The sequence below is a fragment of the Typopeltis vanoorti genome, chromosome 10 (assembly GCF_054136105.1).
Source record: "Typopeltis vanoorti isolate ZY-2024b chromosome 10, IOZ_Tvanoo_1.0, whole genome shotgun sequence".
Taxonomy (NCBI): Eukaryota; Metazoa; Arthropoda; class Arachnida; order Uropygi; family Thelyphonidae; genus Typopeltis; species Typopeltis vanoorti.
In genome coordinates, this window is record NC_143558.1 from 25,966,154 (window position 1) to 26,031,089 (window position 64,936).

The 64,936-nt window shown below is 35.4% G+C and overlaps 1 protein-coding gene across 1 annotated transcript; it reads left to right on the forward strand.

The window, feature by feature from the left end:
- Positions 1 to 2,262: 2,262 nt before the first annotated feature.
- LOC150102253 (putative ribosomal protein S6 kinase alpha-2) lies at positions 2,263 to 41,584 on the forward strand. The gene is made up of 7 exons (XM_090399259.1): positions 2,263 to 2,381; positions 9,552 to 9,664; positions 22,043 to 22,228; positions 25,120 to 25,193; positions 31,237 to 31,378; positions 31,494 to 31,648; positions 38,945 to 41,584. The coding sequence occupies exons 1-7, from the start codon at positions 2,282 to 2,284 to the stop codon at positions 38,961 to 38,963; spliced, it is 789 nt and encodes a 262-aa protein (XP_090255385.1). The 5' UTR covers positions 2,263 to 2,281; the 3' UTR covers positions 38,964 to 41,584.
- Positions 41,585 to 64,936: the final 23,352 nt, after the last annotated feature.

Below are 64,936 nucleotides of genomic sequence, written 5' to 3' on the forward strand. Positions count from 1 at the left end.
AAGCCATGAACTAGCTTGCTAAGAGTACATTCCATTTTGTTCTTTTGACAGAGTTTATAGTGTGAAATCATTAGGTGCTTGGTTTTTCCGTAATGATTGCCTTATCTTTTCTATTTTTCATTGGGATAAGACTAATCTTGTTAACTACTTGAATGTTGCCTTGCTCTTAATAATATCCAGATCACGTATGATCTGATTTTTCTTGTGCTTACTTCCAGGTTTACTGGTACAAAAACATCTCATTTGGAGTGTCACGCTCGTAACCTCCTTTTAAAAACTGCTCGATTCTGAGGACAATCTGACTAACCTCAGTCAGACATTATATTTAGGCCTTATGTCTCTTCTCCAGGTATTTTCATGGTCAATATTTATTCTGCTGAACTAGCAACCATCATTTTTCCACTTTCTTTCACCAACTTTAAGAATTCAAGCAGCTTTTAGTTAACATCCATTTACTGTGCAGTTTCGTCATTACTAAACCATTATATTTACCTCGGTTCTTTGGTACAGCCTCAGTCGCTCTGTCTTTACAAAAGACTATAATGTTCAGCTATTCAAGAAACAAGTCAACAGTTTTATTCTTTACACTCTTGGCCATGCATTGTGCTTATTTAATATAAATTTGGAACCTTCTGTGTGTGTGTGTGTGTGTGTGTGTGTGTGTGTGTGAGAGAGAGAGAGAGAGAGATATTAAAAGAACTGTTTAGATTAGAAGTTTGATGTTACTGCTATTATGCAATGATATATTACTTTACAATGTTTATTTCTTCATGTTCTTTAAATTTTCATTTTTAACTACTATTCTTATTCAGAAACATTTGTGTTCTTAAAGATCTTGGATAACATACATTCTTTTATTCTGCTTTAGTGCGTATAAAGTGCATGTGTGTAATGCTCAAGATATAATAAATTTAGTTTAATCCTTTATCCAATTGGGAGCAAACAAAATTTGCGCCTAAAAGTATCTTCAGGACTGGGGTTAGGTGGTACAACACCGGGCAACTCATTGCAAAGGTAGAGCAAGCTAACAAAACTCCTATCTCAGTATCTCCCATAATGCAAAACACATCTCCTTGCGGATATGTATAATGTTATACATTAAGGGAAGGTCCACTACCCAGACTAGTGTTGACCTTTATTGAGGTCTCTTCGGTGTGGAGATACCAGGCAGAAACATTAGCATGGTCATCTCTACCTATAGGAGTTGCCAAACAGTGTGTGCCACCATTTTATTAAATTACTCTGGATTTAGAGAAAGATGTTGAAAGTTTATTTTTCACTTGGTTAGACTATAATAAATTTAGTTTAATCCTTTATCCAAGTATGAGCAAACAAAGTTTGCATCTGAAAGTATCTTCAGGAGTGGGGTAAGGTGGTACAACACTGGGCAACTCGTTGCAAAGGTGGAGCAAGATAACACCACTCCTATCTCAGTATCTCCCATAATGCAAAACACATCTCCTTGTGGATATGTATAATGTTATGCATTAAGGGAAGGGCCACTACCCAGACTTGCTCCACCTTTGCAACGAGTTACCCGGTGTTGTACCACCTTACCCCAGTTCTGAAGATACTTTCTAGCACAAACTTTGTTTGCTCATACTTGGATAAAGGATTAAACTAAATTTATTATAGTCTAACCAAGTGAAAAATAAACTTTTCATTCAGGTGATGGGATAGTAGTTTGGGATACTACCCTTTCTATCCTACCCTACCCTATACTATACTAGGACTGTGATCTAGGAATTACTCTTTCAACCGGTTGATCAAGGATTGTAGACAGCTTGCTCTGTTAGCATGCACCTGCATCTATCCTTTCATCTAACTTTTCAGTTTTGTACAAAGCATCATTCAAGAAAATCAAAATGAATACCCCCCCAACACACACACCCAACTCCTTTGTAGTTCAGCTTGGAGTATTAAAAGTAGTGAAACTGAATAGTTTCTACTATTTATCCTCTGAGGCATTATTAAAGTCTGGTACTTAATCAAATAACACTTTGTAATTTGAAAGACTGACCAATAGGTTAGTGCTTATAATATTTTTATATGTATTAATGCAATGACTTATATATATATTATTATTAAATTTAATTTCATTAAAAGAAACTTGAACTTTTCTATTAATTTTTTAATAACTTCAGTTAGTAAATTATAAATATAAATTACAGCTAGTGCAGAAGTTCATCTTGTAAGAAAAGCTGATAATAATAGGCTTTATGCTATGAAGACGATTAGAAGTGATTATATGGTAGCATCTTCTAAACGGCATCGGAGAGTAATGAATGAATTGGAGGCACTTGGAAAATGTCAGGAGATGCCCTTTCTAATGAATTACAATAAAGCATATGAATCTCCAAAAGGTGTTCATATCATGATGGGTAAGCATTTTAAAGTTTTATTGTTTGTAATTATTTTGCTATGGAACATTTGAGAAATTACTATATATCTTCATTAAATCAACTTATTGATTCCAGATCCTTGTTCCCACATAAATTTAATCCTAAAAATGTTTTGTCATTTGAACACACTCAATTTTCAGAAATAGCACTGAATGAAAGCTATCTGTTTATAACATTCATTCAGGTCACACTTCCAAGTTTTTCAAGTAATATTTTTGCTATCATTGTAGTCAGCTTTATGAACTTTTCACTATTTTTTTTATACTTTTTAAATTTTTTGTACTCTAAGTATTGTTTGGACATGAATATCATTTTTAGAATACTATGCAGTTTTAAGATTGTAATTATTATTATTATTACGGGTATCTCCATGGAGTCAGTAGACTCATCGCGGGAGACCCAAACTAGCAAAACAATATCTGTCATATCTCTTCTTGAATTCATTTACAGATGAAGAGCTCACAACAAAGTCAGGCAATGAATTCCACTCATTCACCACCCTCCAGGCAAAAAACCTTGTTCTGACACCTTTGTTAACCACACTCTTCTTTAATTTCCAGAGATGACCTCTTGTTCTTCCATCACTATCACACAGCTGAAACATTTCCCCTGCATCAATCCTATAAAAACCTTTTAGTAATTTGAATGTTTCTATCATATCCCCTCTTCTTCGCCTATCAACCAATCTCTGCAATCCACAAGCTCTCAATCTATCAATGTAGGGAGCATTTTTTATATCACTCACCAACTTGGTCACTCTTCTCTGAACCCTCTCCACAGCCTCCTCATCTCCAAGGAATCCAGGTGACCAGACCTGAGCACAGTAATCCAAATGTGGAAGTATCAATGCTTTATAAAGGGGAATAATAACCTCTTTATCTCTGGATGTCAGTGTGTTCCTCAACAACCAAGTAATCCTATGTGCAATCTTGGACACCTTAGCAATGTGTCCTCTGAACTTCATCTCCTTATCTACCAATACCCCTAAGTCCCTAGCCTCATCAATCTCTTGGAGTACCTTTCCATCTATGTAGTACACAGCTGGTAATCTTTTAATCCCAAAATGCAAGACTTTACACTTTTCCACATTGAACTGACATCCATTTTCTTTTGCCCATTTTACCAGCTTATTTAAATCCTCCTGCAAACTTTCAACATCAGCTTGATTTTTTATTGCACTACACAACTTTGCATCATCAGCAAACAACTGAATATCTCCCTTTAAGCCGTTTCCTATATCATTTATATACAAATTAAACAACATTGGCCCAAGCACAGAGCCCTGAGGCACACCACTGGTCACCTGCCTCATTCTGGACTCGGCTCCTCCATACACCACCTTATGGTATCTCTCCCTGAGCCATTCTCCTATCCATATCACCAATTTAATATCCATTCCCATCTGCTCCAATTTGCGTAACAGTGTTCTATGGGGTATCCTGTCAAAAGCCTTAGCAAAATCCAGAAGTACCACTGTGTAGCCAGTTCCTTTGTCCAACTCTGATGTTATTCTATTATGGATAGTTAATAGATTGCTAAGGCAGGATCTACCTTTAACAAAACCATGTTGGCCTCTATAGAGTATCATATCCTGATCCACCCATTCTTGAATTTTGTCTTTAACCAACTTTTCCAATACTTTTACCACTACTCCTGAGATGGTGATTGGTCTGTAATTCAATACTGCAGTTTTAGAGCCACCCTTATGCAAAGGAACCACTTTGCCTAACTTCCACTCCCTAGGGACCATACCAGAGTTCAAACTTAAATTAAATATCCAGGTAAGAGGGGTTGACAATTCATTTGCACATTCACGCAACACCCGAGCTGATATTCCATCTAAGCCTACCGCAGTGTTTGCATTTAAGTTTCGCAATATATTTAATACGTCTGATTCTTTAGCTTCAATTCTCACATTAGGTATTGCTATAGGTATAGAGATATCCTCACTTGGGTGATAGACTTTTGAGAAGTGATCACTCAGTAACTCGACTATTACATCTGATTTTGTCACCTCAATACCATCAGCACCCACTAAGGTTATCCTTCCGAAGTCATTCTTCCTCTTACTTGCCACATAGCGGAAGAACTCTTTGGGATTACCCTTGATCTCTTTGGCTAAGGTCTTCTCATAATCTGATTTAGCTTTTCTTACTATGCTGGTAACCTTCCTAGCTTGAGCCTTGTACTGCTCATGGGTGTCCTGATCGCCCTTCTCCTTGTAAATTCTCCATAACATTTTCTTTTTTTGTAGTTCAAGCTTGATACTACTGCTCATCCATCTAATGCCTGCCTTGTTTGACCTCCTGACCATGGGGACAATCTGATATTGCTGTCCTCAGATACCCGCTGATTTTATCCCAAGCACTGCTAACATCTTTCCCTTGCAATATGTTCTGCCATGGGATGGCTGCAAGCTCACTCCGAAGCTTGTTATAATTGCCTAACCTGTAGTTTCGTACATACCCCTTCTTAATAGAAAAATCCACAGATTTTGCAACCTCCCAAGTCAATACCACATGATCGCTTTCACCAACTGGAGGTAACGAGGTCACCTTACTTATGCATATAACCTCTGAACCAATAACCAGGTCCAACACTCTCACACCACGTGTCCCTTCAGTTACGTGCTGTTTCAAGTAATTATCTCGTAGCAGATGTATGAACTCCATTTCCTTTTTGCTACGTGATATTTCCTCCTTCCAATTGATATCACCATAATTAAAATCCCCCATAATAATCACTAAGCCTTCACTCATTGCACTAAGTTGCTGATGCATGAATTCAATATCTCCCCCTGTACTCCCTGGCCTATAGCAGCATCCAACTGTATATTTGGTTGCGTTGGTCACTATTTCGCACCAGACTGCCTCAAATGAACTTTCATTCACATGTCTATCATCATGATATACTACTTTCTTTGGCTGCAACACATCAGCTATCATCAACAGTACTCCTCCTCCTGTTCTATCTTCTCTATCCTCCCTGAAAATACTGTACCCATCACATTCAATTCCAGTGACCACATCTTCTGCTGACAGCCAAGTTTCACTAATGCCTACAACTTTTGGTGAGATTTCACTGACTAATGCCAAAAATTCTTCTCTCTTATTTCTAATGCTTCTAGCATTGGTATACAAAAATTGCAGATTCCCTCTAGATCTTGTACCGGCTTTAGAACTGATATATAAGTCACTAACTACCGTAGTCCTATGCCGATTTTTTCCCCCTCTCTTCTGCAATTTATTCTGCCTATAAGGATCAATAAATACACAATCAGTGCTAAAGTTTCTCTGTCTTACACTCAACCTTTTCAATATTAGTTTCCCTGCCCAATAACTTCAACCTGTTCAGAAAACAATAACTTCTTCAATCTCTTATGTCCTTCCATGTTAAGATGCAGTCCATCTCTAGCATACAACTGCCTTTTTCCTTCAAACACACTCCAAACATCAACAAACTCCAGACCTCTTTTTCTGCACATTCTTGCAATCATATCATTCATTATCATTGCTCGTCTACTTAACTCGTAATTGTCAAAACGAGGCAGCACACACACTATTCTCCCATTGACACTTTTCCTCTTCACAATATCTAATAATGTTCTTAAATCTTTTCCTACCCGATTTATACTACCTCTCAGGTCATCTGTACCCACCATAACTATCATCTTGTCTGTTTCATGCCCTCTCTTTATTGCTAAAGCCACTCTTTCTATTGTACCATCAGCCAAGCACTCCTCATGCATACCACTCTCCATACCCTTAATCATAGAATCACCATATATTTTACCACTATTAACTTCATTCAAGTTCACACTCATGGACTCATTCTCTACACTATTCAGCATGACTCTCCCAGCTTCATTACTCAACTCTCTATTACTTACCCCCCCACTCTCACTACATCTCATTTCTTCTTGGCCACTTGTGGTTTTATTATGTTGACTCCCAATCACTCCCATACTATTTATTACTGAATCATTCACCAAAGACTCACCCATATGTAATCCTGTTCTAGTTACTTCAGCTAAAGTAATCTCTATAGTCCTAATTTCTCTGTTTAACACATTAAACTCGGCTTTAACTTCCAGTATCTCCTTACCGATCACTTCCACTTCCTCATGAAGAAGATGAAGGTCATTTTTCATTTTCATAAACTCCCGCCGAAGTTCTTCCGCTACGGTCCCGATGTCAGCTTCCATTCCTAAACGCTCCAGCCTATCCCGACACTTCTCACATACGTCGACATTTTCTTTCTTTTCATTTTGCCAGACCGACCACAGATCCTTCACATTTTTCGGTGCATACATGTAGCAGTTTCCGCAACGCATCCATTGCGAAAAATCTAACGCTGAGCCAGCCTTTCGTGTAGTAGTAGAAGTCCTGCGCGCCGCTGATGTACGTTTCTTGTTGGACGCCATCTTTACACGTTGATATAGTGAAACAAACGGCAGTGAAAACACAATATATACAACACAGTTCTAAACAATAATACCACTGAAGGACACTTGTTTCTAACCGATGCACAATTTTAGCACAATTTGTGACAAAAAGCCACACTATATTTAACTTTAAAAACACGTTTTCTAGACTAGCTTAACTCGACCGCCACATTTACCAAGGACACTAGCGCCACCGTAATTTGAAATTACGTGATTATATTAACATTAGACTTCCATTAAGCCATCAAACTATGCTTTAAATTTATTCAACATTTATGCATTCACCAGCTATTCTCTTTGTTACCCACTTACTCACTCACCGACATTCTCCTTTTCTATAGAGTTTCTGGGATTGGCTTCTTGTTCTGCTCTGCCTCTTCTTATTTAATGAAAAATTTTTTTATGATATTTTTACCCAATAATAACCACCTTTCCATCTTATGTGACTCTGTCATATCTCCTCTTTACAGTGCTTTTGCAAACTGAATTCCTCTCTGTGTTCATAATTCATACTCCAAAGGCTAGTTACTACCTTAGTTGATCTTCGCTGAACCCTTTCTACAATATACTCATCGCCATGAAAACGAGGTAACCAGATCTGTGCATAATAATCCGTAAGAGGTATGATTAAGTCCTTATACAATGGAACTATAACCTCTTTATTTCTGCATGATTATCATAATCTGATGTGATGACCTCATAGCTTGTGCTATGTAACCCTTGAACTTCAGGTCCTTGTCAGCTGATACTTCCAAATCTCTCAACTCCTCTGCCTTCTTCAAAATTTTCTCAACAAGTATATACTTTATATGCTAATGTTGCCTACCAAATTTCAGAATCTGTCACTTTGTGACATTGAACCAATAATTCCATTCATTCATTCACTCAATAATTGTAGTCTCTTCAAGTCCTTCTGTAAAACCACAATTGCTCGACTCTTCATCGTTCTCACTAATTTTTCATTATCTTCAGGCAGTTGTATGTCTCAATTATACCTGCCTTAATATTATTAATATATAAGTTAAACAACAATGGCCTTAAAACCGGCCCCTTCAACACACCACAGGTGACTTTTCTGTTTAATGATAGTGCACTCCCATACATGATTCATTCATGTATAGATGATCAGCTATCAGATATATATCTATGCAACTCGGCATTCTAGAATACAATCTCATTTGTTCCGGTTTTTCTATCAAAAGCATTTTGCAAAATTCAATTATAACACTGTGTGTGTGTGTGTGTGTGTATATCCTTTGTCCAATGCATCAACTTGCTATACTACATAAGTAAATTGGTAAAACTTGTCTTCCTTTTAACAAACTGATGCTGACAATCACAGTTTCAAACATGTTAGCTATAATAACTCCTGATATAAAGATTTGCCTATAATTTGTGGCCTGTGTCTTATCACCAACTTCATGAAGTGGAACAATTTTACCTTTGTGCCACAAACTCCCTGAACATTCCTTTAAGACATAGTAATTTATCATCAATTTGTTGTTTCGCTGATATATTCTTCATGTACCTTCTACTCACTCACCAGTAAGTCATCTTTTCCTACATCCTTTACACCTAAGTTTTTCATGATTTGTTAGTAATGAGGATGAAACACTCTGAATAATTGCTCACTGAATCATTGACTGTTCTCTGCAGCAGTTACTAATATACCATTTTCATCTCTTAACATCATTTTACCATAATCATTCTTCCTTTAATGGTGTGATTTTGTTAATTTCTGCTCAAATTGCTTAATAACTGAGTCACCTTTCTAGGCTGTTCTTTATAATATATATGCAGTTGAATATTATGATTATTCATCTTTGCTGCTTCCACAGTGCCTTCTTCCAGATTTCATTTTCGAAATGAAATATTTACGAATTAGATAGTCATTACTGTGGTTAGTACGTGTGTTTTTTTAGAGTTTTCATTTCTCTTGATTCATCTGTTTGACACCTACTTTTATTCATCAGCTGTAGGGGAATGCTCCATCCCTACAGCTGATGAATAAAAGTAGGAATGCTCCACCCCACTCAGTCACATATTGTTTAATTTAGTTATCTCTCAGAAATTCATTTTCTTTATTCCCAAATGCTATAGCTTCATTTCAGTCTATATTACTGTAATTAAAATAGCCCATAATGATGACCTTTCCATATACATTTCATCATCACGACTCTCCACATCCCTTGGCCTATAGCAACATCTGACTAAATATCTCTTCCTGTCCTCTTCCACATCACATTGTACAACTTCAAAACCATTGCCATATTTCCTTCTTGTATCTTCACCTTATAGGGTCATAATTTCCCAACTGTCATCAGCAGCACTTCCCCTCTCTTCTTGTTCTTTATTATTCTCCAGAAAAACATGCTTATTAATTTCTATCCCTGTCAGGATATCATTGTCAGTACAAACTTGAGCTATTTAATATATTTTAATTTATGTTATAAAATAACAGTCTCCCACAATGAAAACAAACATGTTTTCATTGTTGGGAGACTTTGTGTGAAATTAACACTTTGAATTTTTTTTAATTTTCTCTTAACTTGTAGTTTGCTTCTATTCAAATTATATATGCTAAGAATTACATTTTCTTTTGGTTTAAGGAAGACTGAAAAACTGTTATGTACTGAAAGAAGTACTTTTTTATAGTAATTGACATTTTCTGGATCTGTAAATAACGGTTTTTATCTTTATTTCAGAATATGCACCAAATGGTTCTTTATGGACATTCGCATCATTAAATAAACTTGGAGTGATCAGTGCAAGGCTCTGTCTTGCTGAACTTCTGTTAGCTATTGAACAACTTCATGTGGTAAGTAAGTTGTTTTAAATCGAAATCAGTTTTATGAGTTGTATTCTAACATTATTATCGATTATATTATCAATCTACATGATGTAGATTAATATCCACCAGTGCTATCCAGCAGTTTACTCTATAAGAATATGTAAACTTAAAATGATGAAAGCTTATTTCAAATGAAACGTGGAACAGAAGAACAAAATTAAAGGGTTGTTTCTGTCTCTCTCTCCCCCCCCCCCCAATACTCTAAAATGCAGTGAATGATTTCCTTGAAGAACATGACAATGCTCTTGCAACTGAAGTCCAAAACACTTACAAACCTCTCAGGAATAACTCCTTCCAGAACTTGCATTGGGAGGTCATTAGATCTGCTAATATGACCAAGCCAGATCTCTTTGACTGGTGAAAGAACTGATTTGAAATATGTGACATGATCAGTGTATGGTATCTTTAGGAGTTGCCTATAGCACCTCTTTTCATCTTCTTTTAGAAGGATTCAAGTTTCACTTCTCTATAGAGGTACTGAGTTAAACTTTATTTAACTTATAAACGATGTTAAACTGAGTTAACTAAGATGTAATATGTTTGCAGTTGTAAGCTTGTTATCTGTCCCTAGTGGTTTTTATTTTTTGGAGTGCTATGTGCTTCCATCTTTATTATAGGTTCATCATCATCATCAAATTCCTGCCATGTACCCTCAAGGGGTGTACAGGATATGACAGTACTACATGAAAAAATTACATCATTACTAACTTCCTATCTACAATTTTCCTCCAAATCAGTCTGTTACTTGTCAAGACTCCAACATTATCAGATCTTATATTTCTATTGTCTAAGGCACTTTGAACCGTATCAATCCACCTATATCTTGGTCTTCCTCTGGGTCGTTTTCCTGCCAACCTGGCAGAGAACACTTGTTTTGCTAATCTTTCCTCTCCCATTCTATTTAAGTGACCATACCATCTGAGATTAGCTCTGCTAACGTATTCCTGGATGCTGACAATGTCAAGTTCTTTCCTAATATCCTCATTTTTAATATGATATTGCCATTGATGCCATCTGTTCACCCCTCTAATCTTTCTCAGGACTCTCATATCTGCGGTCTCTAGTCTTTGGTCAAGTGTTTTACCTCTGACCCAGCTCTCAGATCCATAAGTTAAAATTGGTTTGAACACAGTCTTGTATACAGCTAATTTAGTGTTCCGACTAATTTCTTTCTTATTCCATATGAATTTATTCAATTGACTTCCCACGATACCAGCTTTGCTGATTCTGTTGTCTATTTCTATATTTAGTTTACCATCTTCAGTAAAAATTGTGCCTAAGTAGCTGAAATGTTTTACTTGTTCCACAGGTTCTCCATTCACAACACAGTTGACATTTTCAATGATTCTGCCTATTTTCATTGTCTTTGTCTTTTTATTGCTGACCTTCATACCATATCTATTACAACAGCTATTCAATTTAGTCAGAGAATCTTGCAGACTTGTTACGGATTTATTTAGAAGTATAACATCATCCGCATAAAGCAAAGAGCTGACATTAACATCTCCAATTTTGATATCAGGTTTAATAGCACATTCCTTCATAATGTGATCCATATAGATAATGAATAACAGAGGGGATAATGTACATCCTTGTCTCACACCAGATTTAACATTAAACCATCTTCCTGTACTTCCTTCAATTCTAACTGCTGACTCACAACTCAAATAAAGACTAAGTATTGTTTGATATAATGCCCCATTGACACCATATAACTGCAGCGTATTGAATAGCTTCACTCTTGGCACCTTGTCATATGCCTTTTCAAAATCGACAAAACTTAAATACAGATCTTTGTTATATTCCCATGCTTTCTCGACTATTTGTCGTAAAGTGAAGATCTGATCCTGACAGCCTCTATTTGGCCTGAATCCCGCTTGTTCTTCACCAAGCTTTTCTTCCACAATTCTTCTCAACCGTTTCTCAAGTATACTTGCATAGATCTTGCCAGGAACACTCAGTAGGGAAATACCTCTGTAATTCTCACATGCAGTTTTATTTCCCTTTTTATATATGGGTACTATGACAGCTCTACTCCAATCATCGGGAATTCGTCCCTCTGTCCAGGCTTTCTGAACTATGCAGTGCAGCCACTGTAAGACTCTTATACCACCATAGTTCAGCATTTCTGGTCGAATATCATCTACTCCTGCTGCCTTTCCACATTTCAAGCCTTTGATGGCTTTTTCTACTTCAAGTATGGATATGTATTCCTGACTGCATGCCTGGTTGGTGTTTTTTATCACTGTGCTGTCATCACTGCTTGTTTCATTTAGCAGTTTTTCAAAGTAATTACTCCATACTTCAAGGATATCTTTTTCTCCTGTTTTCATTTCACCTTTATCATCTCTAACTCCTTTTACAGCACTCTTTCCTCCATTCCTAAGCTTCTTCAACAACCTCCAGAATATTTTGCCACCTTCTTGATATTTATTTTCTATATTCTTGCCAAAGTCCTCCCATGACTTTTGTTTAGCTAGTTTTACACACTGTGTAGCTTTCTTACATTTGTCTCTGTATTCTGTAAGAGTAAAAGGTTTATTATAGGTTTTGCCTAGGTATTTAAACTGATCAACTTCTGTGGGCATATTCTGAATTAGGATTTTTTGTGTGTTTCAGTTTCTGATAGAGCATGTCCATCACTATCAGTGATGTCCTTACAGCATGTCCTTCTTAGTCAGAAGTACAGATATTTGTCGTTGTTTATGATTTTGGAATACTTATTGTTGATCCATATTTATTAAGAGTATGAGCTAACTTTGTGATCATTTCTTGAAGATGATTTGTTTTCTGCTATGAGATCAATATCATCAGCAAACCTTAGATGGTTTATTCTTTTTCTTCCAATATCAGTTTTCCACGATTTCATTTACAACATAATCAAGAAAGCAATAAAATTACACGTGATAATTTACACCCATCTTCATTGGTGGGATATAATTCCCCTTGGTTTCCACCATCATTTCAGAAGATGATTATGGGGAGTCATTCAGTTTTATTATTTTGCTTAATTTTCCAAAGATCATTATGCCAAATAAAATCAAAGGCTTTCTTCTAGGTCAATAAAATTATTCTATGTATTTTTCTCCAATGATATGGGGGTGTAAATATATAGTCAGTTGTACTCCTGTTCTTACTAATTACAGCCTAGAAGTCTGAAAAATTTTGCTTGGATAGCTGATGAAGTTAATTGTCCTAACATTATTGCATTTTTTTTTTTTATAAGAATAAGAGTAACTGTACACCAATTTTTTGGGCTGCTGGTAAATTTTGTGAAGTTCACTAACAATAGGTTTCCCCCTTCCTGACAGGGTTCTAATGTTCTGGTTTTTCTCTTTTGATCTTAATATGGATCTTTCTACTTCTTCTCTAAGCTGGATAATCACTCTTCTTTTTCTCATCATTGGGACAATTCCCTCTAAATTTTGTTGGACCAAGCTATCATCATGATAATTTACTTTACCATAGCATCTATTCAATATTTTTTCATGATCGGTTATATTTGTTCTTTCTTCATCCTCAGTTTTCCAGGTATTACAAACAAAATGCTTTGTTAATTTCTTAATTATTTGGTATGCTTATTCTTATGAAGATTATTATAACAACAAAGTTTCATGGAGTGAAAAGACTCATCACCAGGAGGTACTTTCAAGCACAAAGCCCATCAAAGTGTGCATTAAATTCATTCCATGTATCTACATTCACCACAATTTCAGGCAATGCATCTCACCCACCAACTACTCTCCATGTAAAGTACCAGCTTGTTATACCCCTGCTCACAGTGATGTGCTCTTCTTATACCCCCTTCTTCCAATCTATGAAATATTTCAGTAACAGCCCTTAACCATCCCCATTCTTCCTCCTATTCACATGGATTTACACACTGCATACCCTCAATCTTTTGTCTTATCCCAGAGACTAATTATCACCTTAATCTTCTCTAGACCCTTTCCAATATATATTAGTCACCATGAAAACTAGGGGACCAAATGTGTTCATGATAATCCATATGAGGTTTGGTCAGGGCTCTGTGTGTGAATACAATCTTTCTATTCATCATCATCAAATTCCTGCCATGTACCCTCAAGGGGTGTACAGGATATGATAGTACTACATGAAAAAAATTACATCATCATTAATTTCCTATCTACAATTTTCCTCCAAATCAGTCTGTTACTTGTCAAGACTCCAACATTATCAGATCTTATATTTCTATCGTCTAAGGCACTTTGTACCGTATCAATCCACCTATATCTTGGTCTTCCTCTGGGTCGTTTTGCTGCCAACATGGCAGAGAATACTTGTTTTGCTAATCTTTCCTCGCCCATTCTGTTTAAGTGACCATACCACCTGAGATTAGCTCTGCTAACGCATTCCTGGATGCTGACAATGTCAAGTTCTTTCCTAATATCCTCGTTTTTAATATGATATTGCCATTGATGCCATCTGTTCACACATATAATCTTTCTCAGGACTCTCATATCTGTGGTCTCTAGTCTTTGGTCAAATGTTTTACTTCTGATCCAGCTCTCAGATCCATAAGTTAAAACTGGTTTGAACACTGTCTTGTATACAGCTAATTTAGTGTTCCGACTAATTTCTCTCTTATTCCATATGAATTTATTCAATTGACTTCCCACCATACCAGCTTTGCTGATTCTGTTGTCTATTTCTATATTTAATTTACCATCTTCAGTAAAAATCGTGCCTAAATAGCTGAAATGTTTTACTTGTTCCACAGGTTCTCCATTCACAACACAGTTGACATTTTCATTGTCTTTGTCTTTTTATTGGTGACCTTCATACCATATCTATTACATCAGCTATTCAATTTAGTCAGAGAATCTTGCAGACTTGTAGCAGATTTATTTAGAAGTATAACATCATCCGCATAAAGCAAAGAGCTGACATTAACATCTTCAATTTTGATATCATGTTTAATACCACTTTCCTTCATAATGTGATCCATATAGATAATGAATAACAGAGGGGATAATGTACATCCTTGTCTCACACCAGATTTAACATTAAGCCATCTTCCTGTACTTCCTTCAATTCTAACTGATGACTTACAACTCAAATAAAGACTAAGTATTGCTTGATATAATGCCCCATTGACACCATATAACTCCAGCATATTGAATAGCTTCTCTCTTGGCACCTTGTCATATGCCTTTTCCAGATCGACAAAACTTAAATACAGATCTTTGTTATATTCCCATGCTTTCTCGACTATTTGTCGTAAAGTGAAGATCTGATCCTGACAGCCTCTATTTGGCCTGAATCCAGCTTGTTCTTCACCAAGCTTTTCTTCCACAATTCTTCTCAACCATTTCTCAAGTATACTTGCATAGATCTTGCCAGGAACACTCAGTAGGGAAATACCTCCTGTAATTCTCACATTCAGTTTTATTTCCCTTTTTATATATGGGTACTATGAGAGCTCTACTCCAATCATCGGGAATTCGTCCCTCTGTCCAGGCTTTCTGAACTATGCAGTGCAGCCACTGTAAGACTTTTATACCACCATACTTCAGTATTTCTGGTCGAATATCATCTACTCCTGCTGCCTTTCCACATTTCAAGCCTTTGATGGCTTTTTCTACTTCTAGTATGGATATGTATTCCTAACTGCATGCCTGGTCAGTGTTTTTTACCACTGTGCTGTCATCACTGCTTGTTTCATTTAGCAGTTTTTCAAAGTAATTACTCCATACTTCAAGGATATCTTTTTCTCCCATTTTCATGTCACCTTTATCATCTCTAATTCCTTTTTACAGCACTCTTTCCTCCATTCTTAAGCTTTTTCAACAACCTCCAGAATATTTTGCCACCTTCTTAATATTTATTTTCTATATTCTTGCCAAAGTCTTCCCATGACTTTTGTTTAGCTAGTTTTACAGTGTTTAGCATTCTTGCATTTGTCTCTATATTCTCTAAGAGCACAAGTTGACTTATTTGACAGGAACTTTTGGTATGCTTTCTTCTTTTCCTTCACTGCCTCTTTAACTTCCTGTGTCCACCAGGGAGTTCTGATTTTTTTATCCTTACAGATAACCTCACCACATGCCACTGTGGCTGAATTGATCAATGTTTTCTTCAGAGTTTGCCACTGAATCTCCAAGGTTTGATTCCTGTTCTCAAACTCTTTTGTTTTTTTCTTCAATAATCTTTGTGTATTTTAGCCTACAGTTCACATCTGAGAGCTGCTCAACTTTTATTCGCTTTAAAACTTTCTTACATGTTATTCTTTTTAATATGAAATTCAATTTTATCCTGCTCAAGACTAAATAGTGATCACTTCCAATTTCAAATCCTCTGTACACTGTGGTGTCCTGCACCAGGGAGAAAACATCACTATCAACAATAACATAGTCAATGAGACTTTTCTTATTCCTAGCCTCTTCTCTCCATGTGAATTTGTGCACATTTTTATGTTGGAACATGGTGTTAATAATAACCAGTCCATGTTCTGAGCAGAAATCCAACAGATATTTGCCATTATTATTAGCTTTGCTCTTTTCTCCAAATTTTCCCAAAATATTTTTGTATGCCTCACAATAATTTCCTACTCTGCTATTTAGATCCTCAACAAGGACCAATTTTTCATTGTGTCAGTTGCTTTTTCTAAAGCCTCAAAAAATTCGTCCACTTCTACCTTAGTAGAACCTTCTGTGGGACCATAGGCACAAATAAGTCTCATTGTCCAGTTCCCCATTCTCATATTTGCCCACATTACTCTACTTGAGACTGACTGCCATTCAAGAAGATTAGCCTCGTATTTTGTGTTGAATACAATGGCTACTCCTTCTTTTCCTTGATTATCATTGCCTGAATATAACATTTTGTATTTATTGCTCAGAAAGATCTCACCAGTTTTGGTCTTTTTTGTTTCAGTCACCCCTATTATGTCAATCTGGTACTTATCTAATTCCTCAGCTAGCTCCATTTTTTTGCCATTCAGGCTTCTTACGTTGATAGTACAGATCTTTAACTCTGGTGATGTCGAGTTGGGGTTTGTTTTCAGATTTGTTCCAGTAACTGACTTTTTGCTGTTCGTCATGGTTCCCTGGCGAAAACAACGGGGGGCCTTGTTTAACCGGGTGACGCCCCAGCTGGCATGAAATTTTGTTATGTTGTACCATCTTTCTATTCATATAATTAAACTGTTCATTGTTGTTGGCTATGTGCTGAATTGGTCATAATCTTTGCTGATCACAAAGATCTAATATTTCTTAAGTACTTCAAGATTTGTTAATACACATTCTCTTCCCAGGATATTAAGCTATTTCAAAAAGGGAAGAAGCAGTATATGTTTTACAGTTCTTTGGTATTTGAGTTGTGCGAGGTTTATTTTTTATTTTTTTTCATGGTTCTTATTCCAAATCTCACCATAAATGTTGCTGTGATTAAATTATAGTCGCTTCCACTGTCATCATCTGGGAACGATCTTGTTCTTGTTGAGTTTATACAAGTTTTATATTTAGTTTTTATAAGTATATAATCAATTAGGTTCTGACTTCTTCCATGTATTGAGCATAACTTTTTATCTGGGAAAAGTGTGGTTATGGTGAAATCATTCTGCAGAGAAACTTCTATCAATTCCCTATCTAAAAGGGCCAACAAAGTGGAGAAAATTCCTTCATATATGAATTGCAATTTTTGCATTCTTATTCCCTTGAACTATTAGACGGTCTTAATTGGTGTTTCACAGATTAGGTTATCAATTTGGTCATAAGAGATTCTGATCATGATATGAGATTGTCGGTGCACATACTTGTATAATATATTTAGTGGTTTATCCTTTAATCTTACTATAGAAATCTACTAATCACAGATTTAAAGTCTATAACACAGTGCTTAATAATCTTTTGGATCCAAGAAATGCAATCCTTCTTGACCTGCTTCTGGAGTACCTGAGTAATGAGAGATTTCCTTCCTCTATTGTTCATTTTCTAGATTCTGGTCTATATTGTTTCACATATATCAATTCTGTATCTTTAGTTTAAAATCTTTAGGTGATTACATTGATATAATGATTTAACATTTCTGTTCCAATCAAAAATCTATTACTGAGACGAAATTCATGTTTAAATATCTTTATATTCATTGATTAGATTCATTGTGTTACAGGTCATTGTCACCTGTAAGATATTTTCCATCTCTCCTGGGTCTTTAAAAGTTGATGCAGTGTTTGTTTGTCTTGGCAACAGCTGAGTTGGCATTGATATTCTGTAAGGCTTTCTTCATATCTAAATAGTGGGTAATTAAGAACAAGTAGTACCCTTTTCCTATTCTGACTTTTCCAGCAATCATTTAACAGCCTTCACATTTAGAGTGATCCTATCAGGAGGATATATGCGTATACACCTGACTTGCTTTTCTTGTTCTGGTCAGTGTCACCTTTCTATCATGATGTGGCAGCTTGCAGGAATTTAAGGAGATTGCAACAGTTCTAAAGAAAAAAAAACTGAAATCCTACATTGATCATCGATGCAAACCACTACCTCCTCCACAGGAGGCATTACATCATGTGTGGCCTTCTTCCAGGAAGATAGAAAAATCAAACAACCTGGATATCAAAAAGTTATATAGTGCTGATGGTATACCACCATTTATGCTTATCATTAATCATCTCTACATTGTTATTCTGCTTACTGGTGTCTACCTTATGGAAGCGAGCCCATGTACAGTGAGTTTGAGAACAAAAGGAGAAATTTATCTATGATCAAATGATTAGTCTTTAGCTCTCTCACCTCAGTGCTGGCTAAAATAATGAAGGTCATTAACAGTCAACTTCTTTGACACATGGCATGACCACAAGTATGGATTCTGCCAATCAAGATCTATACATCTCAACTACATCACCCACTTCTGGACATTTGCCATGGAAAGTGTGAAAAAAACCAATGCTATCACAATGACCATTTCCAGGACAATTTGATAGGGTTTGGTGTGAAGGGTTTCTCAGAAAATTGCCATTTTATCATCTACCCACCTCCCTTTGTAATTGCATTGCCAGTTATTTTTCTTGAGTAATTCACTGAATTACTCAAGATCTATGAATGACTCTTTCCTCTTATTCGTCATCTATGTGGATTGCATTGTGACGTTAAACCTGATATTAAAATTGGAGATATCAAACTTAGCTCGTTGCCTGATGCAGATGATGTCCTCAACACATCCAGTGCAAGTCTTTAGGGTTCTCTGACTAAATTGCATAATAGCTGTAACAAATTTGGCATGAAATTTGGAAATAAAAAAACACCAAAACTATGAAAGTAGGCAGGAATATAGAAAACTTCAGCTACATTCTCAATGGAGAATTGTATAGAATAAGGAAAATATTTCAGCTATTCAGGCACGGTTTTTAGTGAAGATGGCAAGTTAAATCTAGAAATAGTAAACAATAAGCAAAGCTGGTATTTTGAGGAGCTAGTTGAATAAATTTATATGGAATAAAAGAGAAATTAGCCAAAATACCAAACTATACATGATAGTGTTGGAACTAGTTTTATGCTGTGGATGTGAGAGTTGGGTCGACAAAGACTAAAGACCACAGATATGAGAGGTCTGAGAAAAATTAGGCAAGTGAACAAATGGCATTGTCAGAATCATATTGAAAATGAAGATATTAGAACAGTACTCAACATTAGTAACATTCAAGAATGTGTGTGAGAAGACCTAATCTAAGGTAGTATAATGACTTAAATAGAATTGGTGAGAGGAAGTTAGCAAAACAGGTATTTGATGGCAAGAAAGAAACCCAGAGGAAGTCAAAGGTCTAGATGGATTGCTCACAAGTAATAGAGAAAGTTGAAGAAAATTGGCCGCAGGTGATAAATGATAATAGGAACTTGATCGTGTAGTGGTGTCTTAGTAGTCTGAACACCCCGTGAGTTATATATATCAGGAATTTGAATGATAAATATTATTTCCTTTAACTATATTATGAATAGCATGAGTAAATTAGAAAATTGACATGTTTCTGTGAGTAAATGCCCCAAAATATGGAGCCATTTTTCATCTGATGATCAACATACCAGTGCGAAAGTAATGTAATATTAATAAGTAAATTCATATGGACTGCAGTTAGCCACCTGCCCACCTTGTGAGGTGAATCTTTAATCTAGGATAAAAAAGGACATTTATAGTTCTTTCAACTTAATAATTGATATCATATGGAGGCAGCATTATTTTTCCACCTGTTTGCTTTCAGCATGATCCTAAACAGTTGTGCAAGTAGGAATCATCCATGGTAGATAGGAAGTAAATCAGAAAGATTGTTGTTGATCGCTCTTCTGAGCAGTATAGGAGTATGTAATGTATTGGGTGTGTGTGCATGTGTAATATTGAGTCACCATGTATTAGTGCATAGTAAGGTGTTACATAGTTAGGATATGTAGCATAGAATATATGCAAGAATACTTGGGATATATTTTGATGCTAAGAAAGATGAAATTGGACAAGAGGAGCTGAATATAAACAGCTAGATATATTATATATAGTAGCTTTATATGTAAGAAATGATTAAACAACTTAAGATAGGTTTAATTGCTTCAATATTTCATCTGCCACATAGACATCTTCTGAGATACAATGTAAAAATTGTATTAATACATACAGTAAGTGTAAGATGTTGAAAGTCCTGGGGGGGAGAGTATCTGTGTTAGCTAGCTGTCATTGTTGGATGGGAGATGTCTAAGAATTAATGTTTCTCAAATCTTATTTAATAGAACTATATGTATTTAGAATTGGCTGTTTTTTTTTAAATTCTTACTAAATCTAAGGAAGTCTCAAGTTTGCATGGAAGCACAGTAGTTTTTTCCCCCATTTGATTTTGTGTCAAGTGCCCAAGACATGTTTAGCTAGAAGGCAGATATTTGCAAATCTTTCAGTTTCACAATAATATGTCAGTTACAAGATCAAAGAATCCCTGTATACATGGAAATAGATTTTTTTCACCCCCTGTCTATTCCACAGTGCAGAGGTTATTTTTCTTTAAAGTTATAGCACATTTTTCTAAGGTGGCCCAGATATAGGGATAGTAATAGCAATACTATAATCTATGTTGAGAGGAATGGAAGGCACAATTAAAATTTTGTTAATCTTTTTGGCATTATGGCTATTGGACAGAAGATATGTGATATAAAAAGGTTTGGGATGTGAGAACTGGTTGGAACAGTGGATGGGGGTCTGCTAATAAGGGGTTTTATGACAGCATATTGTAGGTAGATTTCTGTAAACTTTGAAAGAGTTGTTGGGAGGATGTGAGTAGAGTGTCTACAAATGATGGAATATTGTTAGTTTTTTTTTTCTAATGCACTTATGCTTCTGACCCATATGGCCAAATGTAGAACATATCAATGTATATTCCAGGTAGAATTAAGGATGGTTCATATAGAAATTTTTACAGAAGGAGAGAGGGGACAGCCCATATCCATGCTTCTTTAGAAAAAATAAATAGTTTTTGTTTTCTCAAGTTGATTATGTACAATTTTCTTTTCTGTTCTCCATATTGAGGTTTTTATGATGATGCTATCTGTTTGCAGGGATATTATTCTTTGTGATAGTACAATATGCTAAAGTAGAGAGATCAGTTACCATATACTAAAAAGTGGAACCGATGCATTATAACTTGTGGAAAGATTACTTTTTTAACTTTTATTTCAATCAAAAAGATTGGAGATAAGAAAATAATAGAATATCATTGGACACCATATAATTCCACATTGATTAAAGAATTTAAAAAAAATGTCCATGTAATTTGTTTTGCTGAATATAATGACCTTGATATTGTATATCAAGGTCATTGTATTCATCAATCCGTGCGGTTAGCCTAGTGGCTATGCGCTTTGCAACCATATGCCTGGGGAAGGAGTGTCCTAGGTTCGATTCCTGTCGGTGACGTGAGGAGCTGAAGGATCTTCCTCGGCCATAGCCAAGTTAGCCAGTCTTGGGCGTGGACAGCTGGGTTTTTTCCCCAGTTTATTCTGGGGTTTTTCATCCCGCAAAGCAGGCAAACTGGCCTTGAGAACTCAACGTTACAGGCCATAGGATACACCCGGGGCATAAGGCTGACCACCTTATCCTGTAAACGAGCGAGGTCTGATGATCAATGGACCCTTGACACCGCAAGGTAAAAGAGGGTATAAGGAAGATGAGATGATATTGTATATTAATATGATATAGTATTTTGGAATGGTATACTATTATTTTATATATATATTAAAACAAGCTTCAGTTATTAATAAAATATAAGTTTACATCTAAATAATAAATTTAAAATTAAATGTAAGAAAAGAGAGTAAATTGCTTCTAACTCCAAAATATTCAAATTTACAGCTCCGCATCATACACAGAGATATTAAGACAGATAACATTCTCATTCGTCAATATGGTCACATTGTTCTGACTGATTTTGGTTTGTGTAAGATATTCAAGGAAGATGAAGAACCGGTTACAAATGAGTATTGTGGAACCAGCTTTTATATGTCTCCTGAGGTGGTTACTGAGAGTAATTATAGTTATGTAAGTTTTATTTCATTTATTATTTAATGTTTATTTATCATATTAGAAACTAGAACATAAATGAAAAATTTCTGTTTTTGCCAATATAAAAATAATTGAATTTGAAATTTGATGCTTTTCTTGTTTAGCTAATCATATTACACACACAGTTTTGGAAAAAAATCCATATCTCAGTTTCATTATTTGCACATTCCATTAAAAATATCAACATGAATTATTATTATTCCAAGATGCTAATGGAGTCAGACTCATCACAGGACATAAGTGCTTTTATTATACACACAGCTCATCATACTTTGCCTTAAATATATTCACACTCTCTGCAGACAGCACACTCTCAGGCAAAGCATTCCAGTCATTCAGAACTCTCTATGCAAAAAACCTGGTGATATATTATCCAGTGCCACTGCCTTATTGACAACAAGTTTTGTTGTTAATTATCCTAAGTTTCCCATAATCACCTTGTAGTTTTACGTATATCCTTTCCTCATGGAAGTCCTCACATGGTTGGCAACCATCCAGGTAATCAATTCATGGTCACTTTCACCAGCCAGAGTGAAATTAGCCATCTGATTTATGACATCCTGTGACGAGATGATCAAATTCAAGACGTAGAATGATCGTGTGATATCTCTTACAAGTAAAGTAATTGTCCCCAAAAAACTCGGAAATCATTTTCTCAAGTTTACTTCCAGTTGCCATTATTAAAATAACCCATAATGATCATTCTTTTCCTAATTTTGTTACCTCTATCTCACATCATACTATCTCAAAACAACTATTTTTCCCTTGTATGGACATATCATTTTCTGATCATCAATAGCACTACCAATTTACCCTTTCTGTCTTTATGAACAATGTGATATCTGTCCATCTCTATTCCTTTGAGGATATCATCCTCATCCAACCATGTCTCACTTATTGAATGTAATTGGTACTGATACTTCTAGCATACACACACACACAATTACTGCACAGCTCTCATTCTCTACACTCATGCTACCTGCTTCTCCATAAGCCCCACATCTATCCCTTCTTCCACAGTGTCCCCTCTTTCACATTGCTTCTTATTTGTTCTGATTTCCTTCTCTGCACTCCATACTCAAACCATTCAAATGCAGCTCATCACTGTTATGCAATTGAATTCATCCTATAATTCATGTTATGGAGAAATGTGATGACAGGCCTGATATATCTTGTCTGTTGTTTTTAACATAACCAATGTGTTCCTTCTGTCTAATCTCAAGGCTTCTCGAAGTCTGACCGATGTAACTTGAACCACACGAGCATGGGATATAAGCCTGTCATCACATTTCTCCATAACAAACCATATCATTGAGTGGGATAAACGTTGTACCCCTTACATAGAAGACTATCACTCTCAAATGTTTAAAGAAGCAGCCACAGTCGCACGCACTGCAGATAACCTTAACAGGACCCAAGGTTTAATACTTCCAGAGATATGGAAAACCCTAATTAGATCTCTGAACACACAAGAAATGAACTTCAATGCTAACTATAGAACATTCCTTAGCAAACTAGTAAATCATGTACACGTGATACGTGTATTATTCACGTTCAATGCTATTTCAGTTTGTAACTATAATTTTTCCCTTGTTTTTTCCTTTTTCCCTTTGTTTCCCTGGGAGAGGAAAGATTAGCAAAACAAGTGTTCTCTGCCAGGTTGGCAGGAAAACGACCCAGAGGAAGACCAAGATATAGGTGGATTGATACGGTACAAAGTGCCTTAGACGATAGAAATATAAGATCTGATAATGTTGGAGTCTTGACAAGTAACAGACTGATTTGGAGGAAAATTGTAGATAGGAAGTTAGTAATGATGTAATTTTTTCGTGTAGTACTGTCATATCCTGTACACCCCTTGAGGGTACATTACAGGAATTTGATGATGATGATGATGACTATAATTTTTTAGAATTTACAGTTAAGATCTATTTTGTGATGTTTTTTAACCTCAGTGCTTGTATCCCGATGAAGCCAACAGCTTAAGTTTGGCGAAACTAGTTGGTATTAAAATACTTATCCTTTAACGCTTGATCAAGGGAACAATTTCTTTTTTTTTTTTTTTGTTGCTTCCACCCACTAAAGGTTATTTGTAAACCTATGGTATTGTCTAATGTAGACAGACTAGAAATTTTTTTTCCATTTTTTATCAATTTTATATATATATATATATTTGTATTTTTTCATTTATTTTTTTTTGCATAATTTGGAATCCCTGCTCTAGAGACCAAACTAGAACTTTTTTTGAAGCCATTTCAGGCCTACAATAAACAGGGCAGTGGTCTCACACCAAGCGATGACATTCATCTTCCACCTAAAGATGATCACAAACATCCATGTCCATGATGGAATTCAAACCTGCAGTCTGTTGGTTGAAGAACTGGTACAGTATGTTAACCACTCGGCCAACCAGGCGAGCATGAGTATGGTAATTATGCAGACTGTGAATGAGTTTAAAGAGGAAAATTTGTCACCTAAAGCAGACCTTCCACATTGAAATTTAATATTCCAGAAAGAGTTTTATTAGCTCCACTGAATAAAAATCTTTCTAGAGAAGAAAAAAAAGTTACGTGAAATACTTCTTTTACTGATCTTCCAGTTCTTATTGGTATTTGTTTTCTGGCCAAAAACTCCATGCAAAATGCACTTTTTAGCCAAGTCATTGAACAAATGAACAGTCATTTTTTTTCTCTTCTTTTCATCTGCATAATTAATAGCCAGAATTATTCCAAAACTTGAAAGCAAAATTCTTGTTTGTTGTGACGATTTAAATTTAATAAACAATTTCATGAGAACATACCTTTCATTTAGTTATTTAATTGCATCAAAATTTATTTATGTACTAGTAATTCTCTTATTTCCCTTAGGATGCAGACTGGTGGAGCTATGGCATTGTAGCATATGAACTTTTGGTAAAGAAATATCCCTTTGGTAGTGTAAAGTAAGTATGATGAATCATATTACAGTCTACACAGTGCAGTAAAAAAATTATGAAACTAAATGACACAATAACATCTTGATATAAATGTTCATACAAGCTTCAGAAAGATTTGAAAAACTGTTTGTCAAAGTCATTGAATTATCATCATCAAATTCCTGACATAACTTTCAGACACTTGGATAATACTTAACACACTTGAACTTCTCTCACCTTTTAAACAATAAAAGGCCAAACTTAGACCACATTCACTCTTAGCATTACATATCATAGACAAATCTATAGATCTCTGAATTCTACCATTCACACTCAAACTAAAATACAACTTTCCGATTCTTTCTAATACCTTCTATGCCACTAGATAACAGAACCAACATTTGTTGTTTGAACTTCACAATCTAGGGTATTACATGAAACATTCTACTTACAATCTTTCAAGTTCATTACACAGTAATAGATCCTCAAGGATTACGGTCACGTTCCGCTCCTTCGCAGCTAATTTTTGATCAGACAACTTTTCAAGTTGCCTGATCAACTTCAAAAAGGCTGTCTCTGCTACTAGCGAACTTCCCATCTTCATCGTAACTGCTGCTCGCGGGGAAACCCAACTCTCCCCCATCCTCGGAAAAGCTTGGCACAGGAACAAACTTCGAAATGAGACCCCCCTTTGCCACTCAATCTATCTTTTATATCATTCTCTCGACCTTGGCACTTCTTCTCTAAAGTCCCCAGATTCACTGAAGGAATTTCTCCGTCACCCACGCTATCGCTGGGTTTTGGCGGGAAAACTGGTAATCTAGTGACCTTCACGACTGTTGCTAGCCTTGGGTTTCCTAGCCTAAATCTTTTCTGATCTTAATTTTAGTTACAAACTAGTGGTTCTTATTCAGATATTTTAACATTTAGTTATAACATTTATCTTAGTACAGTGAGTTATACATTCTTTACTTACAAGTATAATATGTAATTTAATTGCTTATGTGAAATCGACAGAAAAAAATTTCTATTTTTTTTCTATACAAGATTTTACAACATCTGAGAGCTACTCAACTTTCATTTGTTTAAAACTTTCTTACTTGTTATTCTTTTGAACATATTCAATTTTATTCTGCTCAAGACTAAATCGTGATCACTTCCAGTTTCAAATCCTCTGTAAACTCTAGTGTCCTGCATTAGGGAGAATACATCACTATCGACAATAACATAGTCAATGAGACTTTTCTTATTCCTTTCCTTTTCTCTCCATGTGAATTTGTGCACATTTTTATGTTGGAACATTGTGTTAGTAATAACCAGTCCATGTCCTGAGCAGAAGTTGGGGTGGGTTTTAGGATTTGTTCCAGTAGCTAACTTTTTTCTATTTGCCCTGATTCCCTAGCGAAAACAATGGGGGCCTTGTTTAAACAGGTGATGCCCCAGCTGGCATAAAATTCTGTCATGTTGTACCATCATTTGAAATTTTGGTTTAAGCCAATAAGAATACAATTTGGTCAGCTAAATCCCAAATTGCCAGCCCATCCTCATCTGTTCAGCATCCAAGTAGGTACCTAACAAGGTGCACCACGAGAAGGTGAGGATTTGACACGAGGGCAGAAGCCCTGGTTGGTTCTCCCATTCCTTTGAAGGCTGTATGGAGGTCTCCTCTTAGTTATATAGCTTTGACAATTATACAGCTGGTTTAGTCTTTTTATTTATTTCTCCATATAGTTATTCAACTAGCTCTCCACCATACCAACCATGCTAATTTTGTTTTCTGTTTCCATATTTAATTATGCCATCTTCACTGAATATTGTGTCCAAATAGCTGAAATGGTTTACTTGTTCCATAAGTTGTTCATTCAGTTTGCAGTTAATATTCTTAATGTTTTTCTTTTTAAATTTTTGTTTTTGTATGTTTATTGCTTTTAGTCATATGAAAGTCTTCAAGGTTTGGTTTGTGTATTTAAGTCTCACTTCTCAAAGCTGCTCCACTTCAGTTCACTTTAAAACTTTCTTACACACTTTTCTTTTAGTAAGAAATTCAATTTTCTCCTATTAAAACTGAAATGGTGGTTATGTTTAATTTCAAATCCTGAACCAGTAGGAAAACATTACTGCCATTAATAACATTTTCTTGCTTTTCTCTTTTTTAAAGCTTTTCTTAATTTTTTTATCTTCCTGCTTTGAATTGGCATACATTTTTATATAGGAATGTGATGTTAGTAATTAATAGTTCATTGTCCTGGACAACATAAGCCCAGTTGATTTGAGTTGGTTGTATTGCCAATTCTCTGCATCTGTGTATCTCCTGGTATCTTCTCTCAAAAACTACATTCTCATTACTTTTTGTTTTTTTTGTCACACTTCACATTTGCATAGTAATTATTTTTAAATTTTAAAACAATGGATTTTACAAGAGGCAGTATGACCCTAAATCGCTTAAAATTAACTTTTTAGATACTATATTTAGGATGTTTAGATTATATGTATGGCATTCATGTTGTGTCCCTTAAGCATACATTCATGAAAAAATCAAACTTAATAATCAGCAGAAATAAAATATGTATAAAACACTTGCGCTTGGATTCGCCGATAGTTCGTTGGCATGAAACTCTTAGATCGTAGTTTTCGATCTTAGAGTTTCGCATACTGGCTTTAAAATAATGATTTTTATCCCCTTAATTTAATTAAGGTATAGGCTATGGTATAGCCTGTGTAGCTCAGTGGATGTGGCGTTTGCACACCACAGCGCTAGGCCGCACGAAGGAAGTCTTGGTTTCGAGTCTAGTCGGCGACTAGAGGAAATTTTTCTAAGCCTTTTTTCGACCGGTTCCCGAGTTAGTCGATCTCTGGCACGGGCAAGCAGGTTTTTCCTCCCGGAAACTCGGGTTTTTCGTCCTGTAAACTCAAGAAAATCGACCGTAGAACCCACATTATTTCAGACATTAAATATATTGTGTTAGGGTTAGAGACCACGAGATGGCGGCACATTTGAGCCGTCTCTCTTCACTGCGTACCGCTTAATTAGTGATAGCCTTGGGCCATCTGTCTCTGATTGGGTACCAGTGGAGATTGAACTGCCCACTCAGTCTCCAAAGTTAGATAGGGCTAAATGGCCTCGCCTACTCCCGTATATACGGGAATAAAAAGGCGTTAGCTGATTTTTTTTTTTTTTTTTTTAATTTAATTAACTTTGCCAGAAAAATAGCCATTTGGCTTTTCATCTTAGTTATATGTATAAAACAATTTTAAGAGGTTAATGTTTTGATAGCAAGTTAATCCTATCTGCATATTAGTATATTATATATTATATTTGCCATTGTCCTCATGGGTTTGGCTGTTTTTTTAGGATGAAAAAAACCTGGAGAGGGAAAAAAACAATGCCACCTAGCCTTAAATGTCTTGTAAAGGCTCGTGGCATTCTAAAAAGGGTGTAATCAAAAATGACAATGGCAGATTAATGCACCAGCCACAACATTTTTTTTTTGTAGTCTTAACTCTTGGAGTAGCAAATCAGTATATATACATCACTATTTTCTATCCCAAAAACAGTATGTTGATATAAATTTGTTGAAATTTAGCTATTTTCTTTTCAGCCATTTTCTGCCCACTGCTGGACGAAGGCCTCCTCCAGTTCTTTCCACCTTTCTCTGTTCTATAGTAAACTTTTAGCTATAAAAATAAAAAAAATTAGCTATAGTAAACCTTTAAATTCATCTCTGCTTCTGAGTTTTCAGGGAGACATTGCAATTGCTTAATTTTTATCTTCATGTATTTATAGAACATAGGAGAGGTATATTTTTAACTCGCTGCTCAAAGGATTAATTCTTCAGGATTCCTGTGCACAGACACAGTTTCAAGCTGTCTCCTCAGCTTATCATAATCACTTGCTTTGTAGTTTCAGTATACTCCTGTTTACTGATCTAGTCATCAATGCAAATTTTGGATGATTATTCCTGTAGGCATGCTAATGATGTCTGGACTGTTGTGGAACAGATGTCCCATGACTTCACATGATGCTCCAGTTCATCCCCGGATTTTCAGTCGAATTTAGATCGGTGAAAACCAGTTAAGCATAGTGACATTCATATCCACAAACCATGCAGTTACAGCAGCAGTGTTATGACATGGTGCATTGTTTTTGCTGAAATAGACAATGGCCATTTCGGTAGGAAGTATTGCATTGATACCAAAATATTCAGATACCTCTTGGAGTTCATTGTTCATAGTACCACAAACAGAGGTTTAAGGCCAAACCAGGAAAAACAGAACCATACCATCACACAATCACCTCCAAATTTCATAGTTAGGGTGACTCTGTTAAGACATATTTACCAGGCAACTGCCACATCTTCTATCTATTACCAACTATCTACTCAGTAGAGGGTGTAGCGTGGTTTGTCACTACATAACAGCTTTCAGAGCTACCACATTCCCAGTGTCGCTGCATGTTATTTCAGGAGCTTGCATATTGGTGTTCCACCATGCTTATTGCAAATTATTGTGAGTTGTAAAATCAATTCCTGGCACTTACCTTTTTTCAAGTATTTAGTCATTTTCATGCTGTTTTATTTCCCTTTTTTGTGTCTTGGTCCAATTATGTACCTTCATAGTGCAATCATGAACCTTCTGATTATGAGAAATGAGCCTGTAAAAGTTTTTTTTTTTATATTCAGAGAGTATTTCTTGCCAGGTTAGCCAAGTACTAACATATTCATTTTTCAGTTAACAGGCTGTAGGTTTCAATCCTGCTGTGGAATTACTTATTTGGAGGCATTTCCAATGGCTTTAAAGAGATCAGTGTTTGATCTGGCTAATGGAAAATAAGTCTATTCAAAATCATTAATCTTTTATTTTGTAACTATCCCTGCATGTAACTTATTATAGGTTTTGGAGGCCTTGTGTGGGAGTAACAGAAAAAAAAAAGTTTTAAAACTATCATTTAAACTTCTTTCTTAATTGCATTCCTCATAAGGGAATGTAAATGGCATGTAAGTATCCATAGAAATGTGATCAGGAATCTGTATATTATCACATCGATTGTTCAAATTAATTATTGATATTCAGAATATCTTCATCTTTTATGTTATCATTTTGTATTCTTTCTTCCATTTCATTCTTAGTGACTTTTAAAATATTTGCTGCCTTTGTGTGTGAAAGGTATAAAGACAATATATCATGATCAAATTCCTGCCATGTACCCTCAAGGAGTGTACAGGATATGATAGTACTACATGAAAAAAATTACATCATTACTAACTTCCTATATACAATTTTCCTCCAAATCAGTCTGTTACTTGTCAAGACTCCAACATTATCACATCTTATATTTCTAATCTTTCTTCACCCGTTTTGTTTATAGTGTGTATAATTCATTTTTCTTTTACTTTGCTGTCATTATTTTATTTAATGTCCAATTTAGTTTTAATGTTATATCATTATTGACAGTGCTATTCTTACAAAATTTCTTTGTATCCAATGGTGTTTTTATCTTCATATTCCCCATAATGCATTAAGCTTATTTGCTTGGATGAAAGAAAGATAGCTTCGTGCATAAACATCTGATAGGGTGATTAATTCTGTTTACGTGGTCTGTCAAAGCATATATTTTCTTGCCAATTAGTCTGTTCAGAGATGTATTATGTTTTTATTACTCTCTCTCTCTCTCCCCCTCTTTGAACAGTTTGAACCTTATAGTGGTACCTCTATTACTAACGCAAGTAATCCACTACATAATATTTTCTGATATTAAAAGTTATTAGATATCTTCTAATTTTATAGTACTTGCATTGTTTGATGCAAAAGAAACACTTGATATTCTGTGCAGACTTGAATCGTAATAAATATAAGTAATCTAGTGAATTTAAATTTAAAACATAAGCCATTAGGAAAAAGAAAACCAGGACGTCCTCTTAAACGATGACTTCTAAGGCCAGAACAGGCCATGCTAGGCCTAAATCCTTGATATGCATGATGATGAATCTAGTGAATTAACAATACTAAAATTAGAGAAATTTAAATGAAGTGGTGTGGACTAATAATTGAATGCCTTTAACTTGTTCTGTAGAGAAATATTAGAAAAACCAGTAATAATACCTGAAGAAATACCTCCAGATGCTTCAGATTTAATAACCCGGTTGCTGTGTAAAGACAGAAATTCAAGAATGGCATTTCAAAGTGAAGCTATTAGGTCTCATCCTTTCTTTCAGGTAAGAATTTTTAATGCTTCATTAAAAAATGTTTATCTAAATACAGTAAATATTATGATACTTTTATTTTAATTTAATCATTAAAGCACAGAATTAACAAATTGTTTAATTCTAGGTTATAGACTGGGATGAACTAAATGAAGATGGCTTTCCTATGAGCATTGATGATAATGATGAAAGTTGCAGCATCAGTGATTATGTTGAAGATGAAGAAGAAATAACTTTCTCTGCAGAAGAGAAAGTGGATGATATGATATATGGAAAGATGGGGTAATTTTTTTTATCTCTGTAGATATGATGTTAAAGATATCCTACATCATTTTTGAATGTTGTTTCATGAATACTCATAACAAGATCTGATCTTTAATGACATCACTGGGAATTTTATCACACTGGTTTATTCATATGAAAAGTAAATATCCAAATTACAGAGAAATAAATTGAATGTTTAGGAGAGATTTATGCAAGCTTACTTACGGTTGAGAAATTTGGACAGCAAGCTGTATTTAGTCCAAATAATGATAGCTTGACAAGTCTAGATTTTTAATTGAAAAATCTAGTCTTGAAAATCAACAAAATATAACAGTCTGTTTAACTTTCATTGATTATGAAAAAACATACAATAAGATACTATATAAGATAGAATAAGCAAAAAACTGTTGGGAACACTAATCATGTATAGAAAATAATACTGAACTAATGTTCAGTAGCTTATACATAATTTGCATATCAGCTCTTCACAGATGTCCAAGAAAATAGTTTGATATAAAGTTAGATGTATTACAGTGTGATTTGAGCACTGTTATCCATATGGAGCACATTAAGGAAAGGTATTAAATATGATATCTGGATAGACAATGTGGGGTGCTTAAGGGTCAAAGCTGTATAACTGAGAGGAGACCTCCACATAGCCTTTAAAGGAATGCGGAGAACCGACCAAGGCTTCTGACCTAATGTCCAATCCTCATCTTCTCGTGGTGCACCCTGTTGGGTATCTACATTGATACTGAACGAACGAGGATGGGCTGGCAATTTGGGATTTAGCCGACCAAATTGTATTCTTATTGGTTAAACCAAAATAAAAAATGATGGTACAACATGACAAAATTTCATGCCAGCTGGGGCGTCGCCCGGTTAAACAAGAGCCCCCGTTGTTTTCGCCAGGGAACCAAGGTGAACAGCGAAAAGTCAGCTACTGGAACAAATCTGAAAACAAACCCCAACTCAACATCACCAGAGTTAAAGATCGGTACTATCAACATAAGAAGCCTGAATGGCAAAGAAATGGAGCTAGCTGAGGAATTAGATAAGTACCAGATCGACATAATAGGGGTGACTGAAACAAAAAAGACCAAAATTGGTGAGATCTTTCTGAGCAATAAATACAAAATGTTATATTCAGGCAATGACAATCAAGGAAAAGTAGGAGTAGCCATAGTATTCAACACAAAATATGAGGCTAATCTTCTTGAATGGCAGTCAGTCTCAAGTAGAGTAATGTGGGCAAATATGAGAATGGGGAACTGGACAATGAGACTTATTTGTGCCTATGGTCCCACAGAAGGTTCTACTAAGGTAGAAGTGGAGGAATTTTTTGAGGCTTTAGAAACAGCAACTGACACAATGAAAAAGGAAAAGTTGGTCTTTGTTGGGGATCTAAATAGCAGAGTAGGAAATGATTCTGAGACATACAAAAATATTTTGGGAAAATTTGGAGAAAAGAGCAAAGCTAATAATAATGGCAAATATCTGTTGGATTTCTGCTCAGGACATGGACTGGTTATTACTAACACCATGTTCCAACATAAAAATGTGCACAAATTCACATGGAGAGAAGAGGCTAGGAATAAGAAAAGTCTCATTGACTATGTTATTGTTGATAGTGATGTTTTCTCCCTGGTGCAGGATACCAGAGTGTACATTCCCGTGCTTTCTCGACTATTTGTCGTAAAGTGAAGATCTGATCCTGACAGCCTCTATTTGGCCTGAATCCAGCTTGTTCTTCAATAAAGCTTTTCTTCCACAATTCTTCTCAACCGTTTCTCAAGTATACTTGCATAGATCTTGCCAGGAACACTCAGTAAGGAAATAACTCTGTAATTCTCACATTCAGTTTTATTTCCCTTTTTATATATGGGTACTATGAGAGCTCTACTTCAATCATCGGGAATTCGTCCCTCTGTCCAGGCTTTCTGAACTATGCAGTGCAGCCACTGTAAGACTTTTATACCACCATACTTCAGTATTTCTGGTCGAATATCATATACTCCTGCTGCCTTTCTACATTTCAAGCCTTTGATGGCTTTTTCTACTTCAAGTATGGATATGTATTCCTGACTGCATGCCTGGTCAGTGTTTTTTTTACCACTGTGCTGTCATCACTGCTTGTTTCATTTAGCAGTTTTTCCAAAGTAATTACTTCATTCTTCAAGGATATCTTTTTCTCCTGTTTTCATGTCACCTTTATCATCTGTAACTCCTTTTACAGCACTCTTTCCTCCATTCTTAAGCTTCAACAACCTCCAGAATATTTTGCCACCTTCTTGATATTTATTTTCTATATTCTTGCCAAAGTCCTCCCATGACTTTTGTTTAGCTAGTTTTACACAGTGTTTAGCATTCTTGCATTTCTCTATATTCTCTAAGAGCACAAGCTGAATTATTTGACAGGAACTTTTGGTATGCTTTCTTCTTTTCCTTCACTGCCTCTTTAACTTCCTGTGTCCACCAGGGAGTTCTGATTTTTTTATCCTTACAGATAACCTCACCACATGCCACTCTGGCAGAATCAATCAATGTTTTCTTCAGAGTTTGCCACTGAATGTCCAAGGTTTGATTCCTGTTCTCAAACTCTTTCATTTTTTCTTCAATAATCTTTGTGTATTTTAGCCTACAGTTCACATCTGAGAGCTGCTCAACTTTTATTCGCTTTAAAACTTTCTTACATGTTATTCTTTTCAATATGAAATTCAATTTTATTCTGCTCAAGACTAAATAGTGATCACTTCCAATTTCAAATCCTCTGTACACTGTGGTGTCCTGCACCAGGGAGAAAACATCACTATCAACAATAACATAGTCAATGAGACTTTTCTTATTCCTAGCCTCTTCTCTCCATGTGAATTTGTGCACATTTTTATGTTGGAACATGGTGTTAGTAATAACTAGTCCATGTCCTGAGCAGAAATCCAACAGATATTTGCCAATATTATTAGCTTTGCTCTTTTCTCCAAATTTTCCAAAATATTTTTGTATGTCTCGCAATCATTTCCTACTCTGCTATTTAGATCCCCAACAAGGACCAACTTTTCATTTTTCATTGTGTCAGTTGCTTTTTCTAAAGCCTCAAAACATTCCTCCACTTCTACCTTAGTAGAACCTTCTGTGGGACCATAGGCACAAATAAGTCTCATTGTCCTGTTCCCCATTCTCATATTTGCCCACATTACTCTACTTGTGACTGACTGCCATTCAAGAAGATTAACCTCGTATTTTGTGTTGAATACTATGGCTACTCCTTCTTTTCCTTGATTGGCATTGCATGAATATAACATTTTGTATTTATTGCTCAGAAAGATCTCGCCAGTTTTGGTCTTTTTTGTTTCAGTCACCCCTATTATGTTGATCTGGTACTTATCTAATTCCTCAGCTAGCTCCATTTCTTTGCCATTCAGGCTTCTTACGTTGATAGTACCGATCTTTAACTTTGGTGATGTTGAGTTGGGGGTTTGTTTTCAGATTTGTTCCAGTAGCTGACTTTTCGATGTTCGCCCTGGTTCCCTGGCGAAAACAAAGGGGGGCCTTGTTTAACCGGGCGACTCCCCAGCCGGCATGAAATTTTGTCATGTTGTACCATCATTCTATATTTTGGTTAACCAATAAGAATACAATTTGGTCGGCTAAATCCCAAATTGCCAGCCCATCCTCGTCCGTTCAGTATCCAAGTAGATACCCAACAGGGTGCACCACGAGAAAGTGAGAATTGGACATTGGGTCAGAAGCCTTGGTCGGTTCTCTGCATTCCTTTAAAGGCTATGTGGTGGTCTCCTCTCAGTTATACAGCTATGACCCTTAAGCACCCCTTAAGATAGTAAATTAAATATAGAAATAGACAACAGAATCAGCAAAGCTGGTATGATGGGAAGTCAATTGAATAAATTCTTATGGAATAAGAAAGAAATTAGTCGGAACACTAAATTAGCTGTATGCAAGATAGTGTTCAAACCAGTTTTAACTTATGGATCTGAGAGCTGGGTCAGAAGTAAAACACTTGACCAAAGACTAGAGACCGCAGATATGAGAGTGCTGAGAAAGATTAGAGGCGTGAACAGATGGCATCAATGGCAATATCATATTAAAAATGAGGATAATAGGAAAGAACTCGACGTTGTCAGCATCCAGGAATGCGTTAGCAGAGCTAATCTCAGGTGGTATGATCACTTAAATAGAATGTGTGAGGAAAGATTAGCAAAACAAGTGTTCTCTGCCAGGTTGTCAGGAAAACGACCCAGAGGAAGACCAAGATATAGGTGGATTGATACGGTACAAAGTGCCTTAGACGATAGAAATATAAGATCTGATAATGTTGGAGTCTTGACAAGTAACAGACTGATTTGGAGGAAAATTGTAGATAGGAAGTTAGTAATGATGTAATTTTTTCATGTAGTACTGTCATATCCTGTACACCCCTTGAGTGTACATGGCAGGAATTTGATGATGATGAGATAGACAATGTTTATCTTGTACTTGTAAATAAATCATCTAAAGTCTTCATTCACCTATATATCAGAATGGATAAATCCCTTTCAGAAGAAATGCCCTTATAAAGGTTCTTCATATCAAAATGGGTCAGCTCTAGTGTTTTCATCCAAATATAATATGAAAATAGCCAGAACAGGTTATGCAATTTAACCTATTTATGGACAAATTTCATATCCATCTGCATTTACTTCCACTTAGTATCCTGTCAGCTTTTGCAAAATGCTACAGTGGCATGTAGCATTTTGCAAAATGATCTAGATAAAGAAAATGGCCAGAGCCATTTTCTTTATCTAGATTAACTGTTACAGTATGGCAATGCTTTCTGCAATACTTGATCATACATGCAGAGTATATGGTTTAAGGGCAAACCATGTGATACTCTGCATTTAAACAACTTTTCCATTATTTTTGTTGAGAACTAATTGGACTATAATTTGCTTCTCTGCCTGGGAACCTCCTTTATATAATATAACTATTTTCCATTTCTTTGGCAGGTTATTTTTCTTTGTGTATTTTATCAATAGCTTTCACATAATCTAAATCATAAATTATATTCTCATCTTTGTTTAGTAATTTTTTTTTTAATGCATAAATTTGTTTATAGAGGATCTTCCATGTCTGAAACCATTTTGTTCTGGTGAGAGTAGATTGCTTGCAATATTTCAGTCTTTTATTCAGGATTTTACTGTAGATTTTGTAATCTGTATTTATTTAATAAACTTTAAAATAAAATATAATAAAAATACTAATTTAAAAATTCCTTTGTAATTTCCACTAACTTCATTGATTTTGGCTTCTCTTTATCTTGTACTGTTAATTGTGGCTGATATAGCATTCTAATAGATATACTTTGTATACTTTTGTATTTGTTTTTCCTTATTTATTTGCTTTCTTCATTTTGTTAGTGTTTCTATTTTAGAAAATACTAAGTAATGATCTGAAAAATTTCATTTCCTGTATAAATATGGACATCTCTTAGATGTGGAGCTAGGTTCTGATTAGTAATAATATAATCAATTAGATCTTGTTTCTCTGTTATTCCAAGTATATTTATTTGTATTCTTTTTTATTTTTTTTTCCAAAAAAAAAAAAAAAAAAATTAGTTATTTTAAAATTATTGCAAATACACAAGTCTATAGTTCTTGACCATTGTTATTCACGCAAAGTTTTCCATATTTTCATCAGACATTTAGGATTGGATTATTTCCAACTCTAGTATTAAGATCTCCTGCTATTAATATAATGTAATATATAATTATATATATATTTAATATATAATATATATATAAAAACAAATAAAAGTTGAGCAGCTTTCAGATGTGAACTGTAGACTAAAATACACAAAGATTATTGAAGAAAAAATGAGAGTTTGATAACAGGAAACAAACCTTGGAGATCCAGTGGCAAGCTTTGAAGAAACCACTGATTGATTCAACCAGAGAGGCATGTGGTGAGGTTGTGTGCAAGGATAGAAAAATCAGAACTCCATGGTGGACACAGGAAGTTCAAGAGGCAGTGAAGGAAAAGAAGAAAGCATATCAAAAGTTCCTAGTAAATAAGTCAGCTTGTGCTCTTAGAGAATACAAAGAGAAATGTAAGAAAGCTAAACACTGTAAAACTAGCTAAACAAAAGTCATGGGAGGACTTTGGCAAGAACATAGAAAGTAAATATCAAGAAGGTGGTAAGATATTCTGGAGGTTGTTGAATGAAGAAGCTTAGAAATGGAGGAAAGAGTGCTGTAAACGGAGTTAGAGATGATAAAGGTGACATGAAAACTGGAGAAAAAGATCTCCTTGAAGTATGGAGTAATTACTTTGAAAAATTGCAAAATGAAACTAGCAGTGATGACAACACAGTGGTAAAATAACACTGACCAGGCATGCAGGGAATACATATCCATACGTGAGGTAGAAAAAGCCATCAAAGGCTTGAAATGTGGAAAGACAGCAGGAGTAGATGATATTTGACCAGAAATGCTGTAGTATGGAGGTATAAAAGCCTTACAGTGGCTGCACTGCATAGTTCAGAACTTGGACAGAGGGGCGAATTCCTGATGATTGGAGTAGAGCTCTCATAATACCCATATATAAAAAGGGAAATAACATCGTTGACGCTGCAAGGTTAAAGTGGGGGGAAAAAGGAATAAGAAGCTAATTTATATTGCTCACAATACCAGCTTTGCTTATTATATTCCCAGACTATGTAGATATGATTAACCACTCTGTCCAGATTTCTTGGCTTGCTTTCCACACATGACTGAATAAAAAGCCTAATATTAATGAGTTACCAAGTCTCACATGGAATGGTAGTGTTCTTAGAAACTCATTTTTTTTCATCCATCAGGACAAGCAAACTCAGATGAATGCATGCAGCTGAGAAATATACAGGTTATGCAGATAGAATTAACCATCCTATTGCAGTTGACAGATTTATGGACTATACAGATACTATTATGCATCCTATCAGAGTGAATTACTTGGCTGTAACAGTCTTCTTTCTGCATGCTCTGTTTGTGTATACATTTTGGTCATTCACTTTACATCCTATTACATATTTATTTTAACCTCAAACCAGATCTATCATTAGAACAGCTGTTTTTTTATCTTTAACTTATCTTTTTTATCTCTGTTTCTAATCTTGTTTTGTTCCTATCATCTTAGAAAATTCTACATCCTTCTAATTTCTGTTCCCAACATATTTTTACTGCTATAAAATTGTCATTTATTCTTTTAAATTTTAATTAAAATTTCTATAGTTTATGAACAACAAAATTTTTGTGTATTTATTTACTTTTTTTTTTCCAGATTGCCTGTTCTGAATTGAAGATTACATGGAATGTGAACAGTATCAATATTAGAAGAAAAGTTCAATTTGCAATTTATGTTGAACTATTCCACCAGTGACACGACGACATTTATATATTTTTTTTACCTTCTCCATCTATAATTTTTGTTATTAATATATATATACACACACACACTATTCTCATCCTGATATATTATGGTTCTTCCTCTGTTTTTCCTTATGCCTTCTTTTCATTTAGAAGTTCTGTTTAATCTTGGACTTCATTACCATGTCTTTATAATCCTATTCAGGTCATCTAACTTTTGGTTTCTTATCTTTCAGTGTTCATCTGTTAACATCACAAGAAGTGTTTTAAAATATCACCTAACATTCATTTTGCCTTAACTTTAATTATGGTTATGCATTTTGGATCTCTACATTTAATGTTGATTATGATAGCAATGAAATATTAATTTGCTAAATGTTTTTCTAGGAAATTAATATCATATTTTTATTCACTTTGATGAAATGACATGCATATTTAAGATATCTGGCCACTCTGTTATATATGGTTTCTGGACTTTACATGATGCATGTTTTTATTTTTATTAATATTATTTTTCAGACTTAAATTTTTTTTTTCTTATAATTCCTTTACTTTTAGCCTAATTTTATTTTTTACTAAAGCAAAAAAATTTTCCCTCTCATGGGTCTGACACCTTGCTGTGGTGAGAGGGCTTGTGTATCCTAATGATCTCATGAGCTATACCATAAAGGGTTATCCATAATGGGAAGGTTATGTGTGAAGGATCAGACCAAGATCAGCCTGAACGTAAATAAATTTCTATTACCTATCATCTTTTCTGCTACTTTATTATGCAAGTGCTTGTTAATTGTGTAGCATGGGTGCATTAACTCAAATGTCAGAATTCCATAGTTGGATGGTTAGAGGATATACAGACCAGTGCAAACCAAGAAGGAATGATGTTGAGTTTAATGGACATAGATTTGTACAATACTGATGGAGTGCAGTTAAATGAATTCAGAGTTTGGTGTCTAGAGAAGGCTTTTTTCACTGAGATTGAAGGGTGGATGCAGACGAGTGTGTGAAGGTATATAACCATGAGCATTTGAGTGTGAGAATGACCAAAAAGTGCAGAATGTCTCTTAAACAAAAAATATTGAATAGGCTAGTCAATTCAGGAAGTAAAGTTTGATAGCAAATGAATTGCAGCCAACTAGAGTTGCAGATGACAGTTCTTTTGAGTCAATCTCAGGTAAGATTGAGGCAAATAGGACAAAATACAAAATTGTTTGGACAGTTGAAAAGATTAAAAATTAGAGTTGTTGAGAGACAAAAGTCTGCTTACCTTTTGGCAGATATCGACTACTACCTCTGGAATTGGTGGAAGAAAGCCTTACAAAATAGTTTGTATAGTCAGTGACTGGAATAGAGCTTATGATGCTCTTTTTTGCAATTCCTAGTGCTATGGATGTAAATGCCATTTACACATTGCTATTCAGGCTTCAATTTTTTTTAAAATATAAACTCCACTTACAGAAAGTTGTAAATCTGTACAAAAGTACTAAGAATGGGCTAAGGATTAGATTACATAAGAACAAGAAACCTCTAGAAGCAGAACATGACTTCTAAAGCAGAGAGGCAGTTGTGGTCTCTTGCCAAGCAATGGAATTCATCTGCCTCTTATATAATATTGTCTTTTTCAGCCATTTTCTGTTCACTGCTGGATGAAGGCCTCCTTCTGTTCTTGGCAATGGTTGACAAATTTACCCCAACAAAATTTGACAATTCATCACTCCACCTTTTAGGACTTCCTCGGCCTCATTTCCCTTCCTTTGGAATCCAGTTCGTTAGTATGGCAGTCCATCGCTCATCTTCTCTTCTGGATAGATGTCCCGTCCATTTCCATTTTAGTCACTTATGGTGAAGAACGATGTCAGTGATGTGAGTCTGGCTTCTTATCCAGGTGTTTCACTTCTATATAATTATATAATATAAATTTAATTAATTCTGTGGTGATTAATCCTGTTTCCATAATCTTGTATGTTGGCAAATTGCATATATTCTCTGGCTGTTTGTATGTCCATCTTGCATCACTAATTATATAACTTAGATTTGCAAACTTTTTTGTGAGACTCCTATAAAAATAAGCCCTTGAGAGTGATGACTAGTTTAGCTAAGTATAAATTCAACAAAGAAAGATTAGATGCAGACAGAAGAGGTGATATTTTTTGTGAAGTTGTATTCTTTATTTGTTAATTTTTTTATCATTGTAAACTTCTCCAAAGCAATAAAGAATAACTAATTTAATGTGATTTTTTATTATTGCAAAATATAGAACATAACTCAATTTTTCTTTCTGCAAAGTATAGTAAACTTACAATATTTAACACTATTAGTATAAAAGCATTTGCTGTATACTTCACAAAAAGTCTTTACGAAAATTATGACTTTCTAAAGGAAATTCACAATTATCTGTTGTCCGTATAAATTATCTATACTAAACTATTCCCAATAATTATGATTTGCTGTTGAGGCAGTTGAGCGTGATCAATTGACTATTTAGACTTACTTGCCATTTTGAACTCATAAGATGTAATGGAATAAATATAGTACATATAAATAAACACGTTTAATCAATCCTATGTTTTGTCTCAGTTACTGACACATCTTCAAGGAAACAAGATTAAAATTGCACAAAAGACTAAGTGGAAAAAATGAGAAATATTAGTCCTATGATGGTCATCCTCTATTGATGCTGTTGGGCAGAAGGCCTAAGAAATAAAGCTTTCCAAATCTTGAGAAGTTTAATACAACCATATTTATTAAGATTTGGCTGTTTTTTTTTTTTTAAAATCTGCTGCTGATTCTAAAAAAAAAAAAAAAAAAAAAAAAAAAAAAATATATAAATAAAATTTATATTGGTTGTGGTGAATAATAGTAGTTTTCTTCCATTCGATTCTTGCACAGAATCGAATGACCTGACTCACCATACTTGTGGCAGATGTATTTCATATGTTTGTAGAACTTCCAGTTTGACCACAATATAAGTTGCAAGAACAAGTAACTTATTCTTGCAACTTATCATATTATAAAACACTTGAACAGAAAGAGTAAGGAACAAAATTAGCATTGCTATAGTCAGCATGTTGAGAGGTGAACAATTAGCATTGTAACCATTGGATCTGGCAAATAAAGGAGAGTTCATCCTAAGTAGAACAGAGATTAGAGGCTCTATTAACAAGAATTTTGATAACACCATATTGTTGAGAGGGGATGATGGTAAAGTTTTGTGTGGGTTTTCTGTAAACTGAGAAAGAAAGGATGTCATCGTGAAGATGGGTGATTAAAGTATCTAGAAAAGGCAGGCTATTTTCTTTTTCTATAGTGAACTGGATTCTGGAGGGCTTGCTGTTGAATGGAGGAGGAATTAGTCTAATGTGACTGGGCCAAGTGGCCAAATGGAGAACACATCATCAATCTATCTTAGCCACATTTGAAAATAGCAGTATCAAGAGTATTTTTAAAAATACTCTACTATAATAATTGGCTCAAGGGGAAGAGCCCATGGGTATACCCTCAATCTATTTATAAATAATATCTAAGTGAAGTAGCCATAATGAAGAGTAAAATTTAAAAAGATCAATAGCGTTGGAAAAAAATATTTTTTAGTAAATTTAAAGTGTTCAGAAAGAGGGATATTGGTAAAATTAAAAGTGACATCAAAGTTTACCAATAAAGTTAGTAAAATTTAGATAATGAATATCATTATCTAAAATTTAGTTTTAGATAATGATATTCATTATCTAAAACTAAATTTTGGATTAAAGATTTGAAGTGAGTAGAATTTGTTAGTTGAATAATGACCTGTAACTGGGATTAAGAATTTAGCTAACTGTTTGGCTAACTCTGGGGTTGGGGACTAAATGATTTCAGTTTTTAACAATTTCAGAAGGCCAAGATTTTTAAGAAACCTTTTTTAATGTTTTCTTTTGAGAATTGGTTGGATCATATTCCACACCACTCATAAATGAGTAGTCTGGATTCTAAACAACACATTAATTTTCCAATTATGTTCACTAACATTGATGTCTCAGTGACTGAGATATATGATTGATTAAATGTGTGTTTAATTATTTAAGAGGGTGGTCTGAAAAGTTCTAGGACTCGACCATAGATGGCAACACTATTAGCAAGATTTTTTTTTCGAAGTTGTTACATCTGAAGCAAAAGTGTTGTCTGTATCCCTTGAAATGGATCAAATTGAGTATCATGCAGTTAAAAAAATTCTTTGTAAAAGAAGGCTTAACGGCAACAATTTATGGGCACTCTTCTCCTTCGTTTTCGACAATCAAGAAATGGGATGCTGAGTTTAAATGTGGCCATACCAACCTTAATGATAATCCATGTGAAGGACATCCAAAAAGTGTAACAACACCAGAAATCATTGATCAAGTGCATCATATGTTATTGGATGACTGGCGAGTCAACGTGCGTGAAATTGCTGAGACTATAGGCATTTCAAAAGAACGTGTAGGATATATTTTGCATAAAGAATTCCAAATGAAAAAGCTTTGCACATGAGTGCTGCACTTGCTCACAGCAGATCAAAAATGTACTTGCACGAAATAATAAATTTAGTTTAATCCTTTATCCAAGTGTGAGCAAACAAAGTTTGCACCTGAAAGTATCTTCAGAACTGGGGTAAAGTAGTACAACACCAGGCAACTCGTTGCAAAGGTGGACCAAGCTAACATCACTCCTCTCTGAACAGTTCTTAGAGCGTTTTAACAAGAATAAAACTGATTTTGGGTGTCAATTTATTACTATGGATGAGACTTGGATTCACCATTACACACAGAATCCAAACAGTGGACAGAAGCTGGTTGTTCAGTGCCAAAGAAGACAAAGTCAGTTCCATCAGCAGGATGTGATGCTAAAGGTATTTTATTTATTATCTTGAAAAGGGCAAAACAATAACCAGGAAATATTATTCAGATTTTTTAACAAGACTAGATGAAAAACTTCGTGAGAAAAGACTTGGTTTGCAGAAGAAAAAAATCATCTTTCATCAGGACAATGCACCTGCTCACAAAGGTGTTTTGGTGATGGGAAAATTAAGGGATCCGCACTATGAATTGTTGGAACATCTGGGGAATTGGGGAACCCTATTCCCCAGATTTGGCTCCCTCTGACTTCTATCTCTTCCCAAAACTAAAACTCTTCCTTGCTGGTCAGCATTTTTCTTCGAATTCAAGAGGCAATTTGCAGCTGTAGAGGGGTATTTTTCAGATCTTACTGAGAACCACTACAGGGACGGGATAATGGCACTGGAGCATCGCTGGAATAAATGTATTTAGTCTTAAGACTAATTTTGAAATTATAAATTTGTTTTGAGTCAACAGTGGTAAAATTGACTATTGAAAAAAACTTGTCTCATTGTTAATCTTTTGCATCTAAGTTAATTACCAGCATTTTCTTTTATTGAGCTTGCACAAAGAAGTTGTAAATCTATAAGTTCTATATGTGGGTAAAAGAATTTGTATATGACTAATAGCTGCTAAAGATGGTGCATTGTTTGATGTAGGTCAGTTCAGTGAAATGTTGTCCTTAAAACCATACTCCTCACTCATATCAGTATTCCTATCAGTTTAGATTTCCTTCATGTGAAGGAAATCTAAACTGATAGGAATCTTTTGAAGCAAAAAAAAAGTCAAAAAAGAATATCAATAGAAAGAACAGTAAAACATTTTACATAAAATGTAATTTATTACACTGATTTTTCTTTTTCTTAAAGTTAACCGCTTAATGTACCAATTAAAAATCAGAAAGTGGTCATTTTTCTGCCAATGTTTTGGGTGAGGGTGATTTGCTGGATCAAATCACAAATTCATTATTTTTCAAATAATGATGAATTTGTGCAAACGCAAACAAAATAGCCGATACACGCTGTTGGCAGCTTTTCTTGGCTGAAAGGAAATAGGCACAAGATTGTCTGGCATCTATATTTGGTTGTTTTTATATGTGAAACCAAAATTCAAAATCAATTTTGGTGCAATAAACAAAAGACGTGTCACAGACATCTTTGTATGTTAAGGAGTTAAAATGATTTTGTTTAGAATATTTTTTTATTTATTAAATAAAAAATATTCTATTTTGTTTATTTGCTAGCTAGCTGTCAGCCAGCCACATTCAAGTAGGCAAGCATGTTTGTGGAGTCCTCGCTGTGGGAAGGTTATATAGCAGGAATAGGCCAGACCATCTGAGAGATTGATTGGAGTAACTGTGTCAGAAGGATCATCAGTAAACTTAGATTCCCTCTTGTGGAAAGACATCAAGCATTCTGAGAATGTTTTCGTGCATCATTCATTGCATGAGGATTCACTTTAAGCAGCCACGTGAGTTTTCCCACATTTTTGAATAGCTTTATGTGCTAAGTTAGTGGATAGCTAGAACATTGGCTGTGAATCAAGTGTTGGAATCTATATTACTGGTTAACTAGCTGAATGGCTTGTTCTTGACTGAAAGTTAAGACAAGAACAAGCCAATGAAAAGTCCGATGACTTTTCATTGGCTTGTGAGAGAACAGGTTCTCTCAAAACGATAGGCAAGAACAAGCATGGAGTGCATTGTTCTTGGTATTGTGGGAAATAATTTGCTGTGGCAATTTGTGCAGTAGTTGTAGAAGCATGATGCCAGGAAATGTTTTATGTTATGATGCTACCAACTGGATATTGGCAAAAATTACACACATTGGTCCTGAAAATGGACCAGAAGCCTTTTATGCCTTTCAAATATACAAAGTGGACTTTCTACATTTGGTACTATTAATGTCAAATTTAGATTTGAATTTTTTAAATTGCTATTGCAAGTTCAATATTGGCTGATTGTTAACCCTGCGGAGGTCGTGGTCGTAAAAATTGCAACTTAGGTTGCATGTATCTGAGAGATACATTCATTACTAGTATGTGCTAAGATGCGATACAACTTTAAAAAAAACAAAACTGCAAATATAATACATGGTTTATTTATTTTCAGTTACAATCTAGAAATTACTGATCAAAGAAAAAAAGACAACTAAACCAATACTATACTGACATCGGAGTTTGTGGTATCTCTCAGATACAGTTTACTTTCGCATTCGATTATCATTCTCATCATCGAACTCGAGTAACATTCTCTGAATCTCTTCAACGTCTGATGGATTATCCAATCGATGTATTTTTCTAGCTATTTTCAACAATAATAGTAATAAAAAAAAAAAAACTAAAACCAATACTATACTGACATCGGAGTTCGCAGTATCTCTTAGATACAATTTACTATTAAATATCACACGCCTTCACATAACACGTGTACCAAAACTAACTGCATAAACAGTGTGGAATATCACTCGCAATATATCGTGCAGCTAGTCATGACCTCCATGATACTGGATATGTGTAAGAATATTTATATTAAACAATTTGTATCTGTCAGATCAGCCATAACCTCCGAAGGGTTAATCTAGAATTACTTTGAGCTAATCATATACTTATTTTTTTCTTCAACATCTTGCAGAAGAAACATTTGGAAAGTGATCATGGATTTTGATTAGAATGGGGAGGATTAAAGCCTACATTCAAGTCAGAAGTATTTGATCAAAACAAGTATTAGAATGAAAAACAAGCGCTAACCATACCATAGAAAAGGAGAGTAAAAGTCACATAGATCATTCCATTTGGCACCCATTATAATGCCAAAGGACTAATTCTGGATGGGTGAAGGATGCTCCATATTGAAGCATCCTTCACCCATCCAGAAGCATTTTGTTTATCTTTCCCAGATCTACAAAACTTAAATACAGATCTTTATTATATTCCTGTGATTTCTCAACTATTTGTCATAAAGTGAAAATCTGATCCTGACAGCCTCTATTTGGCCTGAATCCAGCTTGTTCTTCACCAAGCTTTTCTTCCACAATCTTTCTCAAATGTTTCTCAAGTATACTTGTGTAAATCTTACCAGAAACACTCAGTAGAGAAATATCACTGTCATTCTAATATTCAGTTTTATTTCCCTTTTTATATATGGGTACTATGAGAGCTCTACTCCAATCATCGGGAATTCGTCCCTTAGTCCAGTCCTTCTGAACTATGCAGTGCATTCACTGTATGACTTTTATACCTCCACACCTGAGCATTTCTGGTCGAATATCATTTACTCCAGCTCACTTTCTACATTTCACGCTTTTCATGGCTTTTTCTACTTCAAGTATGGATATGTATTCCTGATAGAGTATTTTTTTACTATTGTGCTGCCACTATTTGTTTTGTTTAGCAATTTTTCAAAGTAATTACTCCATACATCAAGGATATCTTTTTCACCAGGTTTCATGTCACCTTTATCATCTCTAATTCCTTTTACAGTACTCTTTTCTCCATTTCTGAGCTTTTTCAACAGCCTCCAAGAAATGTTTTGCTACCTTCTTGATATTTCTTTTTTATGTTCTTAGTCTTCTATTTTCAAAGCCTTCCCATGACTTTTGTTTAGCAAGTTTTACAGTGTTTAGCTCGCTTACATTTGTCTCTTTATTCTTTAAAAGTACAAGCTGACTTATTTGTCAGGAAGATATGCTTTCTTCTTTTCTTTCGCTGCCTCTTTAACTTTCTGTGTCCACGATGGAGTTTTGATTTTTCTATCCTTGCAGTCAACCTCACCACATGCTTCTCTTGCTGAATCAATCAATGTTTTCTTCAGGATTTGTCAATGAATCTCCAAGGTTTATTGACAAATCCTTTCATTTTTTCTTGAATAATGTTTGTGTATTTTAGTCTACAGTTTACATCTGAGAGCTGCTGAACTTTTATTTGCTTTAAAACTTTCTTACATGTTCTTCTTTTCAATGTGAAATTCAATTTTATCCTACTCAAGACTAAATGGTGATCACTTCCAATTTCAATCCTCTGTACACTCTAGTGTCCATCACCAATGAGAAAACATCACTATCACCAATAACATAGTCAATGAGACTTCTTATTTCTTGCTTCATCTCTCCATGTGAATTTGTGCTCATTTTTATGTTGGAACATTGTGTTAATAATAACCAGTCCATGTCCTGAGCAAAAATCCAACAGGTATTTGCCATTATTATTAGCTTTGCTCTTTTCTCCAAATTTTCCCAAAATATTTTTGTATGTCTGACAATTATTTCCTACTCTGCTATTTAGATCTCCAACAAGGACCAACGTTTCTTTTTTCATTTTGTCAGTTGCTTTCTTTAAAGGCTTATAAAATTCCTCCACTTCTACCTTAGTTGATCCTTATGTGGGACTGTAGGCACAAATAAGTCTCATTGTCCACTTCCCCATTCTGATATTTGCCTACATCATTCTACTTGATATTGCTTGTCATTCAAGAAGATTAGCCTCATATCTATTTTGTGTTCAATACTATAGATGCACTTTCTTTTCCTTGATTGTCATTGCCTGAATATAACATTTTGCTATTTATTGCTCAGAAAAATAGCACCAGATTTTGTCTTTTTTGTTTGTCACCCTATTATGTTGATCTGGTATGTATCCAATTTCTCAGCTAGCTCCATTTCTTTGCCATTCAGGCTTCTCATGTTGATAGTATCGATCTTGAACTCTGGTGATGTTGAGTTGGGGTGGGTTTTAGGATTTGTTCGAGTAGCTGACTTTTCATTGTTTGCCATGGTTCCCTGGTGAAAACAATGGGGACCTTGTTAACTGGGCGACGTCCCAGCTGGCATAAAATTCTGTCATGTTGTACCATTATTTGAAATTTTGGTTTAAGCCAATAAGAATACAACTTGGTTGGCTAAATCCCAAATTTCCAGCCCATCCTTGTTCATTTAGTATCCAGGTAGATACCTAACAGGGTGCACCACGAGTATGTGAGGATTGTGCATTTTCTCTGAGAGCTGTTATCTTTATCCCATCATAAATACTGTTCTCACATTTTTATGATGCTCATAAGAACTTAGCCATTCACATATGAAAATAGCAGGGTATGCATTTTGGCTTACACACACTGCTCATATATAACTTTGTTACTTGGTGTAATTCCTAAAAACCCAACAGTTTTCTGAGCTTTCTAAAATTCCTTAAGTCAGAAAAGAAAAGTAAATGAAACTGAATAATTACCCATGTCCCAGATTTGTTACCTGAATTTTCTACAAATATTTCCATCGTTCATTTGAATTTGCACCAATAATTTCTCCTCTCATCTAAATATGTTCAAAACTTGGTAGCTATTTAAACATTCCTTTGGAACTGCACTTAATAGCAAAAGCTATTCAGAGCATTTAAAATTCTAAATAATTATTTAGAATTGGCAGTGTGTACTCTATATAAGACCTATCTAGCATTTGGATACAGTGAGTAATTTAAATGATAATAAAATGTAATAATAATATAAATAAACAACCTGAAATGTACATATCTTCAGTGTAACTGACAATTCAACGTAATCCCTAAGTTTATCAAAATATGATTATTTAGCAGTAAATATTCTTTGTGTCTACATGTTTATTATAGTCTGTGATACAAGTACCACAACCCCCATAAAGGCTTATTTAGGGATTCCTTCCACATACAATTCAAAGAAACAATTTGAACTTAAATTAAAACTCAGTCTAGTTTTTCATCCTGCACACAGACAAATCAGCCAGAGAACATATAGTTTACAAATAGAAATGCTTCGTGGGCAATAAATGGTGTGGTATATTGATATGATATGTCAAGTAGGATGCCCTACCATGATATGCCATTGCAATCCTTTGAGGTGTCATATAATACTGCTACTAATAATAATAAATTTGGAATTTGAAGCATTTTGTTACTAGTCACAATATTGGAAATTAATCTCATTTCTGTGCTACCCCCATAATATTCTTAACTTCTAGTCAGTTTTGCAAAAATATACATTCATACACGTATACACATAAACATATGTAATATCTAATATAAATATACGTATAGTTTGCCCACCTTTCTAGATCCCTTCTTGGCTTGGTGCCAAGAATAGTCAATTCATGCTGAAGGGGAGAAAGAAATTAGGGATGTACGAATTGGTCGCCAACATGCGAAATCACGTGCTTTCTTGTTCTGTCGCTGTACTAGTAGTAGCTTGATTTTTGTTGTTCTCTTTTTACATTATTTTTTTATTATTAATTTGTATGATGGATCCAGTACAGTCAACAAGTTCTATTGTTACACGTTTCAGTAGCTCTTGGAAAAGTATTGAATAATGTGCTGACATTCTGCGAAAAAGAATCGTCAGAAGGCCGTCTTCTTGTTCCCCTTTCTCAAGTCATAAAACGTGCAAGTGCAATTGCGGGCGTATCGGGGTCGACTGTTAAAAGAATTCGTAGGGAATCAAAAGGTGAAGGTAAGCCAAAATTTAAATCTCCCCCCCAAAAAAAAAAAAAAAAAAAAAGCGCCGGAGAAAGAAAATCATCGAAACCGTAGCTTTGAATGATTTTGATGTAGACATTATAAGAGCTATTCACGAATTTTATGTGGTCGAGAAAAGAGTGCCAACTGTTCCGAAATTGATTCCTGTGCTTAAAAAAAAAATTAATTTTCCTGGGAAAAGATAAACTTTAAGGAAAATACTTCATGAAATCGGATTTTGTTTTAAAAAGTCCCAGAATAAAAGGAAACTTATCATGGAGCGAAGTGACACTGTTTTATGTAGAACGCAGTATTTGCACGTATTAACACTCTACGTACATTTTTTCCAACTGTTATACAAGCAAAATAGTTACACTTTAAAAACAGCAATGTTTGTAAAAGAAAAACTAAATTTTCCGACCTGTAATAATAAACAAACTCAGTTTGTTTATTATTATATCCCAGAAGACAGACTGATTACCCTATTATCGGAATGGATTCTCCTTTTTCTGACATGCGCAGAAGTGTCGAGGGACCTCAAATCAGTGGGCGAACTATATACGTGTACACTAATAGTCATTGGGGGGGGAAGCAGTCAAACACATGTCTAACTAGGATAAGCATGAGTGCAAGAATGATTATGAAGAGCTGGGTACAGTTTTCCAGGTTTCAAATCTGAATGGGCAAGTAATGACATTATGTAAGGGTAATTGTGGGCCCACGTAAATGTTGAAATGCATGTACACGAATGCCTGAAGTATCAGAAATAAAAGAGGAGTTTTATCATTGGTCAGCTCAACTTGACCAAAAATGAATTGCATGCTAAGCAATTATCATGGGAGACTTCAACTATGGTGATATAAATTGGTAGGAGGAAAGGGCATACGGCAAAATGGAAATTGAATTTATACAGTTACTAAGGGATAATAACATGATGGGAAGAGACCAAGGGTTTGAGAGAGGGTTGGATCTGTTAATAGCAGGAGAATATCCATCTATAACTGGAATAGCAACTGTACCTCTGATTGGGCAAAGTGATAATGCAGTCTTTTCCTGAGAGGTTGTAAATTGAAAATTTCAGTCAAGAAAGGATTTATGCAGAACTACAAAGGTGGAAATTATTACAAACTTTGGAGGCAATTTAGAGCATTACCATGGCATAAGAAACTATGTGGAATGAATGTCAATAGTGCATGGGAAGTTGCCAAGGAGATTGAGTGAAGTGGTATCATAGTGCATATTCAGAGTCAGGAGGATAAACTGAACATGGTTTAAGTTGATGACTAGTATATAAAGCAGGAGCTGCAAAAAAAAAAAAAAAAAAAAAAAAAAAAAAAAAAAAAAAAACAAGATTGTGGAAGAAATATAAACAAGGTGACCAGTATGCCCATGAGCAGTACAAAGCACAAGCTTCAAGGGTAACTAGTATGGTAAGGAAGGCTATTTCAGATTTTGAGAAAAAATTAGCTAAGCATACCAAAGTGAATCCAAAAAAGTGTTTTTTGCTATGTAGCAAGTAAAAGAAAGAATGATTATGGAAAGATAACTTTACTCATTGCTGATGGTAGGAAAGTTACAGAAGCAGAAGAAATGGTTACTAAGTGATCACTTTGCAAGGGAATATCATCCAGGTGGTAACTTTGTAGTTACTGAAGTGACAGAGACTGATGTGAGCATTGAGGTAGATGAACTGGAGGTACTCAATATATTGAAAAATATCAGTGTGAATGCAGCACATTCACACTGATATTTTTCCTGGCTCACACTGATGTGAGCCAGGATTGTATGTCTGCTCACGGGCTACAAGAATGTGCAAGTGAACTGGCAGTGCCTTTGACAAAGTTGCTTAATCTACATCTCAGTTGTAGTTCCATTACATAAAGGTGGCTCCAAAACAGAAGCAGCAAATTAGAGACTAGTAGTATTTCTGAAGTGGTGGTTAAAATATTGGAAAAGTTAGTTAAAAGTAAAATTCAGGAATGGGTGGATAGGAATATGATACTTTATTGGGGGAAGCATGGCTTTATAAAAGGGGGGTCCTGCCTCAGTAATTTATTCACATTTTATAATAAGGTGACAGAAGAATTGGATAAAAGATATTACTACACCATGATACCGTTAGGACTTTGCAAAGGCATTTGATAGAATGCCACATAGAAAACATTAATTGGAGCAAATGGGAATAGATATGAGGCTTGTGGCATGGTTAGATAGGGCATGGCTGATATATATCAGAGGGTAGTATATATAGTAGATTAGAATCAAGGTGAATGGAGTGCCTCAGAGTTCTGTACCAGGACCACTACTCTTAAATTTGTACATTAATGATAAAACAAAAAATTTGGAGGGAGGAATATTCAGTTGTTTGCTATTGATGCAAAACTAGGGCATGGAATAATTGATAAAGGTGATGTGGATATCTTACAGGATGATTTAAATAAATTGGCATTGTGGGCAAAAGACAATGGTTGTCAATTCAATATTGTAAAATGTAAGGTAATGCTTTGGGATTAAAATATTGTACACCTATCATATTGATGGTACTAGTTTACAGGAAATTGATGAGGCTTAAGAATATGTGGGTGATGGTGGATAGCGATTCAAAATTCAGAGGACATATTGCAAGAGTTGGCAAAATACCTCAGAGGATCAATTGGATGCCGAAGAGCACATTAACAAGTAAGCTGTCTAAGAGTGCTGTTAGTACGGGTGTGTGCAGACTAGGGTTTTTCTTTGAGAGGGGTGAATGAGAGGAATGGATTGCCAGAAGTGGTCGTGAGCATCCATTAGAGTGAATAAGTTTAAGGTGATATATGATAGGTATTGTGTTAATGGATAGAGTGGGTCTCCCATGGTGAGTCTTTTGACTCCATGGAATGCCCATATAAATAATAATATCAGATAAAATTTACAGTCGACCAAGAAGGTAACAGTTCTCTTCCTTTGTCTTGATGTAAAACTTACTCATTCATTTGAAAAACTGAATATCAGTATCTACAGAAATCCCACACAAACAGATATTTCTGATGAACTCTGAGCATTCCGAACAATGCAATACTTCCTACTTTGTGGCATTTCTATGGAACTGACCATTGTCCTTTTCAGCAAAACAGTGCACCATGTCATAAGGCTGCTGCTGTAACTGCATGATTTGTGGATATGAATGTCACCACACTTGACTGATCTCTACAGAGCATCTATTGAACATCTGTGGGATGAACTGGAGGGTTAGGTGAGGTCAAGAGCCATCATCCCCACAACAGTCCAGGACTTCATTACATGCCTATATGAAAAATAGTCAAAAATTCCCATTGATCGCTATTGCACGCTTGTGGCATGTGTATGTCCCTTAGGATTGCTGCAATCAGTGGTGCACTGAGGATTTAATCTTGGAGGGGGCTGAGCACTGAAGATTTAATCTTGGTAGGGGGAGGCGAGTTGACTGGACGATTTCAGGATACACACTATGCATTGCATACGAGCTATGACTGAGCATCTGCAGTGATTGCCAGTACATGATACCCGTGATCTCCTCTGACCCGGCTCGGGCAAACAAGTAGTGCCCGAGCACTACTTCATTCGCCTTGCGTTCACAGCAGCCAGGATTCCCGAGCGCTATAGGGTATTCCCAAATAATGTGACCGATAATTCATAAGCAGCATAGAAATAGAAGCCATGACACAATATAAATAAATTAATTTAAAAAAATTAATTAGGAAAAGATTTAATTTTTGGAAATTTTTCTAGTGTTTTTTTCTTTCGGAGGGGGCCAGATCCCTTTGGCCCCCTCCCTGGGTGCGCCAATGACTGCAATAACTGCAGCTAAAGGAGGTCCTACATGTTATTAAGGTGGGCACCATGACTGTTTGTTCCTCACACTGTGGTGTGTCTGGTGACTTCTTTTCAAGCAATATATATATATATATATATATATATATATATATAATGCAAGAATACATATTCTTATTTTAGGAAGGCGGCTACCTTCTTCGATCATCAATACATTTTTCTGTATTTGAGAATCGCCTCGAATCGATATTTTTTCCTACGGTAGAAGTTAGTCATGAGATTATCAAATGCTATGCTCTAAAACAAGTTTTATAGAAAATAGAAACCAGATAATTTCATAACCAAATGCTTTATCATAATCTCAACCAATTTAAACATGCTACTCAAACCAGTGATAAAAATAAAATATACCATTCGTTAATTTCATAGAAAAATAAATAAACTTTATAAGTGCTATTCTTGTGTAGAGGCTTAAGTGCTGTGAGGACATTATGTTGGAGGTTTAATGGATTTTTTACAATACTCAAAAAGAATTAAAATAGAATTTAACACTTCCTATATTTCATCCTAGTCACTAGGATATCTACGGGGATTACAAAGACGATTAATGTAACATGCACACAAAAACTTACAATACTAAGCCCAACCACGTGGGTGACAATAAAGTCCTATCTAGGTGGAGCGCCCTCTAAGGGCAGTAGTAGGTGGCCTGGAATGTAAGGTGGGACCTCTGGTGATGACTGTTTCCCAAATCTTCGGAAGCTTAATGCAACCGTATTTGTTAAGATTTGGTTGGTTTCTGAGAGCTGCTGCTGCTTCTAAGAAAAGTCTCGCTTTCTTGAATTTGCTGTGTTGGAGCATGGTGGTTTCCCTCCATGATACTCTGTGGGTGGTGTCCAAAACATGGTCAGCCAAGCCTGAATGGCCATAGTTGTGTTTAACGGTGTACGACTTGTGTTCCTCCAGGCAGATGGATGCTGATCTGCCTGTCTGTCCAACGTACGCAAGCTTACAGGAACAGTTTACTTTGTAAACTCCAGGCAGAGAGAGAGGAGGGAGCTGATCTTTCGTAGAACGGATAAGGGTAGCCAGTTTGTGGTAGGGCTTATATGCTGTGTGTAGGTTATACTTTTTTAGTATCTTGGCTATTTTTTCCAAAGTGGCAAGGATGTAGGGTATGGTGATGGCAGTTTTAAATTCTTGTTGACGAGAGGGACGGGGAATGGGGGAGGAATTGATTATTTTGTTGATGCTGTGTTCGCTGTAGCCATTGGAGAGGAAAGTTCTGTGTATGTGGTTAAGCTCAGTAGTGAGGGCGGTTCCACTGGAACAAATGATTGTGGGCTCTCTTGGTAAGGGTTTTAATGATGCCATATTGTTGTGAGGGGTGGTGGTGGGAGAGTTTATGAATGTATCTGCCTGTGTGTGTGGGTTTTCTGTATACATTGAAGGCAAGTGTATCATTAGGCAGGCACGTGACTAAGGTGTCTAGGAAGGGTAAACAATTGTTCTTTTCCTTTTCCATAGTGAACTGGATTCTTGGATGTAGGTTATTGAGATGACCGAGGAAGGAGTCTAACGTGTCTGGGCCATGAGGCCAAATAGAGAACACATCATCTACATATCTTAGCCAGATAGAAGGTTTGAGTGGGGCTGAGTCTATGGCTCGTTTTTCGAAATCTTCCATATAGAAATTAGCAAGGGGGGGTGAGAGGGGAGAGCCCATGGCGGTTCCCTCTATCTGCTTGTAGATTTTGTTATTCCAAGCGAAATACCCAGAGTTGATGGCGAAGGAAACGAGATCTAAGATGTCAGAGGGAAAAACTTTTTCTAAGAGAGATAAAGTGTCAGTTAAGGGAATATTGGTAAACAAGGAGGAGATATCAAAGCTTACTAATATGTCTGTATTATTCAAGGTTAAATTTTCTGTGAGGGCTTTAAAGTGGGTAGAGTTTTTTATATAGGAAGCTGAATTTCCGGTGAGGGGGATTTTAATTCTATTTTAATTCTTTTTGAGTGTTGTAAAAAATCCATTAAACCTCCAACATAATGTCCTCACAGCACTTAAGCCTCTACACAAGAATTCTAATCATCCATGGAGAAGAGTTAGCACGCAAATCCAAGCAATACGGTAAGCCAAAACTACGATTATCTAGACAACTAAATAGGCTGGCCTTTTTAAAAAGATGTCGGGATACAAGAGTGATACCGAAATGTGTTAAAATGAAGATCAATTTCCATTCCAAAAAAGCACTCCGGATATACAAATGTGCCAGCTTAGCATTACTACGCGAGCAAATCGCCTCTACTCGTGCCGCCCTCGCAGTGACGAACGCCGCCATTGGCTCCTTACATGCGGAGCTCTCCACCGTTCTTGACCCTGAACTTTGGTCGATTCTCTCTGACATTTCGGAAACTTCCGCACAGAGAGAATTTCAGAAAATAAAAAACAAACACGTCAAGAAATACAACAACCTGGTTAAAGACAAACCACAACCACTAATTCAACCGCTCCAGACAGTAATAAACCTCTCGTCCAAAAGGCTCAACGATGATGCCGTCAGCGCCCTTTGCCTCGGCCGTAATTTTGCCGTCGCCCCGAAAGAAGTGCCGGTGCTCGATGTAATGGTTAATGTCGAACGGGGGATCGGTCGCTTACCGTCGGAGGTAGCCAACAACATCAGACTCGACGTAGCCAACATCCTCGTTCACTCTTCTCCTCCAAAATGTAACTTATCTTATTCCCAATACATGGCTCTCCAGAAACTACGCAAAGAAAAAAGTATCGTCATCACCAGAGCGGATAAAGATAATGCCACAGTTGTCCTTAATACCAGCGAATACAATCGTAAAATGAACATTATCCTCCGCGATCGCGCTACCTACATCCCGCTAGAACACGACCCCACAAAAACGCAAGTTAAGAAATTAAAAATCTTACTTAAAAAAGTAACCTCCTGGCCTCCCGACGTCACGCAAAAACTTAAACCCTTCAGCTCCCGTCCCCCCGAATATATGGTTTACCAAAAATCCACAAACCTAATTCCCCACTCAGGCCTATAGTAGATGCCACCAATGCACCTTGTTACAGACTGCCTAAACAGCTGGCCAACTCTCTGTCCCCCCTCACCGGAAATTCAGCTTCCTATATAAAAAACTCGACCCACTTTAAAGCCCTCACAGAAAATTTAATCTTGAATAATACAGACATATTAGTAAGCTTTGATATCTCCTCCTTGTTTACCAATATTCCCTTAACTGACACTTTATCTCTCTTAGAAAACGTTTTTCCCTCTGACATCTTAGATCTCTTTTCCTTCGCCATCAACTCTGGGTATTTCGCTTGGAATAACAAAATCTACAAGCAGATAGAGGGAACCGCCATGAGCTCTCCCCTCTCACCCCCCCCTTGCCAATTTCTATATGGAAGATTTCGAAAAACGAGCCATAGACTTAGCCCCACTCAAACCTTCTATCTGGCTAAGATATGTAGATGATGTGTTCTCTATTTGGCCTCATGGCCTAGACACGTTAGACTCCTTCCTCGGTCATCTCAATAGCCTACATCCAAGAATCCAGTTCACTATGGAAAAGGAAAAGAACAATTGTTTACCCTTCCTAGACACCTTAGTCACGTGCCTGCCTAATGATACACTTGCCTTCACTGTATACAGAAAACCCACACACACAGGCAGATACATTCACAAACTCTCCCACCACCACCCCTCACAACAATATGGCATCATTAAAACCCTTACCAAGAGAGCCCACAATCTTTGTTCCAGTGGAACCGCCCTCACTACTGAGCTTAACCACATACACAGAACTTTCCTCTCCAATGGCTACAGCGAACACAGCATCAACAAAATAATCAATTCCTCCCCCATTCCCCGTCCCTCTCGTCAACAAGAATTTAAAAATGCCATCACCATACCCTACATCCTTGCCACTTCGGAAAAAATAGCCAAGATACTAAAAAAGTATAACTTACACACAGCATATAAGCCCTACCGCAAACTGGCTACCCTTATCCGTTCTACGGAAGATCAGCTCCCTCCTCTCTCTCTCTCTGCCTGGAGTTTACAAAGTACCCTGTTCCTGTAAGCTTGCGTACTTTGGACAGACAGGCAGATCAGCATCCATCCGCCTGGAGGAACACAAGTCGTACACCGTTAAACACAACTATGGCCATTCAGGCTTGGCTGACCATGTTTTGGACACCACCCACAGAGTATCATGGAAGAAAACCACCATGCTCCACCACAGCAAATTCAAGAAAGCGAGACTTTTCTTAGAAGCAGCAGCAGCTCTCAGAAACCAACCAAATCTTAACAAATACGGTTGCATTAAGCTTCCGAAGATTTGGGAAACAGTCATCACCAGAGGTCCCACCTTACATTCCAGGCCACCTACTACTGCCCTTAGAGGGCGCTCCACCTAGATAGGACTTTATTGTCACCCACGTGGTTGGGCTTAGTATTGTAAGTTTTTGTGTGCATGTTACATTAATTGTCTTTGTAATCCCCGTAGATGTCCTAGTGACTAGGACGAAATATAGGAAGTATTAAATTCTATTCTAATTCTTTTTGAGTGTTGTAAAAAATCTATTAAACCTCCAACATAATAATAATTTATAAGTGCTAATGTAAGAAAAAAAATGCTCAAATACGATCCCCTCAATTGTAGCATGAATCTGATAATTGAAAAAAAAAATAAAATTAAAAATAAAAAAGAATGCACTAAGACAGCGTTTCCCAAATGGTGGGTTACGACCCGGCACCGGGTTACGAAAGCTAAATGCTGGGTCGGCTAAAAAAAACTCTCGAAAAGCTAGGTGTTTCGTTTTCGGATTTACTTTTTTTTCACGAAACTCTAAAATACAAGTAAATAGTGTTTAATCGGGACTAATGAATAAATAATTGAATTAATAGAGAAAAAAAACTCTACTTGTGGACGGTTCCGTCGTGTGGAAGCAGGGAATTACAAATCTTTTAGAAAGCTAACAGAATTACAATAAGAGTATAATATGAGTTCCATGCCCGATGAGATTTCAACTGTTATCAAGGACTGCAGGCAAGTCTGAAGGAATATTTCCCCCCAATCAACAGCAACAAAGAATGGATAAGGAAACCTTTTACAGTGAACGCAGAATCTGAGACAGAATTGTCGGATTCTGATATTGAATCTATAATTGAACTGTCGTGTGATACGGCACTCAAAGACATCTTCTATACCACTGATGGATTTTTGGCTGTCTTGCCGTCAGGAGTACCCAGTTTTAGCGGAAACAGCGATAAAATTTCTAATGCCTTTTTGTAACAACCTATAAGTGTGAAACAGGCTTTTCAACACTGGTTTTTCTAAAAAATAAATATAGAAATCGATTGGAAGTCAAACCGGATTTAAGAATAAAGTTATCATCTTTTCTTCCAAACCTGAAGTTTATAGTTAACTAACAACAGCATCACACTTCTCATTAATAAATTACTTGGCTTTAGTTTAATTTCTTTATATTTTTGTAAGAGTAAATGCTTCTTTATTATAATAATAATAAATGAAAATTCTAGGAACATTCAAATCTGTTTTATTTTACCTATTGGCCATAAAAATTTCAGTGGGTCACGAAGATGAAGTATTAAAATAACCGGGCTACGGGAAAAAATAAAAGTTTGGGAAACCTTGCATTAAGAGAATTAATGTAAGTAGATATATTGGGGTTAAAGATAATACAGGACGGATATTAGTCACAAAGAGGTTTAAATGTTTCATAATTTTTTATTTATTAAATTATTATATGTTATAATTTTTTATTAGTTATGAACTTATTTTAAACCCCTTTCGTGATTTATGGGCCACCTTGTATTATATTATTGAAAAAGAAGTGTCATTCAAATTTTTCTTTGCCTTGCGCTGGTGTTTATAGCTTATGTACAAAGTGAAAATTACACCTACAAAATTCAAGAATGTATATTTTTTTTGTTTTTTTTACTCGAAATGACCTTTGGAATAACTCTCCAGTTTTAAATGTACTTTTGAGATTTTTGTTAGTATAAAGCGCTAATCTCCAACCCAAAACATTCTCAACTGTTAACTTGGAAAGGATATTGGGGGGGGGGGGGATGAATTCAAGGAAGATTGGGGAGACTGGGATCGAGACTACTAAAACACTCAAAAACTCTGTGGAAGAGATTACACAATTATCTTTTATTTTTATTTCTATTATTAAAGTTAAATAAAATTAATATTAAATAAATAAAACTAATATTAAAGTGAAATTAAAGTTTCTATTATTAACTTTATTTCATTTTGACCATCAAAGGTTTTTCATTATTCTCTGGATAAAATTAAATTAATTATTAGGAATGATTTTACTCCTCTAATGATTAATCCAGGTGCCAATAAAAGAGATTAAATTTTGCCTGTAGTTGTCAATCAGTAATTGTCCTAAACTATTTATTGGGCTATTGGTCACAAGGAGGTGTTACCCTTTGGTCGGTGAATGTTCTTATGACCCTTAGTTAATACAGCTCTGTTTGAGACTTTGTCAAGTACAGATTACAGTGATTATATTGTGTTCTTCAAGAAAAGCAATGACAGAAAAAATACGAGTGTACTGCCATAAAAATTGTGTTCATGAGTTTACCAACATAGCACTACTTGGAAGTGGAGGTAAGTGAATAATTTTGTTATTTTTGCTTTTTTTTTTTTTTTTTTTTTTTGTTAATTATTGGTATTATACGATATCTATTAGCTTTGAGATGACTGAGAACTTGCTTTTAATCAGCACCGGATTTAAGGTTGCTGGGGCACCTAAATTATATTTTTAAGAAGCCCTTGTAGTGATGTGCGGTCCTAAACTGTAACTTGTTCGGGTAATGCGTAAAACTACTAATGGTTTTATTCATATTAAATTTATGAAAGTCCAATAATTGCGACCAAACGTAATATAGGAAAAGTTCCGTATTTTGTTATGTTTAATTTATGCCGTTGAATAAGATTAACGTACGAAATAATCATGCCAATGACATAGTCATAATTACAGATACTAAAATTAGTAGAAACCTGTAAACATTATAAGATGTTAGTCAAGTTAATAGTAATTTTAACCAATTAAGTAATATGGACTTGTCAGATCGCATACAATTATGGATAAGATTTGGAACAACAGTTGGAATAGTTTGGTCATAGTCTGAGTACATCCCGAGAGTTTGGTGCATCGTGATGAACAAATGAAAGGAAGATAATAATTAATATAGTTACGGATATTTAAAATAAACTCTGTAAGCCAGAAGATGGTGAGAAATCTTGCATAAGACAAAGATAACAAATCAGCATCCATGAGCGATTTGGTTTATCCTAGAACAGAAGATATAAAATGACCTTTGAAATATCAATAATCCATTTTTTTGGACTGCCACCTGTATAACAAACTTATTTGGAATCTGTTAGTTTAAATAACGTAAAATGCAGAGTGGGAAGCAACCAAATATAATAATAATAATGTTCAGTGAAAAATAGTTTGACAACGATAGATTATAATTACTGAGAATATCGATTATGAGTGTGGAGGAGTAACGAATAACAATCGACGATAATTCAACAATTTAGTGAAATATTTTAATAGCATTGAATAAAATAGTTGTAATTGATATTTCAAAGAATTTTACGTATACTTTTCAAGCTTAAATATTCCTTTCCGTTATATTAATTTGTATATCGTTTGGTAGTTGTTTCAAGCCACAAACGATTTATAATTGTTGTTATTTTATGTAAAAATTTAAATGAGAGTTCTTTGAGAAAGTTATATTTCCTTTGCAATTATCCTATTTAATAGTAAATTTAAAAAGAGACTAAACTTGTATACTTAACTTTAAACTAAAGGATTATCACATCCTTAAGCGAAAAACGAGCGCGGGAAAATGCAAGCGTCTGCGACTTCTTGGAAAATTTCAAATTGTGACTAAACGTAATATAGGAAAAGTTCCGTATTGTTTGGTGTTTAATTTGTGTATATGTAACGTGTTGGTTATACGTAACTATTTCACATAACACGTACATTATCTTGAATTTATTTAAAAATCTTAAAATTATTAAAATTAAATAAATACATGCTTAACATAATAACAGCTTAAACTTTATTTGGTAGTTTGGAATTTCAGTTTTACAAAAAGCTTGTGAGCATTTAAATATGGCGTCGTTGTTGCTTTCAAAGAGTACTGAATGGATTTTATTTTAATCTTCCTTTATTTTATTATTATTTATATATATTTTTATTAGCTTTATTTTAATCTTCCCACCACAAAGAAACAAATATTTCACATTAACAAGCTGCTTGGCTAACATGAAACTGTTAGCACTTCTTCTTGCATTCAGCTAATAACTGTCTTCACCTGACAATTTGCCACTGAATATGTGACTAGGAGATTAAAATAAAGCTATAGAAATTTAAATCCATTCAGTACCCTTTAAAATCAATTATACACATGGCGTTAATAATCGTCTAATATTTGTATACGTGATACAAATATTAGTACCATTACTAGTCGTTATGCCAGGGTTAGTGATAAGAATTTGCTGACTCGAGAGCAACAATGTTTTCGTGAGATTCAACGATTTAGTTAATGGCAGTCAGAAGTTAGCAGTGTAGAGAAGAGATCGCCTTAGTAGATTTCTAATTTCAATTCTATTCCATTTATGATATCCATTACAAAATATGTATAGAATAAAATAAATAAAAGTGTTTCCGTAATATTAGCGTCCGCGCAGTTAGCCTTGTGGCTATGCGCTTCACAACCATATTCCTGGGAAAGGAGTGTCCTGGGCTCGATTCGCGTGGGGAGCTTAAGGCTATCCATGCCCAATACCTTGGCACAAAAACAGCAGGTTTTTTCTCATCAGTTTATCTGGGGTTTTTCCTCCCGCAAGCAGGCAAACCGGCACCGTGAACACATGCAGCTACAGCCTTAGAATATACCAGGAAGCATACAGCTAGTTACCGTACCCGCGGGAGGGGTACGACTTAGAAGGGCTTAAGATATGAAGAAGAATTTTTAATATTAGCAGGAGACTTAAATGCAATAATTGGAAACACGAAAATTAATAATAATATAGGAAAGTTATAAAACTTTTTTTTAAAGAATATATGGAAACCATACACTAAACAGGAATGGTAAAAAAATTAATCGACTTTGTAGTTTATAATAACCTTAAAATAATGAATTCTTTCTATAAACATAAATACATACATAAATATACTTGGGCAGCAAGAGGACGGAAATCAATGTTTTTATTGATTGTGATTATTAGATATTAGATTATTTTATCTTAAATGGAAAGTGGAATGTTATGCCATATATAAATTAGCATAATCACTAAGGTAGTGGATCAGTTTTGGAAAACAATCATACTCATTAACATGTGAGTGCCGATGACGTTTCCGTAGTTTGGTCTAGAGATTTAGTCTCTGGTTCTGTGCAACAGTATCCAACATTAACGATAGTCATACAACTGAAAAAAAAAAAAAAAAAAAAAGAGAGCGAAAAGGCTTCACTTCGGCGATGCAAAATTATTCAAATTAAGTGGATATTGAATCCAACATTATTTCAAAGCTGAAAAGAGAAACTGCAAGAGTTTCGTGCCGAATACAGAAACTATAAAAATTTCGCTGGATCCAAGCGTAAGCAAACCTTTCATGACAGGGGATGCTCGTGGTAAAGGTGGAGGTAGCTCTGATCAATATCCTTAGTATTTCCCATAATGTAAAACATATCTCCTGGCGGACATGTATGATGGTATACATTATGGGGGGGGGGGTCACTACCCAAACCGGTTTCGACCTTTGTTCAGGTCTCGTCAGTGGGAACCAGACCGTAAATACTCAGGTTGAAATGATGCAGAACTTATACTTTACCATACGAGTTACCAAAAAGTTGTCACATCACAAAAGGTACCAAGAATATATAGATTTGCTTGTCATGAAAGGTTTGCTTACGCTTGGATCCGCCGAAACTTTTATAGTTTTTATATTCTGCACGAAACTTGTAATTTCTCTATTCGGCTTTGAAATAATATTGGATTCAATATCCACTTAATTTGGATAGTCATACAATTTTGTTAGAAATGACAACACATTCTAGTGTGCTCCACTGCCAATGAAGTTTATTTTATTTACCAGTTTTGTTCTTTGATTATATCGGTATTCAATTTATTAAAAGTTGTTCGCCTCAAACAACATTCGAATACTGTACAGGGTGTTCGGGATAAATTTGACAGTTTCGTAAGGAAAAAGAAAATCTTCTTTGTATCTATTAAATTTAATGAATTGACAAAAAAACATTACAGGCAGAGTTAATTACAATACTATCAACAAGATTTACTCAAAATAACCACCATTAGCATCGATCACAGCTTCAATTCTGCTTCGGAACCTCGAACAAGCTGATGCTAGAGTCTCCCTGGGAAGGGCCGCAAAAACTGTTTTAATTTTATCCATTAACTGGGCTTTTGTATTACTGGAAGTGCGATTGGTGTCTTTTTCAACTGCGCCCCATACAAAATAATCCATGGGGTTAAGGTCTGGGGAGTTTGGAGGCCAAACATTTGGACTGGTGAAGTCGTAGAAATTTTCAGACAACCATTTTTGACTTTTCCCAGAGGTGTGGCAAGGGGCCGAATCCTGCTGCTATACATACGGCCTACCATTGGCTACCCTTGTTATCCAGGGCTTGACTACAGTTAGCAACTCCACGAACAAAGCCCGAGTTCCAATGCCAGGGTTCTTCAACACCTGTTCCTGCAGATTT

Excerpts from the sequence above, each read along its gene's own strand:
- LOC150102253 (XM_090399259.1), top strand. The coding sequence starts at position 2,282 with ATGAATGAATTGGAGGCACTTGGAAAATGTCAGGAGATGCCCTTTCTA. Across the intron at positions 9,665-22,042 it reads CTATTGAACAACTTCATGTG|CTCCGCATCATACACAGAGA; the intron begins GTAAGTAAGTTG and ends TCAAATTTACAG. Across the intron at positions 22,229-25,119 it reads CTGAGAGTAATTATAGTTAT|GATGCAGACTGGTGGAGCTA; the intron begins GTAAGTTTTATT and ends TATTTCCCTTAG.